The sequence below is a fragment of the Camellia sinensis genome, chromosome 9 (genome assembly GCF_055761805.1).
Source record: "Camellia sinensis isolate YWXY chromosome 9, ASM5576180v1, whole genome shotgun sequence".
NCBI lineage: Eukaryota > Viridiplantae > Streptophyta > Magnoliopsida > Ericales > Theaceae > Camellia > Camellia sinensis.
This window is the reverse complement of record NC_138969.1, coordinates 78,962,776-79,034,864: the sequence shown is the minus strand read 5'-3', so window position 1 is coordinate 79,034,864 and position 72,089 is coordinate 78,962,776. Positions and strand designations below refer to the sequence as shown.

At 39.6% G+C, this 72,089-nt stretch overlaps 1 protein-coding gene across 5 annotated transcripts; it reads left to right on the top strand.

Annotated features, from left to right (window-relative positions):
- Positions 1-19,579: 19,579 nt before the first annotated feature.
- On the top strand, positions 19,580-38,635 carry LOC114259308 (uncharacterized). Of its 5 annotated transcripts, none has more exons than XM_082887157.1 (10): positions 19,580-19,994; positions 20,820-21,300; positions 22,568-22,812; positions 23,080-23,164; positions 23,315-23,500; positions 23,578-23,745; positions 23,856-24,071; positions 37,180-37,351; positions 37,962-38,133; positions 38,220-38,635. In XM_082887157.1, the coding sequence occupies exons 2-10, from the start codon at positions 20,905-20,907 to the stop codon at positions 38,311-38,313; spliced, it is 1,734 nt and encodes a 577-aa protein (XP_082743283.1). In that variant the 5' UTR covers positions 19,580-19,994; positions 20,820-20,904; the 3' UTR covers positions 38,314-38,635. The 5 variants fall into 5 exon arrangements, with proteins under 5 accessions (XP_082743283.1, XP_082743281.1, XP_082743284.1 ...); XM_082887155.1 differs by having other exon boundaries at positions 19,649-19,994; positions 20,876-21,300; XM_082887158.1 differs by having other exon boundaries at positions 19,692-19,994; positions 20,879-21,300.
- The last annotated feature ends 33,454 nt before the right edge of the window (positions 38,636-72,089 follow it).

Here is a 72,089-nt window from a genome sequence, read left to right as displayed (position 1 = left end):
TGAGAATTACAAACCAAATCATATTTCATGCAGAAAGGATGTAAGAAAATTATGCAAACTTAACCACGCAACGCGTAGGAAAAGCAAAGAGCGACATAACCGTCGAGCGCACTCGAGGTCTCAACCGAGATCCTAATGCGTTACACGCGGAAGGAGAAAAAAGAAAAAGAAAAAAAAGGATGGTGTGAACACCGGGACGCACCCGAATGTGTTTAACCAAAACAAACAATCCTAATGTATCTCACGCGCGAGGAGAAAATGTGGTGTAAACAACGAGATGCACCCGAATGTGTTTAACCGAAGGGAGGTGTGAACACCAGGATGCACCCAAATGTTTTTAACCAAAACAAACAATCCCAACGCGTCTCACACGCAAGGAGAAAAGGTGGTGTAAACACCGGGACGTACCCGAATATGTTTTACCGAAGGGAGGTGTGAACACCGGGACACACCCAAATGTTTTTAACCAAAACAAACAATCCCAACTTGTCTCATGTGCGAGGAGAAAATGTGGTGTAAACACCAGGACGCACCCGAATGTGTTTAACCGAAGGGAGGTGTGAACACCGGGACGCACCCGAATGTTTTTAACCGAAGGAGTAGGTGTAAACACCGGGATGCACCCAAATGTTTTTAACCAAAGGAAGGTGTGAACACCGGGATGCACCCGAATGTTTTTAACCGAAGGGGTAGGTGTAAACACCGGGACACATCCAAATGTTTTTAACCAAAGGAAGGTGTGAACACTGGGACGCACCCGAATGTTTTTAACCGAAGGGGTAGGTGTAAACACTAGGACGCACCCAAATGTTTTTAACCGAAAGGAGTAGGTATGAACACCGGGATGCACCCGAATGTGTTTAACCAAAAGAAGTATTCCTAACGCGTCACACGCATAAGAAGAGGGCGTAAAAGGATGTGATTCGAAGGACACGAATGATTTTACCCAAAACTCTGCTGAATGAACCGTACATACAATATCATTTGATTGTGTTGGCTCCGCTGAATCAACCATACATACAATATCATACCTGTGTAAAGAAAACTCAACAAGTACAACATATTGAGGGTGCATGTTCTATGTATAATTGCAATAATGTTAAGGCATGTTCTATGCAAATGTCTTAATAGCATGTTCTATACAAGATAAATTGGAAGCATGTTCTATGCATGTAAGGAGAAGTGCATATTCTATGCAAGACCATATGTGTAAAATGTACGTTCTATGGATGCGCACAATGTATATTCTATGCAAGGATGAAAGCGCATTTTCAACACAACAATTTGAGTAGCAACTTCTGATTTACGCCTTGGAAGAGTTGCAACATGTTTTAAAAGGATACACCTCGTTCATGTTGACTAACAATGTACATCATGCACTGAAGACACAGTTTGGAGCTTCCGCAAAAGCAATCTGAACTTAAAGGTGAACTTTTCATGTATTTCTTGAGAAATAAGGATACAAAACAGCATCAAAACTCAATGGAGGAGCACTGGGCACTGGACACCCGCAAGAGGAGGGTGTCGGCCACCCTTGAGCATTGTCGGCCACCAATGGGGCCTGTCGGCCACCGATGGCAGATCGGGCTCAAAATGGTATTTTCACCACGGGTCTTTATACACACTCACCCACACTTCATTTCTTTACTCCTCCAAAGCCAAAAATCCTCCCTCTTTCTCTCTAGTCACTTTCTCTCTCTAGATCCAACCATTATGTGCGTTTTCCAACGCCCCACTCACATTTTCTTCGCTAAACCCTCTTAGTTTACTCCGTTTTGAACCGATTGAAATTTGATTTCGGTGCTTTTTCTTGGAGTTTCACCACTTGAGGCTTGTTTCCCTCGAGTTTTTCTTGGGTTTGGTGCCTTTTTCCAAGCTTTGACTTTTTCTTCCCTTTTCTCTCTCCTAGGGTTGACTTTTGGCATTTTCTACCTATTTTCTTCATTTTCCTTTACTTTTCACGGATTTTTCCGTCTTCTTTCCAAATGGTGGATGATATACCTCACAACAAAGCTTCCCTAGAGATCCCACCCCAGTTGTCCCCAGAGATGGAGGCGAAGCCTGAGCCAGTGCTACTACCACCCAGGATTCGACCTTTTGATCCGACGACATATCATCCTCGGACACATGTGCTACCACCCGAAAGCATTCGGGGTTTCAGAGGGTTCGCGCGAGGTGCACTAGAGGACCACTTGCTATGAGAGCTAGACTCCCACTTGTCATACGGCGCCACTGAGGTATGCACTGTATTCTCATGTTTTCTTTAATGTACATTGCATTTCTTGCTTTAACTGTGTTTCTTGCTTCAACTATACTATATTATTTACACTGCATTTCTTGCCCTAATCACACTCTTGCACTGTATTTCTTGCACTATCTTTTCATCTACTTGTTCTTATACCACTGTATATCACTATTCTGATCACATGAGGATTCTCGCTCTATTAGAGGCTATGGAGCCACGTCCGCGAGGGACTGGTACATGGAGCTTCCTGACGGTGTCCAACACATTATCGACGAGGCCGGCTTTGGTTCATTCTGCATGGGGTTATCACGCCTTATTGCGAGTCGACCCTTACTTAGAGCATTGGTAGAGAGGTGGTGGGATACCACTAACTCTTTACACTTCTCTATTGCTGGGGAGATGACGATGACTCCTTATGACTTCTCCATGCTCACCGGCATAGGAGTAGGGGGGTCACTCGATCCCTTATGATACAGACATGGGCGAGTGGGAGGCTACTTGGATATACCTGTTAGAGGCACGCTCGCCTCACTTCCAACCGGGGATGGTACGATATAGTTGGTTCGCGGAGCGGTTCCAGGAGACCGAGCCAGAGACAGTTGAGGAGACAGAGCATTACGCCCAAGGTTTTTTGATGTTCCTCTTCGGCACCACCTTGTTCGCGAACAGTGCGAACACTGTAGGATTGTACCTTTTGAGCGCCTTGGTAGATTTATCTCAGGTCAGACTCTACGATTGGGGCGGTGCTGGCCTAGCCACATTGTACGGCTATATGAGTTCGACATCCCGCAGGAGTGGAGATAGAGTCAGAGGCTACTGGCGAGCTTGGGAGGTACGCTTTACATTTCTGTTTTATACTTTCTGCCATCTGTTCCTATGCTTTCTCCTTTGCACTTTCTGTACACTGCATACTGCATTGTTTATACCCATATACTATGCTTTCTACACCGTACACTTTGTATCCTCCGTATCTGTATTCTCTGTACACTGTACACACCTTTTGCACACATTTTGCTTTCTGCATTTGCGTTTGTACTTTCCGTACACTATACATTGTATACTCATTATTGCCCTTTCTCTTACAGCTTTGGGTGTACGTATATTTCTCGACTCTCGCTTCGGAGCCGGAGGTGGAGATGCCCCCTGCTGTGCCGTACTCTCATCCGTATGACGGCAGATGCTTGCGGAGGACCAGAGAGACCTTTCCATTCCTCCATCGGTACTTCGACACCGTGACCGTGGCAGAGGTAACTCAAAATTCGCAGTTATTTTTATTCTACATGGGCTTTGATTCATACTTCGATATTTGATGGCCACTAACAATCTGTGCATTCTCTATTTACAAATCACTTGGCAGCCCTGGGCAACGATGCCAGCCGAATTCAGGGACCAGTTCGTAGGCTCTTGAAAAGCCTCCCATTTTTGGCTTTTGTTCGAGGGCCCAGTCTGTCGTGCTTGGTTTTTAGGCGAGCGGTTCTTGTGCCAGACCATGGGCTTGCCTGAGCCGATAGTTTCCATGGCGCCTCCGCCATCTATGAGAGCTATAGAGAAACTCACATTCCGGGAGATGATTCAATTCATAGTGGGCTTGGAGGCCGACTACTTTCGTGGAGAGGGGGACTATTCGATATTCATCCGGATACACCTCGTGCCTCATTTGACTGGTATTCATAGAGGTGAGGGGGCGGGGGCTCCAGCTACGAGAGAGAGAGCTAGAGTGCCCAGGGCGGCTAGGGCGACCAGGGCGTATAGTAGAGGAGCTATCCAGGCGAGGCGGAGGACTGGCTAGCCGGAGCTGCCTACTGCACTCACATGTTAGAGGTATACTAAGGAGGCATACCAGATTTCAATTGAGCCTGCTGCAGCGGGGCATAGATATGTCAGAGCTCATGATGCACTTCCGGTATGTACCACATTTTTTAGTTTTCCCATTTCTTTCTAATATTTGTTCCTTTTGAACACTGATCATTCCCAATGCATTTGTAGGCACCCCCAGGATACACCGAGGATCTGCTGGAGCTATTAGCCTCATTTGAGGGTATGATATTGATGAGAGAGGCACTGCTCGGGCTTCCATGACATTCAGGTCATGTCCTTAGTTTTCTTGCATTACAGTCATCAAATCTCCACTGACACACTGAAACTAACATTTCAATTGAAAACTTCTCCACACTGCACTGATACACTGCATCTGAAATACTGCACTTTCATAATGTATTCATACACTGTACCTGACTTTTGCATATACTCATTCTACACACTATACTTACATCTGATACTATACTATGGCTGACATATAACAACTATCTTTTCAGGTTCCACCCATACCGACAGCACTGGCGGCAGCTGCAGCACTAGCACCAATGGTGCCTCCTCCATCAACAGGGAGGAGAGAGAGACAGGCTCCAGCGCGCAGCCAAAGTAGAGTCAGGGGCACCTGAGATGAGAGTGGTCCTTCAGAGGCCATTCTGAGCAATGACGACACCGAGACCAGGGGCTCCAAGGAGGCAATGTGTCCACAGTCAGAGTCATCTAAGAGTGGAGGCGATAACATTGGCTCGGGTTTTGAGAGTGGGGAAGCTGATGCCGAGGCAGGTTTAGAGTTAGAAAGTGGAGATGGTGCCAACTCAGACTCTGGTTCAGACTCATATTGCAGCACCGACGGAGACAGTGCCCCAGAGTCCCTTCCTCCGAGGAAGAGAACGAAGAGGGCATCACGAGCCTGAGGCGACTGGCGCTGATTTTCTTGTAGTTTTTTGCTTAGCTTCTTTTGTCAGTAGTGTTAGCACATTGTACAGTTCAAACAGGTTTTATTTGCTTTCAAAACTTGTACTGCACTTTTGTAAAAGACAACCATGATCGGAATGAAACCAGTTTTCATTTGAAAAAGTGTTGTATTTTGCATCATGGGCATAGCATCGCATGAAAACGAGATTGAATTTGATAATGAAATTTGAACATGGTATTGGCATAACTCTCTTCATCGGGTAATGAACCAACCAACACTAACAAACAAAGTAATACAACTCGATAATCAAAATAACAACAATTTGATAAACAAAACAAAACAACTCGATAAACAACAAAACAACTTGATAAACAATCAAAACAACTCAAATACAACTCAACAAACTTGCTAGCACTAGAAAGACTAAAAACAAGACCTTAAAATGCATAAAGAACAGAACAAAACACATGCCTTCAGCATTCTCAGCACACAGGTGGACAATAGGACAGACAAGAAGGCTGTCGGCCATAAATAGGGGTTGTCTGCCATGAATAGGGGTGGTGGCCGATCGGCTACCAAGGTGGCCTGTCGGCCATCAATGTAATGAACCTCCAGATTGTTGCCACCTGGCTTCCACTCACTACCTTATCTTTAACAAAAGCTTCACCTTCGTCATTTTTTTTCCAGAACTCAGTTTGGCTGTTGTTTTTGCCGCCAATGGAGCCATTTCTTGCCCAAAACCTCTTAGATTGGATTGCAACTTTAAATGGCTCGAAAAAGGTGAATTTTTGGGGTTTCGGCATAAATGCACTGTTCATGCTGAGTCGTACTCCACTATGTTTTCCATTCCTACATGTCGTGGCTAGATGTTGGAACCTGATCACACACGTCTTTAGTTTCGGGGGACAAGAGCTATGCCTGACAATTGAAGAATTTCAAGTGCTAATGGAGTCTTAGTGCGATGAGAAAATCTTGCCTCAGCCCCGTTTTGGCCACATCCAAGCTTTGGGAAGGATGTGCATGCTCACTCTACACAAGGCCCGATCCTTGGTTCACAACGGAGAGCTGGGCATTTCCCGTTTGATCTATCGATTTTCTGATGTCGACGACCGCGACGACCTTCTTTGGCAAGGTTTTCGACAACACGCCCTTTGTTTGTACATGCTAGCACATTTCCTACTTGTCCCAAGTTTCGATGAGTCTAACATTCGACTAATTGAAGTGGCACAAGGCCTGAAAAAGGGCAACAGTTGCATTGGCTTGGCGTTGGCTGAGACTCTGATAGGCTTAGACGCCTTTCATCGGTAAGAGACAAGCAAATTCGCGAGAAGTCTACTACTTCTTCAGGTAATGTTCCTACCCTTTCTAATATGTATTTCTCATATCTCTCGGCACTCATGCTCTGTTTTTCTCTCAAAGCCCTTTTCTCATTTTTCTGTCAACATACATCTCTCTATTCTTTAATCTCTCTTTTCTTTCATCCCTCCCCAGATATGGCTTATAGACAAGCTGAAGGTAGTGGACTCTTGTCCCGCATACTCAGCCCGAGCATACCTTTTTCCACCAACAACTAATTAATTTTTCGAATGAAGGATGGTGGTGCCACTGGATGTGCAACAGGTCTGCTACTGACATTGCTTGGTGTTGCTCCTGGCTTAATCTGACTGAAATGAGCTACAGAATGGCTCGACAACTTGGAATAGAATCAATTGGCCTCACTCATTGCGTGTTCTATTTTCCGTTCCAGTTCAGGCGCCAATTTGTACATGATCAGACTTGCCTAGAGGAGGGGGTAGAATACGCGGTTTCATTCTCTATCCGAGGCTCACATTTGGCTAGGTACCTCACTGCTTGGAGGACGAGAGAGCTTCTTGCTCCTACCCCTAGTTTCAACTGCGCCCTTTCAGGCGAGTGCCTGACCTGGCTTGAAGATAAGGCGCAATCTGGGCCCACTTTAGCATCAGAAGCTTCCACAAGCATAAGCGGGGGGACGCAGGAGCACTTGACTCATCTATGCCCCTAGTTTATTTGCTTTGATCTTACTTTTCAAGTTTTATGAATGCAATAAAAACAATTTTGACTTGTATCGAGAGTTGGATAACTTTGTATTGAAATCAACAAAATTGAAGTTATGAGCACTGAAAATTTTCCTTGTGGTCCAAAAATGGTCTAAGTTGTAAAAGGTAAATTTTGAGCAAAAATCAACTTTTATTAAAAACTTTTCAAAACCATTTTCGATAAGGATCACAACTTGACACATACAGAGTCAATCCTTGAGATATGCAACCCCGAATCCGAAGATCACAAATCGTCCCTTGTCTGAATAACGCCGCCCAGCACTATAACCAATGAAGTTGCCTACGTATCCTGAAGATAGGAATCAGGCCTTACATAGTTCGGTTCGGGTTCACTCAAGTATTAACACTCTCCTTTTGCGCTCTAACTTTTGCCAAGGCCGCCCTTTAGGGTTTTCAACCTTGCGAGTTCAGTTTTTCTTTTTTCTAATTTTTTGTGCTCTAACTTTTGCCTAGGTCACCTTTCTGGGTTTTCGGCCTAGCGAGCCTCTCAGGGATAATATTTCTTCAACTTGTCCATGTTGATTGGTTGGGACAATTCTAGGCCATCTAAGTCTATAAGAATAACAGCTCCACTCAACCAAATAGTTTTGATAATGTAAAGACCAGTCCAATTGGGTCTGAACTTGCCCCTAGGGTCATGGATGGGAGCTCGGTTGTCTTTCAGCACCAAATCCCCTTCCTTGAGATTCCTGGACTTAACCTTCTTGTTAAAAGCCCTAACAATCCTACGTTGATAACCTTGAACATGGTACAATGCTTTCAGCCTTCTCTCATCAAACAGCATCAGTTCTTTGAACTTGCTCTACTGCCAGTTCACTTCTGCTATCTGACATTCAGCCATAACCCGTAGCGACGAAACTTCTATTTCGATTGGCAGAATAGCTTCCATCCCATAAACAAGAGAGTAAGGAGTTGCCCCAGTATACGTCCAAATTGAAGTCCTATAACCCTAAAGTGCAAATGGCAATTTGTCTAACCAGTCATTGTAAGTCTTAACCATCTTCTGCAGAATGTGCTTGATGTTCTTGTTGGTGGCCTCAATAGCTCCGTTGGTTTGTGGCCGGTATGTGGATGATTTATGGAAAGCCATGTTGTATTTTTCCAACAAGTCGATCACTTCTTTCTTGAAATGGGGACCATTATCTGAGATAATCTCGTTTGGGACTCTATAACGGCAAATGATGTTATTTCGAATGAACTTAGCCACATGCACTGCTTTCAACACTGTATAAGACTGAACTTCCATCCACTTCGTGAAGTAATCAATTGCCACCAGAATGTATTCATACCCATTTGACCCTTTTGGTGTGACTGCGTTGATGACGTCAATTCCCCAAACTGAGAAAAGCCATGGTGAAGTCATGTTGTTCAGCTTCGACGGCGGAATGTTCATGCGATTGGCATGAATCTAGCATTTGCGACATCGCCGAACAAAACCGATACAATCTTCCTCTATGGTAGACCAGTAGTAACCTTACTTGAGAATTTTTCGGGCTAACATTACTCCGTTCATGTGCGCTCCGCACTCTCCTCAATGGATGGCCTCCATTAGGCGCTTTGATGCCTCTGCGTTGACACATAACTTGTGCATTCCTAGATGACCTCTCTTGTACAGTTTACCTCCGCAGATGATAAATTGAATGGCCATTCGCCGTATTGCCCTTTTGTCTTTGGCATTTGCCCTTGGTAGATAAACCCCATTTTCCAAGAAGTTATAGATATCATAGAACCAAGGGTTTTGATCTTGCACTTCATCTATGGCGGCAATAGACTTGTAAGCCGGCGTATGTCTCTGCTCAATAATGATCGGATGCATCCAGACTCCAAAGGAGATGTCTATAATGGAAGATAGAGTTAATAAGGCGTCAACGAACCTGTTGTTCTCTTTTAGTAGATACGTGAAGGTCAGTTTCTCAAACCTAGGAATCAGAACATCTAGGATCTAGTGATAGATCTTCATCTTTTCTTCTTTGACCTTTCAGTATCCTTTCGCTTGAGACACAACAAGGTTCGAGTCCCCAATGACGTCCAACCTTTTTGCCCTTAGTTATAGAGCGGCTTCCAAACCAGCGATACACGCCTCGTATTCTGCTTCGTTATTAGATACCTTGAACTAAAGTTTGAAGGCTAAGGGTATATGAGAATTGTCAGGTGCTATCAACAACACCCCCATCCCATAAACATATTGATTAGACGCTCTGTCAAAGTACATTGTCCAAATCTCTTCCTCAACTTGGAAAATGGCTTTATCCGGGAATAGGTATTTTGCCGCTTCATCTCCTTCCATTGGGTGATCTGCCAGGAATTCTGCTACCGCTCTCCCCTTAACAGACTTGCAAGTAACATACTTTAGATCAAATTCGGAAAGGAGAAACAACCAACGGGCTAGCCTACCCGTAAGTGCTGGTTTCTCGAATAGATATTTGATGGGATCTAATCTTGAAACCAGAATTACGGAGTGAGCTAACAAGTAGTGCCTCAACTTCCTGGTAGCCCATACCAAGGCTAGGCAAGCTTTCTCTAGTGGGGTGTAACGGGTCTCATAATCTAGCATGTTCTTGCTCAAGTAATAGATGGCTTTCCCCACCCTATCCTCAGATTCCTAAGCAAGCAAGCATCCCATTGTTGTGTCCATTACTGACAGATACAAAATCAAGGGCTTCCCCCGCTCTGGCGGCGACAACACGGGTGGATTTTGAAGGTATTGCTTGATCTGCTCAAAAGCGAATTGACATCGGTCATCCCATCAGAATTTTTTTTCCTTTCTTCAAGAGACCAAATAGTGGTTCACAAGTCAAGGTTAATTTAGAAATAAACCCTCTTATGAATTGCACTTTACCCAGAAACTCTCGTACCTCCTTTTCAATCCTTGGTGGTGGCATTTCTAGAATGGCCTTGATTTTGAAAGGATCTACCTCGATGCCCCTCTATGTGATCGAGAAATCCAGCATTTTCCCTGTTGTTACACCGAAAGTGCACTTCTGTAGATTCAATCTCAGTCTGTATTCTCTGATCCATTGAAAGAATTTCTTCAAGGCGGTGTAGTGGCCCTCTCTTTCCTTGGACTTGACAATCATATCGTCCACATACACCTCGACCTCTTTATGGATCATATCATGCAGAATTGTGGTTGCAGCCCGTTGATAGGTAGCCCTAGCATTCTTCAACCCAAACAGCATCACTCAATAGTAGTAGGTTCCCCACGGCGTAGTGAAAGCAGTTTTCTCTCTGTCCTCGGGTGCCATCAGAATCTGGTTATACCCGAAAAATCCATCCATGAAGGAGAGCATGACATAGCCTGCGGTGAAGTCCACCAATTCATCAATATGCGGTAAGGGAAAGTCATCATTCGGACTGGCATTGTTCAGATCTCTGAAGTCCACACACACCCGAATTCTGCCGTCTTTCTTTGGCACTGGAACAATGTCAGCCAACTAAGTTGGATACTCAGATACTAGCAAAAATTATGCGTCTATCTGCTTGGTGACCTCTTTCTTAATCTTCAAAGCCCAATCCGGGCATATTCTTCGCAACTTCTACTTAATGGGTCGGGCCTCGGGGTCAAGAGGGATTCGATGCTGTACAATTTCAGGATCGATTCCAGGCATATCTTCGTAGGACCACGCAAAAATATCTTTGAAATATTTTAATAAAGCGACTAAGTGCTTACACTCCTCCAAAGACAACGTGGACCCGATCTAGACCAGACGCAGATTCTTTTCAGTACCCATATTAACAGCAATGATTTCATTAGTGAGGGGTTTTGCAAACCTCTCATCCTCTCGATTAATCAAACGTTTCAAAACCAAAGGAATTCCTTCCTCATTGTTTTCATCAAAAATTTGAAAATCATGATCAATGCAATAAACAAGAGGCACAGAAAAGTACTCAGAATCTGCAGTGACATTTCCATTCAAAAGGTCCAGCTTATCCAAATCCTTGGTTACAATCGACTCAAAAGAAAAAGAAAAAGACAACCTGGACAAAACCTCGGCATCCGGGTTATCAACCCCAGGAATACCGGACCCAAACTCAGAAGAACCGGAATCTGATTCCGACTCCACAGACTCTGTGGAATTAGATTCTAGTTCACTACCCGACTCAGAACTGCTAAACAGGTAGCCCTCCTCCAACTGCCAGATGAGGGATGGTGCGTCAAATGCATCCAAGATATCGCTAGAAGGGTTCGCATCCAGTTAGTCCCAGATCATGGAAACGGTCAGGTTATCCCCCAAGCTCTCTGAGTTGATCAGACGACCTGAAAGGAGACATGCCAGTGTTGCTCCTATTTCAAGTTCACTGTTGTTGGAATCACTTTCGGCGCCCTTTGCAGCTTCAATAGTTAGTTCAGTCTGTTCCTCTGTATCACACTTTTACAGCTACAAGTCAAAGAAAATCTCAAAGCCAGGAACCTGTTGCCTCTCAAAGTTGAACCAGGGTTCAGGGAAACCATAGAATGGGAAGTCTTCTCCCTCCCGAACAAAATAGCCCTTCAGGGTTCCCCGAATTGGTATATGCACAAGTTCGTAGTGCTTGCCGGTCTGGTTAGCTCTGGCTCTTCCTACCATTTCTTTCCCTTTCCTCACCCAATCCTCTTTGGTGGGCGTATAGCCCAGACCAAAGGCATGTGGGTTATGTGGCACATCGGTCAACGCAGTAACGCCCTTCCGGCCGCTTCTTCCTAATCCCATTCTGGGCATTTGCTGTAGCTTGTTCATGAGATATACAGATTGGGTGCTGACATACAAGCCCTCATCGATGGCCAAGATATTCTGCATTACCCGGGCCTCAGCCAAGGTAAACCCCGAAAGGAAGACATCCTCTTCGCCATGCACAATCTCCAGCACAGGTGTAGTGACCTCGGGCGGAGGATGTATAGATGAAAGCCTGAAGACTATGGTCACCCTTTTTCCATGGAGGTATTTCAACATTTGGTGGAGAGTGAAAGAGACAGCTTTCACTTGATGCAGCCAGGGTCGTCCAAGTAATAGGTTGAAAGTGGCCGAAACGTCCAGAATATGGAACTCGATGTTCTGTCGAGCCGGACCAACCTATACTCTAATATGCACTGTCCCCATCACCTCTCTACTTATATTGTCATACGCCCGGAACACCTGGGCTGTAGGTACAAAATCGGCTGGTTTCAGACCAATAGCATAAGCCGTACGACAAGGACAGACGTTGATTGTTGACCCGGTGTCGACCGATACCACTGGTATCCACTTTTCTTGGCACTCTACGAATATGTGCAGAGGTTTGTTGTGTGTAGAACCTTCTGGTGATAATTCCTTGTCTGAAAAGGTCAAAGTTGGCGTAGCGCCTCCTGGGAAAAATAATCCCACTAGTTGTTTCGGGGTGGTGTCGATGGACAACTTGACTTTATCCATCGTCGTCAGTACAACTTGTCTGTGCACTCGTGAAGCCATAAGTAGACCCTAGATAGATATGTCAGCTTGAATCTTTTTCAACTGTTTTAGCACATCCTCTTCCTCTAACTACTTTTCCTTCTGTTTCTCAACTTCTTTATCCTCCCCAGATGCCTCGGATTGGTCTAGATGCGGTGGTTTGAAATATCGGCCACTTATCGTCATGTGGTCGACTTCTTCCACATACTAAGTATTGTCGGGAACGTCTTCACCTCAATCCTCATCGGTATGAGCCAAGTGTAGGTCATCGTCGTCCCACCAGACCCCTTCGGCAGCAAACAAGCACTCATCCGGCTCCGTTCAGATCATTCCATTCTCACAAACATTCCCCTTAGGGTGTTGAGCTTTTCCAGCTTTCTGATCATTTTCACTCATTTCTTGCCCAAACCGTTCTAGCGCGGCTTCTTGTTCTGTATGTATAGTACTAATAATGCCCAGTTCCTGAGCCAATTGTTCTTCACTGGTGCTTTACGATCGTTTACCCTTTCTATTGGTCGTTCTGACCATTGCAGCGGTCCCACTTTCTGTTCTTCCAGCTTCGATCTAGTTCCCTTATCTATATCGGGCTCATTACTTAGCCACCTAGAATTGTATGTTGACCTATTCAGATCAAACCAATCAATATGCACGTCCCTTTGATCTTGCTCATCAAAGAACTGCAAATTGTCTATATCCTCCTCCAGGTCGGCCATATCATCTAATCCCTGACTTGGCCCATCTTCTCGAACTACACTGACCTCCATCCTAGTTGGCAACACCATCTCCGGCTTAGCTTGATCGATTGGTACAATATAACAGCTTGGGTTGTACATCTCCTCAGATAAATCCTCAGAATCCTCAAGCAACGGACTGGCATTCTCCACCAATGCTGACCTCCCTTCATCTTCCACTGTCACCACCACTGGTTCGGATTGGAGTGAAGATATGCTTATCAAACACAAGTCTGTGTTCTCAGGGATGAACAACGCCGGCTTAGGTAGGTGGGAAGGGGTGATGTATATACTGGGGTCATAAGGTAAGGCCAGCGTATGAATGAGGTTTATATGCCGGGGTGGAGGGGCTTGGTTATGTGGTGGGAGAGGATTTGTAGTGACGTTGGGTTTTTGAGGAGGTGTTATAACCTTATTGTCAATGAGATCTTGATTCTCATGACGCAGTCTGTAGCACTGATCAGTATCATGACCATACTGCTGATGAAAAGCATAGTATTTGGTTGGGTTGTGTTTCGGAGGGAGAGGATCGGGTAGTAAGCGTTGTTCTAACGGCTTAAGATGCCCCTTTTTGATTAGGACCCCTAAGGCTTTGGACAAAGTCATGTAGAGTGGGGTGAAGACCCTTTAGTTTCGACCTTGATGGCTCGAGATTTGTGAAGTTATATTGGATGTACCAGCAAAAGGGGTGGTAGTTTTGGGTGTGGTGGTGACCATGCTCACATCCGAAGGCCGTGCAGAGGTGCTACCGCTCATGGTTGCATTGGAGCTGCGTGTAAAGGGCCTCTTGGGCTGTTCCTTCTCATGGTCTATCAAACCTTACTTCATCGCATCTTCAATTTGCACCCCTATTTCATGGAGCTCAACAAATGTAAACAAAGGCAAGACTATCATCTTCTGTAACAGTCTCTCTTGCAAGTTACAGACTACCATTCTGATTTGGTCCTTTTTAGACGGCCGGATAGTCATCATAAGGGCCTTGGCCCTCCATCGAGTCATAAAGTTCGAGAAGCCCTCCTTCAACTCCTAACGGGTTGCTTCAAGATCACGAGTAATGACCTCGATCTGGGTATTGTAGGAGTACTGCGCGATGAAGGCCTTGACCATTTCCTCCCAGTTTCTCTTCACAGAGTCTTCAAGCTTGGCATACCAAATAGCCGCTATACCCGACAGTGTCTGGCCAAAGAACGACAACTTTTGTAATTTAGTGAGACCCATTGGTCATAGGATATCAGAGAATAAACGTAGATGGACCACAGGACCCCCGGAGCCGTCAAACCGATCTATGTGCAGCATCTTGAATCTGTCTGGCAGAGTCACTGCCGAGTCAGTGTATCCATCCTCAATATCAGGGATTGAATTCACGTCCTGCGCCCGCTTGAAAAGCTTTTCTAGCTTGTTGACCTTCAGTGCAGTGAGTTCAACCTCGAACTCAAATGGCGCCTCCATTTGGTAAACTGGTGCCTTGGAGCTCTGAGGTGGGATTGGATTTGCCGGGATGCCCATATTCTCTTCAACATTGATTGTGACCCTGGGTGCCGACATACCCGCATGGGGTGCATGGGATATAGAAGCTATTGTCGATTATGGTTGCTGTTGCTGAAGCCTATCTATCAATTTAGCTTGGTGGGCTGAGACCTCAGCTTGGTGGGCTGTGACCTTACCTTAACGGGCAGCATCTAGCTGCATAGTCTCAATGGTCTGCTGGAGCTGACGAAGCATATCTTCCATGTTGATTGAGGGATTTTGAGCTATCAGAACCGGCGAATATTCTCTTTCTGGGGTAGAAGTAGAAGATCGAGCCTGACTGAGCGCAGGTGAGGTAAAAGATGACTGTTGAATCGGTGAATTCTGCCTGATCCTTCTCCGTCTGGTAACCAATGGGAGTGAAACAAACACTGGCTGTCCCCTAACAAGATCCTCGGATCTGCAAATCCTTCTCACTCGGGTCTAGAGTGCTTAGGGGGTAACCGAATTGTCTGAAGCAATGGTGAAAAAAAAACTACCTTGAAAAAAAGAAATAAAGCAAAAGAAAACAAAAATCAGAAACCGCACAGCACCTCTGCTCAGATTCTAATCAGTACACTGATGTAATCAAAGCCATAGAACCATGCTCAATACTGAATTCTGTCTCCCAAAAACTAATATCCAGACTTGTGACTGATACATACATTCCTACAGAGTTTCACTCTAAAAGCACATATTAAGCAAGTGAGAGCCAAAACACCCTTATGATGAGGTAGGGTTACCCTGTCCTAGTTTCGTCGGGAGCTAGGGGTTTGCTATGCAAAACAAGCAGTTTCATACAATTCTTGTATTCGGGTAAGCAACCTGTCCTAGTTTGGAACAGTCTCTATGGTTTCTGATATGCAACTAGGTCGATTAGTCAAGAAAAGGGTATCTTAGCAAGACTACCTAATATACCTCTCATACCTAACACCGAGAAAGTGAAAGGAGAATCAAACGGTACAATGGTAGTCCAGATCCAAGGGTTGTGTTCCCATCATAGCAGAGCCGGCAACCGGTCAGCCTTTTGGCGAGCTTTTCCAAGTAAGCCTCCGGCAAACCGTTCAGGAATAGCAGATGGCAAAAACTGTGACTTAGGTGCACAAATGCAAAGAAACACATAAGTGTAGATAAAAAGTCATATCATGAGTTCGAGAAACTGTGGCTCGCCTTTTTCGCACCCCATTTCGGAAGGTTCGAAAGAAGGCCCTACAGTTTGGACTCCCGTAGTTCTGAATCTAATCTCACAAGTGCAATGTGAAACTGATAAACACCAAAGAGTCCAAAATCCGGCAAATCGTTTCGGAAAATTAATTTTAGGATAAAAAATGCCAAAAATTGACTGTTTTGCTAGATATAGAGTTGCCACCTAAATATTTTATTTTGGGAAAATTTAGGAAACCCATGACTCGTGCCAAAGGCCACATGTCTGTTATCACCAAAGTTGCCTCAGCTTAGGAACTTGGGTATGAGAGGGGAAGGCCATGGATTGAGCACCCCCGCTCGCCTGATCAAAGATTGGCCTTTACTAATCATGATATGATCTTTTATAAACATTACGTGTTCTTGTTCTGGTTATTAAGCTAGCTTTACTATGTGATACGCACAAGCAAGTATAGACTAGTTTGCTCAATTTGGAATAATTCAACTTATGTTCGTTTGCAAAAATGGTTTGAATTTGCCATCTCAAGTGGGCTTAAAGTTTGCGGTTTTGCCACCAAACATAGAGGGCTTAAAACATGATTTGCCACTCAACAAAGTGGGCTTAAAACGCACATTTGTTGAATTGTTCCAATTCAAACAACAAGCCTTCATCCACAGGCATTCAAGCAGTTTAGCAAGTAAGCATTTAGCCTTATGGTAAGCATGATAGATATGGTAACATTTACACTTATGCAAGTATGCTAAAGCATAAAAACTCACCAAGTATTCCAAGCGAAGAAAATATGAGTTAGAAAATAATGCATGATTCCTACCTATACAAGATGTCTAATGCAACACATGCAATTAATAGGCTCGGCTACTAATATGACATATGGATCGATTTGATAACATGCGGTTAAACACGTATTCAAAGAAGTATTGAAATGAAAATGTAGCTTGAATGATGCACGCGAGCCTCGGTGCATGCAATAGGAATGAATGGATGCAAGCATAAGATATGCTAATCGAAACATGTCCCTAATCTAACCATCAAAAACGATTAAATAAAAGGAAGAAAGACGTGGGGTTGAAAGACATACACACAAGCACACACACTTATTACAACATTACGCCCTCGCAAAGGAGACTCCGAATGAATAAAAGCTAACTAGTTAACTAGGCTACTTAAGCTAACTAATTATTACAAGACTCGAATTAATTAACTATTCTAAGCTAATTACAAAACGAAATCAAATAACTAGTTAAATTAACTAATTATTTACAACATTTAATTAGCTACAACTAATCAATTACAAACACGTATTTAAGCTATTGCTAATTAAACCAATTAGCTAATCCCGGGAGGCGAGGAAGGCCCATGCATGCTCGGTTTCCACCCGAAAAGCCACTGCCTTGCTGCTGAATGCCTCTGTTTGCGCATTGAACACCAACAACTCTGTCCACTTTCAAAACACCTTTGCTCCACCTTACAAACACACCGTGCAAATTTCACTGATGGCCGACAAGGGGCCAGTTGGCTATCAATGGTGGCTGGTCGGCTTCCATTGGTGGCTGGCCAGCTAGTGATGGTGGCTGTCGGCCATTGATAGTGGCTGTCGGCCACTGATAGCCTGGACTTCCTTACTTTGAAGCAAAACTCAAGTTTAGGCACCAAACCAAGCTAAAACCACTTGCTAGAGCTCAAAGAGGGTCTCAAATAACCTCAGCCCAAAGAGAAGCAACTTTGATTAAGGTAGTGTATGTATGTAAAAGTGTAAAGAAAACAAGTAACTAAGCACAAAATTGTAAGAGAGAGAGAGAAATTTAGAAGGAGAGATATTTTTTGTTCGAAAGTTTTTAACCCTCCAAAATGGGGGAAGAACCCCCATATATATAGAAAAACAAGCCTTGAGCTTAGAAACATCCTACTACACACATGTAGGGAGATGCAGCTCAGTGTGCTAATAGCTGTCATAGCTGTCAATAAATATCTGGAAAAAGACACGACGACCACCACTTGTAGCTGATCGGCCACCACTGGTGGCCGACAACCATGAGCCATGGCCGACAATCCATGGTGGTGGCTGACAGGTCACCAAGAGGTCCAGACACCAAGTTTTGGTCCAAAACAAGGCACAAAATGGACAAGCCTTAAAGGCTCAAAGGCAGGGCGTTCCGTCGAGGATTTCGAGCACTCAAAACGAACACATGCAATCACAATCATCATATGCACAAGTGATGACGTCCAAGTCTCGAGGATAGTCAAAAATTGGGTGTCTACAGTACATACTCAAAACAATTTTCAAACCAAACATGAAATCAAAAATGTTTCAACTTTTACAAATTAGTCTATACTTGTGTGCATCACATAGTAACGATAGCCTAATAATTGGAACAAGAGCATATAATGTAAATAAGAATTATATCATGATTAGTAGAGGCCGATCTTTGATCGAGCGAGAGGGGTGCTCAATTCATGACCTTTTCCTCTCGTACCTAAGTTTCCGAGTTGAGACAACTTTGGTGATGACGGACTAATGGGCTGTGGCACGAGTCTTGGGTTTCCTAGATTTTCCAAAAATATTTAGGCGGTGACTTTGAAATCTGACAAAGCAATCCATTTTTTGCATTTTATTCAAAACATTGATTTCCAAAAAGAATTGCCAGATTTGGACTTTTTTTGTGTTTTCATTGTTTCATATTGCACTTGTGAAATCAGATTCAGAACCACAAGCAGAGTTCAAACTGTAGGGCTGTTCGTCTTCTGAAAAGCGGCATGAAAAGTTGAGCTACAGTAGTCCTGAACTACAACGTTATTTGGAAAGCCCGTCAGTGGATGATTTTAATGATTTTGACAATTTGGAATGGTGGAAACATTATGAAACTATGTGGCATGTGGTTTCACAGATGACGTGGGATATACGAAATATTCCTATTTCTACAGTTGTTTCAAAAACAGCTTTTAGTGCAGGTGGACTGGTGTTGAGCTATTACTGCAGCAAGCTTTCACTCCAAATGGTTGAGGCACTGATGATATCCATAGATCATATATATACACTTACGAGAAGACAAAATTACAGTGAAAATGAATGAATTCAAAATAATTTGGATGACATATCCTCGGGCAACGTGACTGAAATGTTTGTCTCCTCCGATGATTGATCAACCATTTTTTTTTTATTGTTTCATTTCGTTTTTTTTTAATTAGATTATTGAGGTGGAGTATAATGCAAATGATTGGTAGGTTAGTAGGTAGCAATATAGTTGGAATGTATTTGACCTATAGTGATGCAATTGCTGTACCATCATCAATAATGTACACCTATTTTATTTAATCATATAAATTTTTGTAATATTTTATTTTATTTTGAAATAAAAACTATTCATTCAATAAATGTTATATAATTAATTTAATATTATAAAATTGAAAGTTTCATTTTCATATATAAAAAATTATTCATTTCAAAAGAAAAAAAATTACATAATTACATTTTTTTTAGCTATAACGTCATAATTAAATTTAAATACCACAATGAAACATAACCAAATAAAAATCTCATTAATCTTAACTAAAACACTTTTATATAATTTTTATTTTATTTTTTATTTCTAATAAATAATTTACATAAATAATGTACTTATCGTTCATTTGTTCGAAAAAAAAAGACTCGCCTAGGCATGGCCTTAGGCTCTATCCTGAGTGGACATGGAATTAAGCCTAAACCTTAATTTTCGGCCTATGTGTCGACCCGTTAAAAAACAGGAGCTCTCGAAATCCGCTTGGGTTGGCCCGAACCCGGATCGAATGGGTCGGACTGAACCATTATTACATCCTAATGGGAATTACACAGAGTCAGTGAAAATTATTTACTAAAAAATAACATAAGAATAATTATAATTATTAATATTTATAATTTCCCCAAACAAAATGCAAGTCCCAGAACTCTCCTGCTCTCTTCACATAAACCCTAGCCCTTGATTCGATTCAGAGAGTGATTTGGCTCGGCTGAACCGCCGGCGTGACTCCACCTAGCAGCGGCGCCGGAAGAACCTGCCAGTACTGTCCATTCGATTTCTCAAAGGGAAGAATCCTCCAGCACTGTCCATCAGATTCGATTCATCCCCAAATCTCCTTCAGATTGAATATCTCTCCAAAAGGTCAGAATTTTCTTTAAATTTATTAATTTCAGAAAATTTTCTTCTTTCAATCAAATCTCAAAAATTAATTAGAATGAAGTCTCGAACAAATTTATGAAAAGAAAGGGTAAAGATAATATGTTAATGTTATATATAATTTTTTTTTTATCAGCCTAATTTTTGAATATGCTTTTGTATGTTGGTACAATAAAAAATTTAGTTTGTTGGATTTATGGGTATACTTTGTTTTCCCAGAAATTCAGACTGAGTAGTGGGTATTGTCCACCATGTGTTTGATAAATGTTTTCTTGGGATTTGATATTGCTTATCTGGGTATTGTTCACCCTCTTTTTTCTTGAGTTTTAGAAACTTGGTTCTACATAGCTTAAGCACATCTCGACTAATCCTTGCCAGTTGATTTGGCTTGTCATATATGTAGGTAAACTTTGTGAGGATACTAATTTTATTTTTTTGGGTATTTACCATTTTACTCTCTTTTTTTTTTTTTTTTTTTTTTTCATTTTTGTTTGTTTTGTTTTGTTTTGTTTTTGTGGTAAATGGTGTAAGAGGGCCCCCTTTTAGAAGTGCACCTAGGGACCTATAAAATCAGGCCGACCTTGCACATGTATGTATGCCTATGTAATTCATCTATATTTTTGTTGAATTTTATTTGTTTTTTCCAAGTTAATACGAATCTCTTCTGTATACAGTAAGTTTAACCTGTTTCTACTGGTTGATATATATATACATGTATGTATGTATGTAATGGATTCCTAGGGGATGAGTTTTTGTGTACAATTGTTCCATTTTCTAGATTGTTTAGTTTTCGGTTTTCAAATCATGCAGTAGGATGCTGGAATTAGTGTGCTAGATACAGATGATGATGGAATTACATATTTCAGCAGTGAAATTGGAATAGCGTGTGGCGAGGATGAAGACAAAGAGAGAAGAAGAAGAAGAGAACATGGAGGGGGATAGGGTGCGGCAGGAATACTCGAAGAGGCAGAAGCTGCTTGAGCAGTCTTCTTCTCCCTCTCCCTCACCACCTCGGCTTGGATTTGATAATGCTCTTCTTCCGCTTGCTTCTTATGATGATGATGATGAGGACGAGGAGGAAGATGATGAGAGGAGAGGAGCAAGTGGGGGTAGAGTTGGAAATAATGATGGAAGGAAAGAGCGAAATGGTCATAATGATGACAATGAATATGATGATGAAGACGAGGATGATGATGATGATCGCGGTGAGAAGGAACTGAGTCAAGGGAAGCACAAGCGAGTAGTTGAACTTCGGAGGGACTGTCCTTATCTTGATACTGTGAATCGCCAGGTATTCCATTGATATGTTTCTCAGTTTTGATCCTTTTTTCATTATTCTAGTTGCTTTTCACATTGTTTTATGTTTTGTAGGCAGATCATAGTTAATTAATCATTACATGTTTAGTTTTAGATGGCTTTTATTTATCTAGCCTTATTATGGAAACTAATTATTTTCCAATTATTTTATATAAAATAGGAAAAATTACGAAAATAATTTTAGGTTTTGACCCTTGTAAAAAGCAAACTTTAAATATTTTCAATATTGCTGCTAAAATTTTAAATTGAGCACAATCCAAACCATATTTGTCTATCTCTATTAAACTACTAAAATTATATGGTACACGTGGCACTTTTTTATTGGTTCCAGTCTTCACCAACCTTTCATTATTCATTTGGTATCAAATTGCCCTTCTTTCCAGACCACTCTCTCATCCTGCACCTTCTTTTTTTTTTTTTTTTTTCTTTGGACTACTAGTTCCCTTCTACCACCACCTCGCCAACCCCTTCCTCCTTCCCCTGTTGACTCCTAGCCCCCAAAGCCGCCACTGATAGCCCTCGCATCCCACCACGCTAGTCCCCTTCCACGACCACTTCTCCAACCCCAGTCCCCCCCTCTTCCTGCCACCCCACCCCCTCCCTCCTCTTCCCTTGCCAACACTGACCCTTTCTCTCTTTTCTCCGCAAGAAGCTTCCCCTTTCTAGTGTTCTTCAGTCAACGCCACCCCCTTCCTTTCTTTGACCATCGCCACCACCTCGACAATTCAAACTAGATTCATGATTTGGGTGTTTTGTAACTTCTGAAAATTTTTGGAGGCTGTGTTGTTTTTGGTTTGATAAACTAGATTTTGTGAGATGGGGAGAGAGGACGAAGAGAGAGAAGTGGGTAAATAGACTAAAATATTCTTTCCTTGTTAGTTTAGTAAATGGAACTGGACATACAATTTGGATTGTGCCCAACAAAAAAAATTCAAGGTTTAAATTTAGAAAATTAAAAACCTAGGGTTTAATTTGTTACAAGAGTCAAACATTTTCTTTTATTCTTTTTTTTTTTTTGCTTGTAATTTTCCAAAAAAATTGTTTGCCCATTGCCACTTGGTTGAGAGAAAGTGTTGTTTGAGTACATAAGATGCTATGTGGGTGTTCATTGACTTGGTGAATATCTGGGCATGAATCTATTTTCAAATAAATATACAATTGTGGATGATTAATTATGTTGATACTATGGTTGTAAGGTCATAAATTTGCACACAAGTTAATTGATTGCCTATTTTTTGCAGGTTTTAGATTTTGATTTCGAGAAATTTTGCTCTGTCTCTCTTTCGAACTTGAATGTTTATGCATGTTTGGTCTGTGGGAAGTATTATCAAGGAAGAGGGCAGAAATCTCATGCATATACTCATAGCCTTGAAGCAGGGCACCATGTTTACATCAATCTGCGAACAGAGAAAGTTTATTGCCTTCCTGATGGATATGAAATTAATGACCCATCTTTAGATGGCATTCGACATGTTTTGAACCCAAGGTTTGGCAACACTTTGTTCGAACTGGCATGCTTTCTTCTTCTTCCTTATTTTTTGGCAGCAGTTGATTGTAGTCACAGCGTGTGTATGGGCATTCATGTTGGTACATGCTTATGCATGATATGATTGTTGAGTCTTTCCTTCAACATATGTGGGTGCATGCATATGTTTTGACAAGTTATTTGATGCTGCCAATGCTAAATTAAGTAGCTACTCTTAGCAGCGTCGTTATATTGACTATTCTCATAATTCTGCAATTATTTTAACAGGTTTAATAGGGAACAGGTTGAAGAGCTTGATAGAAACAAGCAATGGTCTAGGGCACTTGATGGTTCTGACTATCTTCCTGGAATGGTATCTAGCTCATTTCTCCTTAATAGCACATTTCATATTTTTGTCTTCTTGTCATTTGTTATCCTTCTGATAAATAATTTAACATCAAATTGTGCGCCTTGTCGCCCTTCTGCTTGTAACTATGTTTCCTTGGTCTTGGCTATTTTTTAGGTGGGTTTGAATAACATTAAGGAGACTGATTTTGTGAACGTCACAATTCAATCTTTAATGCGAGTTACTCCCTTGAGGAACTTCTTCCTTATCCCTGAAAACTATCGACACAGCAAATCTCCACTTGTTCATCGATTTGGAGAACTCACAAGAAAGATTTGGCATGCACGGAACTTCAAGGGACAGGTTTGATCTTGGTGACAATCACCTTTTTCTTATGGCCTTTGAACATGAAATTGTATTTTTAAATTCTATCTCTGCAGGTGAGCCCACATGAGTTTCTTCAGGCAGTTATGAAAGCCAGTAAAAAGCGTTTTCGAATAGGTGTGCAGTCTGACCCAGTTGAATTTATGTCGTGGCTTCTTAATACACTTCATGCAGATCTACGAAGTTCAAAGCGAAGTAGCAGCATCATTCACCAGTGCTTTCAGGTTATTGATCCATCTTATCATTTCATTTTATTTTATTTTTTCATACAATAGTTTGTATTGCGAATTGTTTCAAGTTAAGATGTGCTTGAGAGATGCATTGTGCTCAATAGGGCGAATTGGAGGTTGTAAAAGAGATTCATAGCAGATCTTTCGCTGAGAAGAGAGAAAATGGCGATGAACAGAATAATAGCAGTGCTGCAGATGGTGGAACTGAGCAGAATAATGTTGTTGCAGAAACTAGCAGAATGCCATTCTTAATGCTTGGACTAGATTTGCCGCCACCGCCTCTTTTCAAAGATGTGATGGAGAAAAATATAATTCCACAGGTCTGTGTTTTAATTTTGATCTTGGTTTTGCTTGTATCACTTGCAAATTTTAATATCTACTTGTTTGCCGTCAGCAGTTTCTGCCCTATAATGATATTACGAGTTCGCCTGGTTCAGTGTCACCAGAAAACACAAAAACCCTAACGATTTACATTTTGGAACGCACGTTCCAAAACATGTTAACTTTTGTTCCAAACTGGTGAATTTGATAATGCAAAACAATCCCATAATTTTTTTCTCTATTTTTCGTTTAAGGTTTTCCTTAGTAAGGAAAAAGTCAAATATAATAAGCTTAAATCTAGATGAAGTGGAGTTTCGGATTGATAAAATGTAAAAACAAATTTTCATAATACTTAGAATTGTGTTGTCGAACAAATAATTTAAAGAAAAATACATTATAATATATTAGATGTCAAATTAAGATGTCTATCCCTATCGTATTACATTTTAGAGCATGTGGCGTACCATGTTCCCGTTCCCAGTCCTAGTACTAGAATGATCCACATTCTATGTAACATAGGCCTGTTTGTTGAATTGAACAGTTAAGTGCTGATTTTGGGAAAAAAGAATTGTTTTGTTTGGGAAAAAGGAAAAAAGTTGTGTATGTTGGAAATGGGTATTATCATGAAAGTTATGCAGAATACAACCTTTTGGGAAATTGTTTGGTTGGATGAAAGTTATATATAATGGCGTTATGTGTTGACACCAAGGAAAGAGCCATTACTTGCTTTTAGACACCAAAGATTGTTACAATGGCCTTTCCTGTACAGCAGTTTTAGTCAACTCTGTAGCTTGCTTTCCCGTGAGTGTTGCTACTGGCATTTGCAAAATTCTGCTTTCTGACTGTTTCTTCAGCTTCTGCCTACGTCCAGTTTCATGGACTTTGCAGAATTTGGGAAGTTATGTATATATAGATATATACATACTAGTCAATGGCCCATGCCATGTGCAGGATTTGTGAATAAATATGAATTTGGTAAAGAATAATTTGTAAAATAAGATGAAAGTTTTCTTTCAAAAATATTGTATAGAATCGTCAAAGCCAAAGGTTTATTACTATTCAATGCTATAGCCTACAGAATAATTCTTTACCTTATCCTTTGTTTTCACAATTGGAATCCTTAATCTATCAGCTAACTCTCAAGGCTTGTATCACTCAACTAACAATCTATTTTACTCTATTAAGGTGAGGTGTGGTTCCTATATAGGATGTTTGAAGGATACAAATTGGATAGGTATTGAAACGTGTATGTTTAAAGTAAATGTTATTCTCATTAGTTCTGTTAAGAGAAAAAAATTTAACAGTATTATTATTGTTGTAATTATACACAAATATATGCGTGTACAAGTAGCTAGTTGCAAAAGTAGGTTGTTTTTTGGTTGATAGTGACTTAAACATTTTTGTTATATTGTTTGGGCAAAAGTATTCCCATACTTTTTACACAATGACCTTCTCTTAGTAGTAGGAAACTCCTATTGGGGTTTGTACCTCGCTCTAGAATCTCGCTCTGGCCCTGCTCCTCCTGCCTCCGCCCCTGTCGCTACTCTCGCCCTTGCTCTCAACCTTTAACTTTTTTGTAGGCACTCGCTCCCCTATCCTTGCACTCGCTTCGTGCAATTTTTTCGATTCCTAAGAAATTAAAGACAAGAGTTCAAAAGTCAAACTACAAAAGAGGGTTAGTACCTCTCAAATCAAACACGAGTTATATCATCTATAAGTGAAGCTCTAACTTCATCTGGAGGATCTTCAAGAAACACATGTTCTGTTTGAGCCACTCCCATGTTAGCCAGTTGATCAGCAACTCTGTTTACCTCTCTCAAAGTGTGTACCGGAGAACAACTACACCTTCTGAGTAAAAACTTGGCATCTTCAATGAGGGCCTTGTATGGTGAATTTTGGTTTGGTCCATGAAGAAGCTGATTGATGGCCTCCTCAGAGTCTGATTCAATGACTACATCTTTAGTGCCTTTTTGGAAGAGGATGGTGAGTCCTGTGTAAATGCCCCATATCTCAGCCTCCAAGCTGGCGCAATGGCCTAGCTTTCCAAAGTAACCCCATAACCAGGTTCCTGTCTCATCTCTTAGCAAACCCCTGTAGCCTGCTTGTCCTGGGTCTCCCTTTGAACAGCCATCGGTGTTCATTTTTAGTTTACCTACAGATGGACAATGCCAAGGAATTAATCTCAGTAGTGCAGGTTAGGGATAGAGAGGGGAATGAAAAGCTTCATCAATCTCTTGAACATAATGGAAGATGTTCTGGAGACTGATGTGAGTTGGGTTTAAAAAATTATCAAAAACCAAATTGTTACGGTCTTTCTAGATTTGCCAAAGAGTGACAATGAAAATAAGGGACCAATTTTTACCATAACGAAGAGATTTATTTTTCATATTAAGAGTAACCCAATCTTTAAAAGGCTGTTCATTCCCTTCTTCCTACCAAGACTGGCTTTGGATGGTAAACCAGATCACTCTGGAAGTAGTACGGTCTCTAAGTAAATGTGCCATATCTTCACTGTATTGGCCACATCTAGGGCATGTATTAGTATCAGCTAAGTGTCTAACAACCCGCAATTGATTGGTCAGCAAACGACCCTTTAACACCAACCAAAGAAAGTATTTCAGCTTTTGAGGGATCTTGAGTTTCCAGGTCCACTTCCAGTCCCTGTCACTCAGCTCAGAGTTAGTAATGAAAGTAAAAGCAGAAGCCGTAGTGAAGTTACCAGAAGAAGAGGGAACCCAGGTAGGAGTATCAATGAATGTAACATATCTGGGCCTATTAACTTTTAGAATCTCATTGAGATCTTGCTGGTTATCAATATTGGAAAGCAAATCAATGTCCCACTTGCCCTCATCATCAAGAATGGAGTTGACCTTGTCAAGAGCATTGGATTGGTAGCAGTTGTTTTGTTGGGCTAGTGGTTGTGTGCCACACCACCAGTCATGCCAAAGAGAGATGTCATTCCCATTTCCAACAGTCCATTTAATACCCTTCCTAAGGATGTCCCTGTTTTTACAAATACTTATCCAGCAGTGAGAAGATTTTTTCTTCACGGGCCAAGTGTACAAAGTATGATCATTCAGATATTTAGAGTGCAACACTCTATACCAAAGTTTGTCCTTATCACTGATTATTTTCCAGCCTAGTTTGGTGAGGACGACAGTGTTTTGATCCCTAGCCTTCCTAATTCCAAGGCCTCCCTCAATTTTGCTTTTGCAGCCATTGTCCCAGTTAACCAAATGCACATTTTTTTGAGTATCAGTGTCACTCCACAAAAAGTTTCTATTGATTTTATCAATTTCATCACAAAGTTATCTAGGAAGTTCCATGGTTTGCATATTATAGGAGGCAATGGCAGAAGTGACAGATTGGATGAGAGTGGCTCTTCCAGCCAAACTGAGAGTGTTTTAGCTTTCCAACCTGAGAGTTTAGATTTCAGTTTCTCAAGAATATCAGTGAATAGGTTCTTAGTAACTCTATGATGGAGTAAGGGTGAGCCTAGGTATTTCCCAAGATTATGGGTAAGGGGAATGCCACTTTGGAAGCTAAGAGATTTGGCAAATCTAATGGAGAGATAGGGTGAAACAAAGAGTTTTGATTTCAGGAGATTGACTTTTTGGCTAGACACTTCACAAAACTCAGAAAGGACTGCCATAACTGTTGCACAATTGGTATGATTGGCTTGAGCAAAAAGGATCAAGTCATCTGCAAAGAACAAATGAGATAATGATGGGCTATTTCTAGATACTTTAATACCTTTCCAACAACCCTCCAGAACTTTCCTATTGATCATGTTGGATAATCTTTCCATACAAAGCACAAAAAGATAAGGAGAGAGAGGGTTCCCTTGTCTAAGGCCTCTCTTGTTATGAATACCATTAATTACTTCACCATTCCACAGGATAGAAGAAAGTTTATTAGTGACACAACTCATAATCAAATCAATCCAATCATCATTCAATTTGAATTCCATAAGTGTTTCTTTAATGAAGTCCCAGGAAAGTCTGTCATAGGCTTTTTCTAAGTCAATCTTAAATATCATTCCACCCCATCTACCTTTTTTATATCTTAAGGTATGCAGAATTTCTTGGGTAATGATAATGTTATCAGTAGTGGTTCGCCCAGGGATAAAACTACTCTGGTTTGGGGAAATAACGCTATATAACAGAGGTCTAAGTCTTTCCACAATGATTTTAGTGCTAATCTTATAAGTGACATTACACAAACTTATGGGACGAAACTGTTTAATGGTTTTGGGGTGTTCCACTTTAGAGATCAAGACAATAAGAGTTTCATTAATCTCAGGAGGCACATATTTGTTTTGAAAACAGTTTTTGACAAAATCACCCACGGAGTGACCTATAGAATGCCAATAGTTCTGATAGAAAATGGCCTGAATACCATCCTTACCAGGAGCTTTAAAAGCCCCAATGTCTTTGATAGCTCTAAGCATTTCAGCATTGGAGATGGGTTTGAGGAACTCATGGTTATCTTCCTAAGTAAAATGGGTTGGCTTCAGATGAGTCCAATGGTCAAGGTGAATGGTATCTTCACTATTGAAGAGATTTTGAAAGTAATCAAGGATAGCAGCCTTAATATTGCCAGTGTCAATGATCCAAGAACTAGCATTATCTTTGAGGGCATTAATTTTGATTTTCCTTCTCTTAGTAATAGTGGAAACATGGAAGTATTTAGTGTTTCCATCACCAAGAGTAATCTGATTAGCCCTAGATTTTTGGAACCATAAAATCTCCTCCTGAGGCAAAACAACATTATATTGTTTGATAAGGTCCTTTTCAAGGATGTGGAGATTACGGGTAAAGTTAGCGGCTAAAGCCCTTTGGGTTCCCTCTATCCTAGCAAGGAGATGTCTCTTCCTCTTAAAAATATTACCAAAGACCTCTTTATTCCATTCTTTAACTCTAAGAGTGAATTCAGCAGTAGACTCAAGAAGGTTGTTATTCATGTCAGCCCAGGTGGGTTTAATAATATCAATGAGACTAGGATGGGTCATCCAGGCTGCTTCAAATCTGAAGGGCCTATTAGAGGGATTAAGTGTGTGCATACCTTGAGTGTAAACTACAAGAGGTGAGTGATCTGAGTAGGTACTGGGCAGAGTTCTTACAGTAGCTTCATGAAACCTGGTTCTCCATTCTGCATTGCTCAAAGCTCTGTCTAATCTCTCTATTGTATTCGCCAAGCCTTGTCTATTGTTGGTTCAGGTCATCTTAGGTCCAGATCTCCCTAAGTCAATCAGATTACAGTTGTTGATTCTGTCCAAAAATTTCTGAGTTCGGGTGGATTGCTGACTTGGGGTGAAGCTTCTTCTTTCTCCCTGATTTGCATAGTTGTTGAAATCACCAACTACTAGCCAAGGTTTATCCATGTTCTCTGCCACTCTCTCCAGATCATTCCACAGAGATTCCCTCAAAGCTAGGTTAGGGCTTGCATACACAGCGGCAAGGACCCACTCTTCATCTACGTTACACGGACTCGTCAGTTTTGGCGAAGTACCCGTGTCGATACGACACGACACGGGTACGGGTACGGGATACGGCATGGAAGAAGTGGATACGGCATGGAAGAGAAGACGAAGAGTAAAGGAGAAGAGAGAAACCTGGTCGGCGAGAGGATCCTGATCGGCGACTTCGAACCAGTCGACTTCAATGACTTAGAAACAAAATCGACTTCGATGACCTTTGAATCAGTCGCACCAGTCGACTTCGATGACCTTCGAACTAGTCGATGACCTCCATCCAGCGCGTCTCTCACTCGATCGCCTCTTCGACCAGATCGCGTCTCTCGCCTTGTCGCCTTCACTCTCTCTCTCTCTCTCGCCTTTTCGCCTCTTCGCCTCTGTCTTTGAACATGTAAGATATAATACTTATAATATATATAATATATAATACTTATAATATATATAATATATAATATATAACATATAATACTTATATTATAACACATATTTTGTATTTTATATATTTATAAATATTAATAAAAAAAATACATATATAATATAAAATAAAATAAAATAAATTAATAAAAACACATTATTTAAAAAAATAAATTAAATAATTAATATGTATTAAAATAAAAATATTTATAAAAAAAATATTTATTCTTTATTTATTATATTTTTGTTATTTATAATATATATGTCAATTAAAAGTAAAAAAAAATTATATAGATAAATCAAAAAAATTATCAATAAAAGTAATACATAAGATAAAAATAATAAATATATTTAAAAAATAACTATTTAACTTATCTTTATATAATAAATATATTTTAAAAATTAAATATTTAATGTATCCCCGTACCCGTATCCTCGTTTGGATCCATATCCACGTATCCTCAATTTTTAATTTTGAAGTGCCCGACCCCTAGATACGTACCCACACCCGATACCCACACCCGAGTCCGTGTAACATAGCTCTTCATAGTCTTCTTTATGGATAGTAGCATAGATAGCCTGAGAACTGACAGAGGAGGCCCTGACATTAACCTGACTTGTGTCCCAAATGATCCATATCCCACCTACTCTACCAATGGGGTCGACAATGGATGAAGCCGTGAAGCCCAATCTATTGAAGAAATTGCTCATTTTGCTAAATGGAACTTTCGTCTCCATGAGAATTAGTATTTCAGGTTTATGGGTCCTGATGATTTCTACGAGGTTCCTTTTAAAAATGTTGTTATTGGCACCGCGGCAATTCCAGAATAGTAGTCGTAGCAAATCCATAGAGGGGTAATGAAGGGGAGAATCAGTTACCAAACCCTTAACAATGCTTCGTATCCTTCGATGGTCGTCCTCCTCTGATCTCATGGAGGCGAGTTGGAACGAGTGGAGGGGTGTTTCAGATGAGGCTCCCCTTAGTTGGCACGATCGTCATTCGAAGCTGCTCTATCCACCAGGCGAAAGCGACTAGGTGAGTTGCTTCTCTCCCTGGTTCTAACAATAGGCTCACAGTGCTGGTCTGGTTGTGATGTTCTATCACTTCGTCTATCAGTTCATCTGAGCTCTGGTTGCCTTCCTCCGCCATTACTACCTTCGCCAGGGTCTAGTGGTTCTTTATCTGAGAAGTGTTGTGATAGGGTTTTAGGGATGGGGGTGGTTTCTGATATACTGCCAAAGGTGGGAGGTGGGTTAACCTCAACCATGGTTGAGTCTTCTTGGCTTGGGTTATTTTCCATTGAAAGGATCATGTCAGATGAGTTTTGGTGCACTTGAATGCCATTGAAGAGAGTTCCCTCTGTTGCTTGCTCGCAGACCAAATTCTCTGAGTGAGAATCCTTGGCGTGTACAGTTGAACTTTCCCCTACTTTCTTCCAACTTGATTGAATTTGCACATGGGTAGCTTTATCCTTAGCTTTGGATTTTTGTGAACATAGTTTGGATTTTCCTTTGGTGTTTGGAACTTGATTTGGGCCTGCTTGTAGACTGGGCTCACTTTGGGCCTTATCCTCTCCCATACTTATATTTCCTTACCCTGATGAATATAATCTTGGGTGTCTGGACCCTCTTCCAAATATTTAAAGGAGTTCGTTTTGTGGTTTGGGCCAGTTGGATCTCGTGCCCTTTTATGTTGGGTTGTTCGTTTGAATCGCTTGATCACATGCATCCATGGGCCAAATGCTTCTTCCTCTCTGTTCTCTGATTGCAAGTTACCGTTATTCTCAACTGTGTAGTTGTCAGTGCTTCCGTTATCAGAAACGGCTAGTGTGTTCGTTGCCGGTGGAGCTCTTGAGGTCTGGAATCTGTAAGCCTCCTTTCGATGATCAATGCGTCCACAAAGGAAACAACACGAATGGAGAGACTCATATTTTATATTGTATGCCTTATCCTCCAAAATGAACTTTGGTGTAAGGGGTTTGCTGAGATCCATTTCTATACAGACACTTGCAAATTTTCCCCGCATCGCCATAGCCATGGTCTAATCGATTTTGAGAGGCTGACCAATGGATTTAGCAATCACAAAGAGGACTTTTTCTTGATAGTATTCAATCGGAAGCTCGGGAAACCGAACCCAGACAGCGGTTGTGGTTTCAAAAGCTTTCGATGGTTTAAAGTTTGGTTCCCATCGTCACACAGTGAGGTAATGGTCCATGATGACCCATGGGCAATGAAGCACGGATACTCCGAAATGGTCCCCGTACGCATATCGGATACGTATCGGATACGGATACGCATTCGATACGGCGAGATACGTATCAGATACAACAAAAGAAGCATCTTATTTTTTTTTAATTTTTTAAATTTCGGATACGTTTGGGATATGTGAGGATACTTCATGGTTACGGTCGGGATACTTTCGAGATACGGCGGGGCAAAAAAGTAATTTTAAAAACTTAAAAATGGGGGTCAAACTATAAAATAACAAAAGTAAGGTAAAATAAAACAAAAAAATAAATCAACCAAACCCTACCTAGGTTGCGACAGCAGTAGTAGAGGAGAGGAGTCGTCGTCGTCTCTACCAACTAACCAGCAACTCATCGAACAACAGCTCATCGATCGATCAGGTTTGTCCCTCTTTCTCTTCCTTTTGCCCCCTCTCTCTTTCTCTCTCGCTCGATCTCACTCTCTCCTTCTCCCTCTCCCTCTCCCTCTCCCTCTCCCTCGATCTCTCTAGTCTGGATGGACAGATCTCAGTCGATCTGACTCTCTTTCTCTCTCTCTCCGTCTCGGTTGATCTCTCCCTCTCCCTCTATCGCCTCTCGCTCTCCCTTTCGATCTCTATAGACTGTAGACTGTAATGCCCTATTTTGGCCCCATTTGATATACATTTTTTTAATTTTTTTTATTAGTATATCTATAACCTGTTTTGGCCTATTTGGTATCATATATATATTAGCTTTTATATTTATAAAATTTTTGATTATTAGTTTAAAAGAATTAAAATAAGTTGTAAATGCGTTTGGTTATGAAAAAAGTTGAATCTATTTGGCTAAATAAATTGTCACATTTTTTTTTTGTGCAAAAAATATAAAAAATGTCCTAAAAAGTTATAATTAAAATAAATGTATGTCACTTTATTTGTTCATACATATTTAAAATAAATTTATGTCACTTATTTGTTCATACATATTTAAAATGTCCTAAAAATTGTTGAAGTTTTATTTTTATGTATGCTACATTACTAAAAGTTGTAAAAATAATATTTTTTATAAACGTATCCCTGCCGTACTGTTATCCTAGTTTTTCAAATTTTGTCGTATCACCGTATCTGTATCGTATCGTACCCGTATCTCGTATTCGTATCCATGCTTCCTAGCCCATGGGCCTCCTGTGAAGACTCGAGCACAATCTTCCTGCTCAGAGAATTTAAAGATAAAGTAATTACAGCCGATATCAATAGCATTAAATTCACCCTGGAGGCCCCAAATATTCTTAACCCTAGAGCAGAGCATTCTGTACCCGATATTCTTGCCCAGCAGTCTGATAATTAGGGCATTTTCCCAGGGTTTTCTGATCTTCTCTAGTAGCTTCTTAGGTAGAGGTATGGTGGGGAGGCCCCGGTGCTGTGGATAAGTGTTCTGGATCCTAGAGTGACCCGCTTGATCAACATCATCTTCTTCGTCAGACGAGAGGAGTTCCACTCGGCTATCAATTGTATAGTCACTATTTTTGCTAGTGGCCAGAGCCTCTTTGAAGGATTTGGGGGGAGAGGACCCAAGGCTGCAGCTTCTTGGTCTCCATGAACTTCATGGAGTACTTCCGTATCCATCAGAGACATTTGTCATGCTGTCTTTCTTGTCTACATCGGAACTTTTGATTTTCATTGTACTTCTGATGAGATGATCCTCTTCCTTAGCAGATTTTCGTTGATTAGAAGGTTCGCGAAGGTCACCTGGGGTGTGAGAGTTGTTCGTGATGGTGTTGTCTGAGGGATGGGCCACCATTACTTTCTCTCTCCAAGTCTATTCCACTAAGTCGCTTCGTGCAATTATGGAACATCTTGCCTTACATTTACACGATTTTATTGCCTAGATTGGTTGGTGGTAATTTTTATTGAGCCAAGGCGAGCCCACTTTGAACTTATTGTGTGAGGTATGGAACTGAGCTCAAGCAATAATAACTAGCTATAATAACTAAATGTGGATCAAGCTCAAGTGTAGTTCAAATATGAACCAGCCAGCCAAATTTGAACAATCAATTGGTTTGGCTTGGCTCGGCTCGGCTCGGCTCATTTTCACTCCTAATCATTGTGTGGCCAAATAAAATAATTAAAAAAAAAATATTTATTAATTATAATGCATCCTTATAGGAAAATTCGTTAGAAAACTGGTTTGCATATCAAGCTATGTTAATCATCATGCATAATTCATTTAATTAAACATTTTGTCCAATTAAGATAATCAATGCATCAATTAGTTATAATTTAGGCTGAGAAGCATGGACACTTTAGAGAAGGTGGCGTTTTGTGTCGTGTTGAACACCAACATGATAGAAATCAATCATGTCAAACACTAAACAATTTTGAGGATTCATTCCTCAAATTATAGAAATCAATCCAAATTAAATTGTATGAAATCAATCCAAATCAAGCTTTCAATGAATAAACTCAGCCTTGTTTAAACCTGCCGTAATCTGAAAACCCATTTGGCTGGTCATGACATCGGGCTGAAATGATTTTTTCCATCTCCAGTAGTGTCATTTACTGATGATTTTGTTTTCCACTCATTTTTACTCTATCAACTACGGTAGACATGAGCAAAAAACCCAGTTCACTGAAAGAACCTGAGAACTGTGTTCTTGTTGCTGTGACATTTTTGCTTCCAATGAGTCTGGAATACGAGCAGCATTGGCGTGGAACAGGCATTTTGGAGAGTGTTATGGCTGGAGGTTTTTTTATGTAGATAGATTATTATTGGGGAATTCATTAGAAGTGAAAGCTTCAGAGAAGCCATTGATGAGGTGTTGTCCTTGCATTTTGCTTCTAGCTTACGAGGGTAGATATGTACTTCCACATTATAAATAACTAATGAGCCATGGTGCAGTCTTTCTGTCTCTGGCAATAACACATTTATATATTTGCCTATAAATCTGTTGCATGACCACAGAGATGACATTTTCATCTTCCTAGTGTTTTTCAATTTGGTGTGTGCACATGTGCGCAAGGAACAGAGAAAGAATTGATCTACTCCAGATGGGGTTTTGGTGCTAACCATTGCAGGTTTAAAGATGGGGGCAATAAGTAAACAGAAAGGAATGTTTGTTAAAGGATATGCCTTAAGCTCTTCAATGATGTTTAGCTATTTAAAATATACATGGGCAAATTGGATAGCGTGTTCTTTTGAGTGAGATGGTGGGGTGTAATTGTGTAGTTGTGATTGATGTCAATACTTGCTTGACTCAGACATCACATTCATGCATGCAGGCACAAAACCCCCTCCTTTGCTGATAGTTACCCCCTCCTTTGCTGATAGTTGTGATACTTGGGTTTCGCTCATTGTTTTTGATGGGGATGCCAAATTTGAAGGTTACATATGGCTATGAATGGGCATAGATGTGCTGATCATTTGCAAATGCTTCACAGCTTGCTATTGTCTAGGACAACACTTGTGATGGCCCGGTGTGTTATCCGTCTTGTTCCTCTTGTTTAACTTCGATTTTGCCTTGCTAGTGTGTCAAGTTTTGATTAGAGCCTTGTTAATCCTTATGGATTTGAGATGTTCGGAAGTTTTCTCTCAAAATTTATTCAGGTGTTGATTTTCACTTGTTTCGGAGAGCGGGAGGTTAGGTCCGGAGCGCCCGGGGGTTGAACCAAATTTTTTTTTCTGGACTGTTTGGCTAGCCGCATGTGCAGAGGCCTAGGGCCGCACGTGCGGGAGAGGGCCGCTTGTGCAGGGAGTGAGGCCGCACATGCGGATTTCAGGGGAAAGCTGGGGCAGCACACTGCAATATATGCAGGTGCAGGGAGGGCTGCACGTGCGGGGTTGGGGGCCGCACGTGCGGGGCACGTGCCGCACATGCGGGACGACTGGCAGTCCGAAATCCCTGTTTTTATTTCTCTATTTTGGCTGAATGTATCACTTTAGCTACACCCCTCTCTCTCTCTAAAAATACATCTCTCTCCCTTCTTTCTACATTTCTACCTCAAAAACAAGATCAAACCACTTGATCCTCTTCCATTCACTTGGAATCTAACCATAGTTTCTACATCAAAGATATAGAACTCCTCAAGAGCTCTCTTGTGTGAGGTGGAGGTTTGGTTCTTGGCACCATCATTCCTAGGGTTTCAACTCTTCTTGCTCATCAAAAACTTTGAGGTAGGGACTTCTTGAGTCATATATACATGTTTTGCTATATATATGTTGATTTTAAAAGTTTTCTTGAAGATCTCATGTTCATCTTTATTTTGAGATTTAAAAACCTGGAGGGTATTGAGAGTGGGTTTAAATCTCAACTCTTTTGTTCCTCCTAGAGGGCTTTCCTATCATTTGACTCAAGAAATGTGATTTTGGGTTGGGTTTCACTATGAAGTGGGCAAATGTTGGGTTTTTGATGAAAACCCTAGAAATTGAGGATTGATGTGGTCAATTCATGTTGGTTTACTTTCGGGGCATTACAACACTCCCATCCCCAACCAATAAAGACAGACACTCCACCTAAATAACATATAAACAATTGGTATTATGTTTTCTTTATTTGTTTCTGCGAGCTTTACCATAAAAAAGAAAAAAAAAAATCCATGTCCTAAAGTTCAGCCAATTCAACTAGCCTTTATATTTAATTGTTTCAAGATTAGTGCTTCTTCCATCTATATTGGCTTCTGGTAAATACCTCATCCAGTTCATGCTTTGCATCACTATATTGATGGTTGGTATCGTCAATTTTTTCGTAAGATAGATATGTCTTATCTTGGTACTGGGTTGTTACTGAAATAAAATGAGCCTCATAGTGTTATATTATTTGAGAAAATGTCTTGTCTGTTAGTATGATCTTGGCCTTAAAGAGTATAGTGTAGCATTAATTCCTAGGGTGTAGAATGTTGGTAGGCCTAAAGGAAGCTAATAAAAGATGACTCGAGGTGTAATAAATGTTCTAGTGTGTTTGTTGTTAGCTTAATTTTCTATATGAACTCATTATTTCTTGTTGTATGCTCATAGGTTCCACTTTTCAACATACTGAAGAAGTTTGATGGTGAGTCTGTCACAGAAGTTGTGCGTCCTCGTATTGCAAGGATGAGATATCGTGTTACCAGACTGCCACAGTATCTAATTCTCCACATGCGGCGGTTTACAAAGAACAATTTCTTTGTGGAAAAAAATCCTACTCTTGGTGAGTACCATATTGTTGAAATATGAACTTGAAATTTGTAACGGAACTGGGTGGTAAATTGTCACTTGCCCTTATTTATCACAGCATTTGGAAAAAAAAAAAAAAAAACTGATTTGGAAAATGGATCTATGGGTCACTCAAGATTGTCATTTTCTGGCTGAAATTTGTGTTACTTCTTTTGTGACTTATTGCTTAATACCCGCGAAATAGCGTATTGAATTCTACTTTTGACTTGAAATTACTTCTTGGGTCATAAGCTGAATGTGTAGCGTGTTGGCCAAATATTATAATGTATCATGCTAGTGAGTGAGGTTTGGGAAAGGTTGGGACCTTTGACCTCACATTTGGCGACCTTTAACCCTTTCTTTGCTACCTTTTTGACTCTGAAAGGCGACAAAGAGCTCAGTATGGGTATAGAAATTCAAAACTGGCCTGCAGTTTTATGTGCCATTTCTCTTTTCTACTTGTCCATCATGGCAAATGAGGTTCATAATTTTGGAAAATTTCTGTAACAGATTCTAATTTTATTAAAATGTCAATTCCAGCTATATTAATAAGGTTAATTGGCTGCTTGTGTTTCTTACTGGAGTGTTTTTTTTTGGTCTCACAGTTAATTTCCCTGTGAAGAATTTGGAGCTGAAAGATTACATTCCTTTGCCAACACCCAAAGAGAATGAGAAATTGCGTTCAAAATATGATTTGATTGCAAATATTGTTCATGATGGCAAGCCAGGTGAAGGATCCTACAGGGTATTTGTACAGCGGAAATCAGAAGAGCTATGGTAGGATTTCCCTTTATAAAACTTGATTGAAAATTCCGAATTTCTTTGAACTGACCAGTTTGGCATATTCATTATGTATTATATAGGTATGAGATGCAGGACCTGCACGTGTCAGAAACTCTTCCTCAGATGGTTGCCCTCTCCGAAGCTTACATGCAGATATATGAGCAGCACAAATGAGAAAAAAAGAAATTGAGTACCTTACGGAATGGCAGATTTGGAAAGCTTGGAAGGCCATGGCGGAAATCTATGAGTAAGCTCAGAACTATAAATTTTGAAAAGTGCAGTTTATTAGTCCTCATCCTTGTATAACGTGAAACTGCCTTTTTTTTTTTTATGGAAATATATATTTGTACTTGTATTGTCTTTGGGGATTAAACCATCAGCTGCTATGGGAATAACATTGCCTTGTGAACTCAATTTCAATTTTGTACTTGATAGTGTATGTACCAAATTGTTAAAATGATTAATTGCATGAGTTCCTCTTGAATTGCAATTCAAAGGTTTGATTTGATTTTCATCTCTCTCTTGGGGTGCACTAGGGAAATTATGCCACGTTTCGTTTGGGGATAAGAGATGGGGTAATGATTATTTTATTAGAATAAAATTATCCTGTGTTTAGTTTAGGTTTTATGAGAATGACTTCCCTCTATATTCTTATCCTCTATATTTTTTTCATAATTTTTTTTAAGGTCTATTCTAGACCCACAATGATAATCTAAATTGCTCATTTTGTAAATCTCACAATAAAAATCGTTTCAGTAAAAAATCAATTTCATTGGATATTGATGAATGCATAAACAAATCATTTTTTATTTTATAAAATGTAAGGTTTAAATTTAGATTCATAATTACTGTTCATTTTAAAAAATAAGATGTAATTTATTCATATATTTAGTAATATTCGATGAAATTAATGTTTTGCGTAATTTATATAAATTATTAAAATTATGAGATGAACGATTTAAATTATTAATGTGATTTTAAAATGGAGTTTAAAAAATAAAATATAAAATATGGAGGATAAGAGTTTAAGGAGCTATTCTCAGGTTTTATGACTCGGAATAATTTATTTTGGGATTCATTTTGTCCTGTATAGACAAGATTATTTTGTCCTAGGATAAAGATGGACAACTTATGTGGAGACAAGATTGTCGTCTCAAAATGTCTAAATTACTCTGTTCACAAAAACTTAAAATGTGGTTGGTGATGGCCTTGGGATTTGTGTAATCATTGTCTGATTGTCGATCCAATAGTATTTGATTTAAAACCGAAGGAATTTTGTTTTGTTTTTTCTTTCTAAATTTGCACTTTGTCTGTGATCAAGCTTTGATCAAGTGTGATCAAGCTATGATATTGAAATTCATAGGGGTATCTTAGATGGTATATCAATTTTTTTTATTAAATTTAAGTAAAAATTTGAATAAAATCTCCTTTTGATATCAAGTATTTTGATGGAGAGTTTTATAATTTCATCAAATCAGTGGTCGATTGGGAGGATAATCAGACGGATGACCGGCTAGTGTAATTTTTTGATGAATTTTTGCCTTGAGGTGGTCATTCGAGGGATGTTCGGTGGTGAAAATCCAACGGCAATGTATAGTGATTTAATGAAAGATATATTTGTTTTTCAGTTTGATGAAAGAAAAGTGAAATTCTAGATTTGATGATGGGTTTAATGAAACCGTTAGGCCGTTTCCAACACTTCACCAAATCCAGCATTAAATTCAAATTTGGTGAAAAAGTATCTTTTTTGTGCTCCAATGATTTCACCAAATCAATATCAAATTAAAAAAATAGTAAATATTTCACCAAACTAAGGATCTGGGCATCTTTCACCAGTTTACTGTGCAAGACCGTTGGTGATTTGACACACCGGACTACCGGCCGGATGTTCGGCCGATTTTCCCCCCGGTCATCTGGTCACTTCAACAATTCCCACAAAAATAAGTAACTCAGATTTACACCTTGTAAGTATCAGAGGCCGAGCATTGTCTCCTTTTCCTATTTCTGGTTCTTGATCACTAATTTCTCTGGTTTTTCCAGAAATTGAACCTTCAATTTCTCCGGAATCTTCCAAATTTGTTTCGTTTTCTTGATCCATTTTCGATTCTAAAGTTGAATCTTTGCAATTGAGTTCGTCCTCCGATGCGGGTTTCTCTAGTTTTCTGTTTTCTCCATTATCGTCCTCTGTTTCTAAGGTCCCCAATGGCGGACCTAGAAATCTGCTGGCCAATGATGAAGATCTGTTTGGAGCAGATCTATATCTAGTTAAAAGCAAAGCATTCTTGGGTGGTAAAGAAGAATTCAAAGCCTTTCTTGGTAGTTCTTCTTCTTGAGCTTCATCTTCTGCATCTTCTGTCTCCTTTTCTTTGTACTTTTCTTTCCCATTCGTTTCCATTTTCGACGAAACTTCTCTAATTTCAACTTTCCTACGAAACCCAAATTGAAAAAACCACAAACACTTGCTCAAACTTGGCTGATGCAAGTGACTTTTGGGGAAGATGGTTCTTGGGTCGTTTCGATCATTGGTGTGGTGGTGTTGTTCTTCTTGCGCATGAACATTGCGCTCGAGCGAGACTTGCCTCTGCTTTTGCTTCCAACATTGCTTCTCAGAAATCTCATCAATTGCGGTGGAAACTTGTCTATCCTGCTCGGACTACTCAACATGGGTTTTGCTAAAATCTTCATCTCTCTCTCTCTCTCTCTCTCTCTTGGGTATCAAAGCCAAACACCATCCATCCTCTGTTGAAAAAGAGAAGTCCGATGAAGTCTCCAAGGATGCTGCAAAAACAAATTCAAACTTTACCTCTTTTCGGTCGACCGCCGGTTGTCCTTCCGGATGTCTAGTGCCTTCATGAAAGTTATAGTATTCACTGTTGGAGTGACTAATATCAAATTGAGAAATTTGTCTTTTTTTTACTCAAATTTGATAAAATTTCTGGTGAACCGTTAAAGATGCCCTTAGAGGAGCAAAAAGTAAGTTTTTTCATTAAATTTAAATTTGATGAACTATTGGAGATGGTCAAATGCAAGACCAATCAAGACCTCATGTTGCTCCAGAGATTTGGACATTTTAGCAAAACATTTGTCGCACTAATTAGTATATTAACCTTCATTTGGGATGTGAGTTAACTTTTTGGTTTTTTGGTTATTTTAGCCTAAGGCTAAAAAGTCTTGTTTGGTATAGGTTTTTTGACTTTTTTGACTTTTATAAGAGAAAAAAATGAAGTGATTGTGATTTGAATGTGACATTTTATTTTATTAATTTTTTAGCTTGTTTTGTCTTTTTGTGACTATTTTAACCCAAAACTAACCTGCCAAACATAGCGTAATTAAGACCTAAAGACTTGTATGTAAATTATACCACCTAATAATAATAATGTATGTTGGTGCATTTTTTTTTAGGTAGTGTTATGGTGGTACATTTGTTAATGTCTTATACTGTTCTACATTTCAAATGTTGGATTACGATAATTTTCATTGCACATTTGTAATGGGAAATTTCATTACATCATTCAACAGTAAATATAATAATTTTTTTGTTAATTTAAAATAATTATAAATTTGTATTTATACTTTATAGCCATTAAATATATAATAATTTTTTTATTACAAATATATAATTGTAATAGAGAGGATCAAAGTCTCCAAATATTTCAGCAATACATGTATTGCTTCTTGCTGGCATGCATTTGAGAGAGTATATGGAGAATACTAATCACCGTCCTTAGAGCATCCACAATGGATGTGCTAGTAGCTGTGATAGTGTCAGTGACCAAATTTTGGGAGAGGTATAGTAACTTTTGTCTTCACAATGAAAGTGTTAAGGAGTGTGTTAGTGGGTTATGTTAGTGTCAGCTGTTAACTTCTTTGTTAACTGTAGCTAGCATTTTAGCCAGTGAGAAAGAGAGAGAGGAGGACGTGGGAGGTGCTGCGGGTCGTTTGGTCGGATGTCCGGTTGGTCGGCTCCCCTGACATCTGGACCTTCAAGTAAAAAAACAAAATTTTTGGAGATTTTTTTGCCAACCAACTTTGAACAAGCATAGGAAGGAGACAGTGAGAGAAAAAAAAAAAAAAGAAAAAGACAGAAAGGGACACTGACAGTTCAGTGGGGTGGAGGCCTACTGTACTTTTCAATTATTATTTATTTTATTTATTGTTTATATATATATATATATATATATTCTTAATACACATCTTAACACATCCATTGTACCACCACTTACTTTATAAAATTAACAAACTCTTAACACACCTCAACACATATTTTTGGATCCCACTTTTATCACTTTTTGTCATATAATATACACTTTAACACATTTTTTTAGCCATCCCATCCGAGCAAGGATCCTCTAAAGTAATTTTTTCCTAAAGTTTCCTAGAGTGCTACATTGTGTGGTTGAGATTTACTGACAAGTCACTCTAGAGTGCTACATTGTGTGGTTGAGATTTACTGACAAGTCACATCAGTAAAATATATTTTACTAGTAAGATTTAATAAATATATGAAAAAAAATAACTGTCACATTAAGTTATAGATCTGCCGTAGATTCAAATTATATTCTTAGCGGTAAGATTATATTCTTAATCAATGCCTTTATGGTGGTAGTAAGCAGGATCCATACCCACATCTAGAAAGCATATTTGTGGAATGAGTTTTGACAATTCAATGCCCGTTTGACAACTTGAATTTTTTTTTTTTTTTTTTTGAGCTAAAAAAAAAAATTAGTGTGTTCAAAATGATTTTTTTAGTTAAATAGATAATTGTGAGAAAAAAATAATTGATTAATGTGTATATGTGACACCGGCCCCAGTTTCTTTTTGGGAAGAACTAAAAGTGCTACACAAGAGCATCCTCACTAGATTCTTTTTCCAAAAAAAAAAAAAAAAAAAAAAAAAAACACTTATTAGGTGTTATAAGTAATCTCATCATTTTTTGTTCTCTCTAACGGATTAATTAATGCAGTAGTCATTTTAACAAAATTCTTCCAAGCTAGCTATATTAGGAGAGCCTTAAAAGGCTCTTTAAACTAGTTTGTGTGAATAAATATGTAAAATAAAGAGTGATGTTGGAACCCCGATAGGTTGTTTCTCTCATCAAACTGCATCAAATTGCACCAATTGAAACGATTCCGTTCAACGAAGTTTAATTGATTTAGAATTTTTCAAATTTGAGCCAATTTTTAAAATTATATTACAATCCCTAATCTATGTAAAATCATTGAATTAGTTATTGGTCCTTCAAACATATCCACTCCATCTATTTAGTAAATATTTTCCAATTCATAGATTAAAAAAATACAAAAAATAAAGTCACTATTCTATGTAAAAATATTGAATTAGTTATTTGTTTTTCAAATATATCAAATCTATCCATTTAATGAATACTTTCCAATTCCTAAATTAACAATAATAATAATAATAATAATAATAATAATAATAATAATAATAATAATAATAATAATGCTTTGGGAATAGTGAATTAGAGTTAGAGTTAAGATTATATGCAATAAATGTTTACTAACTTAGGTTATAAGGAAGATTAATTAATTGAGGTTTATAATTTATTACACTTGGGGTAAATTACATTTAACCTCCCTTTAGGTTTATGACAATTACAGGGACATTTCCTGAAGTTTTAAAAATTATTAGCTGACAATATACAAATACTTCCCTTCTGTTAATTTTTCCCTACACACCAAATGCCAAAAATACCTTCTATTTGCCCTTCCCCCCTCCCCAAACCAACGGTTGCCTATTTTCCCTCCTACTTTGTAACTATCCTAGCTACTGCTCTTTGCTTGTAAATCAATTTCTAAATGCCAAAAATACCTTCTATTTGCTCTTCCCCCCTCCCCAAACCAACGGTTGCCTATTTTCCCTCCTACTTTGTAACTATCCTAGCTACTGCTCTTTGCTTGTAAATCAATTTCTAAAGTGCAATTATTGTGTTTTAAAAAAAAATTAATGATACAATTATGTATTTTTATGATAATGTTATGCCTTTTTTATCTAAATATTACTCAATAATTTGGAATATGATTTAATCTAGAGTAAATTGGTGATAAATCCAATCTAACAAGGTTGTAAGGCATTAGATCCAGTGGATTTTTTTTATTGGTGAGAAGTTCACCATTTGTGAAATAATTTGGTGAGAAATCTTTTTATTTATTTTGAAGGACATTTTATTTCCAATTTTACCCCTTATTTTATTTGTTGACTTTTTTTTTATCTGTTGACTTTCGTTGATTATCTGTTCAAAATTTGTCACGTACCAACTTTTATTAACCGAATCCATGTTAATAATTCCATTTATTTGAGAACATAAATAAGAATAAATAACAACATTCTCTCACGACAACAATGAATATATAAATAAGACATGGTACAATGCCCTCAGGCTTACATTGAAAGATAATAAATAAAACAGAAGGGATTTACCCTTATACAATACATGGCACACAGCCAACAAGTAAAGAGCCTTGTGGCCAACAATTAAAAGACTTTAAGTCATACACGATTCCTCCAGCCTTGTACCTGAAAAAGTTTATCAACACGTGAGATGAGCACTAAGCCCAATAGAGATCCCAAAGATCTCAACCAATGACAACATATAGATAAAAATGATCATGAATGCATCAAGATATACCATATAAGTAGTGTGACATTTAATATCCAAAATAAACTCATATAACTGTGTTTTTTTTTTTTTTTTTTAAAAACGTTCCTCTTGACATATTTCAATATGAAATCAATTCTTCTCTTTCACATTCCCATCATTACTTCCAAAAGAAAATATTTTAAAGCCTCATTCTTTCTTTAATAAAACTTCTCACGTTAACATAAAAGAATCTCACTTGAACCACCGTTATGAAAATATAACCCCACATGCAAATCATAATCCCCATCCTACCTTTCGATACACCATAAGCATTTACGTCCCAACATATATATCTACAACCTTCCCTGACCATAGGCCTAAGGATTTAAAAAGGTGACCGGTATGAAACCGTTAACACATATATACATTCAAACAAGTTAACTGAAGTAATACATACTACCAATCTCATCTCCACAATATGAAAACCGACAACATGTATGAATATCCAAACGAGATAACTGAAGTAATATGTACTACCAATCTCTTCTTCACCGGCCTACAGCACGGATGACAGATCCAACAATACCGATAACACACAACACTTTACCTGCCTCACTTGGACGGAGGTGCTTCTCAGGTTATCCTTTATCGGGCGCAAACCGGATGGGAACGAAGAACCTATCACAAGGCGTTACGCTTTGCCAGCTAAGATATGGCGGGAATCGGACCCTATTTTAACACTTTAACGGGCGCAAACCGAAAGGGACGAGGAAATCTCAGTCAAGGCACCACGCTTTGCCGGTTGCAATACGGCGCGAAACGGACCCCCAAACAATATCACATTAAAAGCATAATGAGCTAATCAACAGAATATTACACGGGTGTAATACATACACCTAGTTCAATTATCATCATAATAGCCACAATCCGCTAATTACACTAACTCATTTCTTTTAAAATATACTCCGTGAACCACTGTTCTACATGGGTTTTTCTTTATTTCAAACATTCCCAAAACACATCATGGAGTACCACACCTCAAAAGCCACAACTATTCAACAATAGTCTTATAATAAAAACAACATTTATAAACATTCCAATTACTTCTTTAACAACAAAGTCCATAACTTAACAATGGAATTGTCTATTCATAATGTTCATTTATCATCAATAACATACTATCCAACATCATATTAACATCTGGTCATAGTACTCATAGTCTATATCTAGTAACAAGCAATACCATCCTTCACTGATGGCCAATGACAAAACTCTAGACACCAATCACATAATCCGAAATAATAAATACATCTTTAGGTGATTCCAAATTCCCGTTCATTGTAAACTCTCAAGTTTTGTAAAATATGTTTTATAAAGATAAAACTCCCCTACTCCAATTTACAACACATGCAACAATAACCAAAATCCACTATCATTGACCCAAAAATCCCAATTTCCAATTAACATCAAGCTTTCCACCAACGTTCTAAACTTTACGAATAGAACACCAAACCCTTCTGATTCCATATCCCAACAGGCCTTTACAATGCACAATGAATTATAAACATAACCCATAAATCCACCAATTAAACCCAAATCAAACCATATGTTTTTTTAACGAAATCTTTTTTGGGTAAGTAAGAAATCAACCATAAATTATGCCTTTAAATGTAGTAAAAATACCACAAGTCTATCTATAACGAGGTATTGAAAAGAAGCTCAAGAATCTCTATCTCTTGAAGTGAAGAGGAGACAAGCCGAAAGTCCACCGGCAATGAAAACATAATCCACTCAGATTAAATCGAAGCCCTCGCAATCCTCTACGTTTTGACCTATAGGACTAGGGGTAGAAAATGGGCGTAACTAGATGAAACCCCAGCTTTAGGTCCAAGAAACCCTAACAATGGAAAAAAGGAAGAGAGAGAAGAGAGAGAAAAGCAAAAGTGACTTTTTCAGGGCATTACGACCTTATATAGACGAGCAGTCTGCTCAAGCGCAAGAAGTGACGCTCGAGCATCCAGACACAAAAAGTGTGACCGCTCAAGCGCAAGAAGTGCCGCTCGAGTGTAGAATACAAACTCTTAGACGTTTTACAAAAAAGTGCCCACTGCTCGAGCACATGAAGTACTATTCGAGCGAACACTGCTCAAGCGTAGAATGAAAACTCTCAGTATTTCTGCAGACCTGCAAAAGTGCTGGAAGTTCAAAATGACTGCTTGAGCGCAGAAAAAAAATTTTGGGCAACAACAGCTTGGGAAACAAGTCACCAACTTGTTCCCAACACAACTAAGACACTTCGATAACTAAACCCAATAACCAATGAGTAGAAGCAAGACATGAACAACCAAAAAAAAAAAAAAAAAAAAAAAACAATGAAACTCAGATCCAAAACATCAATGGGTCGGATTCAAAACAAGGTCGTTATAAAATTTTTCCTATCTGTTCAATTTTTTTTTCCTATTTGTTCAATTTTTTTTCCTATTTGTTCAAAATTTTCACTATTTGTTCAATTTTTTTCCCTATTTGTTTAAAATGTTTACTATTTTTTTCAGATTTTTTTCATACTTGCTCAGTTTTTTACCTTATCTTTTTAATTTTTTTAATCTTTTCAATTCAAATTTTCTTTATTTGTTTAAATATTTTGTTCAAATAAAATTCTTTTCGTTCCAGTGCTTTGAAGATTTCACCCTATCTGTTCTCAATTCTTTGTAGATTTCACTAATTTTTTTATCTGTTTGAATTATCCACTGAAATTTCACAAACTTGTTTTCTATCTGTTGGAATTATCTATTCAAAAAATTTATCTATTCAATTTTTTTTTTTATCTTTATCTGTTCAAATTTTTATACATAGACAAAGAGATATAGAGAGAAAGGTCCTATAATTTTATCTGTTCAAAATACTGCCTATCTGTACGAAGATCTCATATACACACTCACATATATATATATAAAGATGTCATTCAACAAAAAAAAAAAAAAAATTATCTATTAACAACAACAAAGAATATGCTTGGTTGCTAAGAAAACATCTGTTCAATTTCTCCATAAATCGATCTGCTTGGTTGTTGAGAAAATCTACAAAAAGGAATATATATTATAGTCATGAAAAAGGAAAAAAATAAATGATAACTATTCACTCAAAAATTGAATACAAACTACTGTATTTATCACCTTAAAATCCACAAAAATGGTAAAACAAACTTCTGTATCCCTTCCACATAGATACAATCATTCATTCAATACATTCCCTATCTCTGCATAGATCGATCTAACATCACAATCATTCATTGAAAACCCAAAATTGGTAAAATAATAACCTCCAAATCAATTATTGCTTACAATTTAACAAGTAAATATTGACAATTTACTTATTCCAATTTATCTGTTCAAATTCTCTCTTTCTCTTCCTACTATTTGTACAAATAAAATTCAAATTCAACAACAATAAATCTATTTGTTAAAAATCATTCTTTATTGTTAAAAATCTATTTGTTCAAATTCAAAAAAAAAAAAAAAAATTATATGTACAAAATTTTTTATCTATTGCAATCAACAACAACAAGAAGCAAATTGAATCTGTCCAAACTAAACTAACAAATTGAGAGATCTGTTGAAAACAAAATTAAACAAACTAAATCTGTACACATTGAATAATAGCATCTTCATCTTGATTTCTCAGATCTGAGAAGTAGATTGATTTTTCATATCTTAATTTCTCAAATCTGCACTCATAAACTACATAAATTGTGGTAATTCCTTGCATTCAATTTTCACTTCATTTAAGTTTTTTTTCTAGTTGAATATAAACATCTGATATTCATGTAAGGAATATAATGAGGTAAAATAATTTGAGAACTATATAAATAATATGTCAATCAGCATAAGTGTTCTTAGAAAGTGCATAAACATTTCTTATCGAGTCCCAAAAGAAAATAAAAAGCACAGTAAAATTCTTGCTAGTTACCATTTTCACATATATATATAAACATATTCATATATAAATAAACATATGTATATATATTTCTCAAATACGATTTCGCAATATATATATATATATATATATAAAGACAGATCTCAAGTAGATGATGAAACATATCTGAGGATCGCCGAGATGAGAGTATCACTGAGATGAAATAGATATATTTTTGAGCTTTGATGATTGGAGAGATGAGGATTAGTGCTGCTTCGATTGAGACAAAGGACGGTGGCGAGGGAGGCGACAATGATACTGGAGGGATGAGCCGTGAAAAAGATCTAGAAGCTGTGGTCTAAGAGGAAGCCATTGACAAAGTTGGTTAGAACTCAACTGCTGGCGGCGTCGGAGGCTTCGAGGAGGAGGCTTGGTTACGATGGTGAGTGGAGGTGGATGGCGGTGATCAGAGTTGACGAAGAATGGAAAGTAGAAAGAGAGAATAGTGGTGAGGAGGTTTGGGTTTGGTTAGGGGTAGGGCTGTGCAAAATACTGCCTAATTCGCTAAAATCACACTGATTTGCATCAATCCGCACCGCTCTATTTGTCGACCGTGGATAAAATTTACAATCCACCTTTCAAACCATTCTGCCCTACTATAGTTAATACATATATATTTTTTAACCTCCAATGAAATATCAAAGTAAAAATGAGTGTGAGAGAAATTTAAATTGCGAAATTTGTTACAAATTAGTAGTTATATATATGAAACATATTATGTAAAATTAATTTGTATTATATATATAGAAATATTATGCAAATTAGTGTTATATATTATGCAAATGTTTGATAATTGGTTAGAATATTCTTCAATCTGCCAAAAATCACCCAAATTGCGATTTCCCAATCTGCTAATTTTCCATTCAATTTGTAATTTTATTCTCAAACCGCCCGAACCGCATCGTGCACACCTCTAGTTAGGGGTATATAGCATATATATACCTAGGGTATTTTGGTCATTTTATCTAATCTTATCCTTTTGGACAGTATTTAGGCAACTCGACTTGTGACCAAGCAAAATCCAAAATTAGATTTATGGACTGAGTAACCTACAATCTATTATGATTTAGTAACATTTTGATAAAAAAATAATATTACCATAAAAATACATAACTGTATCACAATTGTTATAAAAAAAATATTTAATAACAAATTATCATTATACTATCAAAAAATTAGATAACATTTGCTACTAAAATTTGTAATGTTTATCAAAACAAATATATAATAAAATGGTGTGGTGGTGGTGGTGGTGGTAATTGTATCAATCAATTTATGTCTCCAAACTAACAGATACCAAAAATGACGAATTAACATGATTTAATTTTATGGTAGGTTGAATGGTGATTTTGAAATTAAACCCATTTGGGTTTAGTGTTCTTGATAGAGCATGAATGTATGATTGAATAAAGAAATAAAAATTTTAGAATGATGAATCTCAATTAAATGAATGAGAAATCGAAAAATAGGAACTGAATTGATCAAATTTTATGGTGGGCCTGGTGATTTTGGGCGAAGAAATTATATGCTGATATTTTGTAAACTGTTAGAATTTTGCCATATATATATATATATATATGAAAATTGTAAAAAAATTATGAAAAATGGGTATATTGTATGTATTTTATTAGGAAAAACTTGTAATACACACTAATTTTGGGGTGTGTAACGTTTGTAATTTTTGGTTGACTTATTTTGGAGTTACTGATGATTATAACTCATTGTGATGTTGATTACATATTGTGATTATTATTTTGTTTTTGATCGAAAATGTCTTTGCTTATACCTTATGTTGTGCTTGATTATGAATAATTATTATTTTTTTTAGTTATGACATTTGTGATAATTAGCACCATAAGTGTCATAATTTCCATAAGCATCACCCATTTTATTATGTATTTATTTTGGATAAATATTACAAAAATTTGTAGCAAATATTAACTAATTTTCTGATAGTGTGATGATAATTTATTATTAGATATTATTTTAATAAGCATCACCCATTTCATTTATTAATTTTTTAGGAAAATGTTATTCAATCATAATAGATTATATCATATTCTAAATTATTAAGTAACATTTCCATAAAAAGGTATAACATTATCATAAAAATACATTAAAAAAATTAACACGTTAATTTCACTTTACAAATTGAATTGCAAGTAGGAAGCTGTGGCTAGGATAGTTGCAAATTGGAAGGGGGAATAATTAATGGTTGGTGGAGGAAAAGATATAAGAAAAAGAGCAAATAGAGGGTATTTTGGGCATTTCATTGTAAAATTAACGGTGTCTAAGGAAAAATTAATAGAAAGGGGGTATTTGTATATTGTCAGCTAAAGTAAGTGAGGTTAGTGTAATTTTCAAAACCTCAAGGGGGTTCCTGTAATTGTCAGAAATCTTAAGGGAGGTAAGTGTAATTTACCCTTATACTTGTTAATATCATTATATTATTAGATTATATATATATATATATATATTAAATACAATAAATGTTGAAGTAGTTAGTTTTAGTTTAGTTCGATACACAAGGTGCTTTAATAGATATCAAATCAAAAATCGAAAAAAGGTCAAACTACAAAATCGTATAGACCAATTCTTGTTAAAAAATAGACCAAATATAGGTGGTTCGGTCTGGGTCAATTGGTTTGGTTGATTTTTCTTACATCTTTACTTTAACTAGTGAAAAATGAAGAGTTACATTGAATTTTCTCTAATACATATATATAGTTTGATTTTTTTTTTTTTTTAGCAAAAGTTTTTGAAACTTGTGTTAGTTTTTTTTTGGGATTTTTATTGATAAATCCATTTTAGAATTGTTGTTACCCATTAGGTCCACAAAGGATTAATATAGCTTGATTAGTCCTATGTATTTATCTTTTTTTCTTCCATGAGATCCTTTTTCCTAATTATATATTTTTTAATGGACTATTATGCCCTTATCTATAGTGTTGATACACATAACAGATATAGATGTTTCCTTTTTTTTTTTTGTTCATTCTGTTTTGGTAGTTTGCTGTATTCACGCTTTTGATTATGATTATGATTCAGTTGGATACATTTCAATTTGGTGGCTCATTTGAAGGTTTTGGTATGCTAGGGTTTCATTGTTGCTGTTGTGGTAGGGTTCAGTGATTTGGGAGTGAAGACGATGGCTCAAACGGTGTTCGATTGTGACATTGTTTGGAGTATAACTGGGTGAAATTAGTTGTTTTAGAGGTAGAGGTAGAGGACGAGTGCAGAATTGCATGATTAAGGTTAGTATCATTTTGGTTATGAATGCATGTTCAGTTTATGTTTCAATTTATGTGATGGATTGGATACTCTGTTTTTGAATTATATGGATAAGATGCTCTGTTTTTTGAATTATATGCATTTTACGTGGCTTTGTGGTGGAGAGGTAATTCAGATTATGTAAACAATGTAGATGTTCACATCTTATTGGTAATGATGGTGGTGATATTTTGAGTTTGGTTTTAGAAGTGTAAAATGTACATATAGGCATCTTATTGGTAATGCATGTTTGTTTTATGTTATGTTTTGATTTATGTGGTAATGCAAGTGTTTGTTTGATGAGTTTTTGATATTTGCTTAATGAGGCTTTGCTGGGCGAGGAAATTCAAAGTATGTGAAAAATGTGGATGTTCACATCTTATTAATATGAAGTTATGGAGGGTTGTTTGCATGTTGTTACTGTCACCTCATTTCTGGTGGTGTGATTTTGATCCTGTCAAATGTTTTATATTGTGTAAGGATGGTGGTGATAGTTTTTATTATGGATTTAGCAGTGGAACTGTACATATATGCATTTACTTTGCATAACGTGAATGTTCATCTAGTATGGATTATTGTATGCATTGTTGTTCGTATGGTTGTAGTGTGGTTGTTGACTTTTGCATTGTTGTGTTTTTACAGGAGATGGATACCTTTATGATATTGGTGTGCACATATGGTTTCAGTACAACTGTAATAAGTATGATTCGTGCATTGTGTTATTCGCGTTTGGTGGAGTGTTTGTATGAAAAATGGGGTGAGTTATCTGCCCGTTCTGTTTCATTGTTTTGTCACCTGCCTGGGATTAATAGGTGTGATTTGAAAAATGACGAAGAATTTTAGAACATGTTATTGCTTACCAAATCAATGGGGGTACAATATGTAGAGGTTGTCATTGATTTGAAAAGTGATATTGGTCAGTCGAGTAGCTCTGGGTCACTGTATATGGGGGGTGGGGAAGAAATTGATGCACTCTGGAGATTTTGCCACCATAAGGAGAAGGTGTTGTTGTTAATCCCTTAGACAAATGTTATTACGTATGTGGGACAACGGTTTGTAGGAGGTGCACAAGAATTTCATGATGTTTTATGCAAGTATGCAATCCATGCAGGTTCTAGTTTAAGTATGTCAAGAACGAGACAACGGGGGTTACTGCAGTGTGTGTGATGCGCGAGGATAGAGGTTACTTGTGGGCTATGCATTGTAGAGCACAACGAGCAAATGGATTTTTCTACATCAAGAGGTTCAGTGATGTGCATAGTTGTGGTACGGATGTTCGAATGTTGAAGAATCCGAGAGTTAGTTCTGATTTGGTGTCGAGTACTATATTTGAAATTGTGAGGGACAAGCTTTGACTCGCCCGTGTGAGGTGGTGACTATTTTGAACCGGGATTATGGATTGGATGTCAGTTACCACGTGGTGTGGTTGGGCATGGAGAAAGCAAAGGCTGTCATTTATGGAGATCACTCATTGTCGTTTGACCAACTGTGGTGGTATTCAAATGCTGTAATGCATTACAATCTGGGGAGTTATGTCAATATTGACTACGATGTCAGTAGTCAACAGTTTCGTCGTTTTTTTGTATCATTTGATGTATGTATTTCTAGATACAATTTTTGTCAGCTTTTGTTGTTCCTTAACGGAATGTTCCTCAAAGGAAGATACAAAGGGCAGCTACTTGCGGCAACGATGAAAGATGGGAGCAATGGTTGGTTTTTTTTGTTATTGTGTGTGTGCCCATGTAACTATTCATATTGAGCGATATATGCCTTACAATTACACAATGTGAATGTTCATAACCCTTGTTGGCTTTTTATTGTTTTTGTAAACTACTGGTGTTAATATTCACATTGGAATATTGTGATCAGTTGTTTAATGTTGTTGTGTTGTAGGTCTATTCCCTGTTGCATTTGCGATTGTTGATTCATAGACCACGACCAATTGGTCATGGTTCTTGCATAAACTTAGGAAGGTTGTTGATGGTAAGCGACATATTACTTTTATTTTTGACCGTAATCTTGGTCTGTTAGAAATGATGCCGAAGGTGTTTCTATCAGCTCACCACAGTTATTGCTTACAACACTTGAAGAACAATTTAAGAGACTAGATGAAGGGGATTGATAATGGATTTAGGGACCCCTTGGTTAGTAGTTTGGGTGATTGTGCTTACAAGCTAACTATGGTGGGGTTCCATGAAAAGCTAACTATGGTAAGCAACGAGCACATAGTTTTGTCAAGGAGTTAGTACCTGAGCACTGGGCGAATTCATATTTTAGGTAATAGTAGTCACCTGATGTATTCCATTTGTCAAGTTTAGAATGGTAGCTTGTACAAAATTCAGTCATGTCTTCTAGCGATGTGAAATTTCATAATTAGTTTTGAAGAAGTTAATTTTAGTGTTGTACAATGTTGTGATATTATGCAAGGGCATGCGTTATGAGGAGATGACATCCAAGGAGGCGGAGTCATTTAATAATTGGATTTAAGAAGTACGTACTCTTCTTATCACTTGGATGGTGGACACAATTCATACTCAGTTGATGCAACAAATGTCGGCGCGGCATGACCAAGCAAACAGGTGGAATGTCATTATTTGTTCTACATTCGAAACCTTGCTTCTTGATTCATTCAATGACAGCAGGTCTTGGCAGGTTAGCAAAGACAATGATGATGTATTCGAAGTTCATTCAATACCATCTGTCACAGTTGATATTGCAAGGCGTACGTGTTCTTGCTTCTAATGGAAAATCAACAGATTCCCATGTGACCATGCTGTTATTGCTATCAGTACAATCTCAATGATTGTGTTGAATATTACTTTCATGTAGAGATGTATTGTGCAGCCTATTCGGGTACTATATTTTCCATACCGTCGGTGGAAAAGCCGCCTTTTGATCTCATGAACTTCACCATATACCCACAGACTGTGAAAAGACCACCCAGTAGGCCAAAGAAGAATAGAATTCCATCAAGGGGTGAGAAACTGAAGCAAATAAGGTGCAAAAGGTGTGATAAGTTGGGAAGCCACAATTAGAGATCATGCAAGGAGCTGATATAGGGTATACGACATTGTGTTTTACGTGGGATTCTTTTATTGATGTTTGGAATAAGATTACGTTGTGTTGACAAACATAATAATGCGTTTTATTCAATTTTCATAGTATTTCATTTGTGTTGTAATATTTTGGAATGAGGGTGCAAAAAGAGAGGACATTGTTTGTTGTTTTTTGGGTGGCCAACTGATATTCATTGGTATTTTGATGATGAATGCATGTACTGATGTAAATATTCACATCATACTGTACAAGTACACAAGAGTTCTAATGAAAAATGTGAATTTTCACATATATATACAGTGTGATGATGTGAACATTCACACTTATGTTGAATATTCACACTATGAAAATATTCGCACTTGGGTTGAACTTTTCACATTATTGTTGTGAATGTTGACATGAATATAATCTAGGATGTAAACTTTCACATGCATTCAGTGTAACATGGTGTGAATATTCGTGACTGATGTGAATCACAACAGATGTGAATATTCATATCTGTCAATGACTTTCGTAATGTTGTCTTGAAGACAATGTGAATATTCTTGCACACAATATGTGTATTATAGAACAATGTGGTTCAAACAAAAACATAAACTAATAGATCAACACCAAATGTAGATCAAAATGCACAAGTGGCATATTGGAACATTAATAAATGTCAAATCGTTGATTTGCAATTTATTTATTTATTTTTTTTGTCAAAATGTTAAAGGAATTGATATTAACATTCACATCGAGTGTAGGTTAGTGTGTAGGTAGACACCCCTCACCTATAGGTTTTCATGGTGCACTCATTTTTTGTCATTCAAAAAACAGTGTACTAATAAGTCTTGTAATCCACACCATTCAGAATGAGTGAGGCTGTCAACAATGTCTTCATGGTATATGTGTGCCCGTATGATATAACATACTGCGAGCCCGCAGTCCACCCTGTAAATGCAAAATGGTTATGGTTAGCACTTGACATTTATGTTTTGTATAATGGTTGTGGATGATTTGTACAAAATGTTGTGAGGTTTACGAGGTGTCAGCTTGTTGAGGACATGCATCAACTGATATGATTAGTTGTGATGGATCTTGGCTTGTGAACTTAGTCCATAATGGTGATGACTGGCCAATAACACGCACAACATTCTCAATATAGTCCCTCAGTGTAAGGAATTTCACTTTAGGCACCAATGAACATATATGTGCGTACATGTATTTTGGAATTTAACACATTACAACAATTCATGTGTTAAACAAGAGCCAGTTACAACTTGCTGTGCTTGGTCGACATGTGGGTCATGTATGCCGGGCCTTGGTCGCAACGAGTTATAATGCCTCCACAATTTGTCTTTAATGTCGTACACAACAATCATCTAGTGGAAGTTGTGGTGCAATGGGAATAGTAGATATCTCTCTCCTTGGTAGTGTTTCATATGTACATCAATATGTTTACTTCTTTTGCAAGAAGGGTACTATTGTATCACTTTCTGCATACATTGGACATTTAATTATATGATCATATTTAAATATGGTAATCATGTAATGGTCACATTAATGGAATGTGAAGATTCACATTTACATCAAGAAAAACGAACAGTGTTAGAGTTGTTACCAAACACATGCTGGTAAAGATGAATGAGGCTTCCACTAAAGTTGGGTTGACCACCTCTTGTTGTTCAAGTAGTAGTTCGGCATATGTATCTATCACCTGCACAAACATAAGGCTGTATTACATTATTTGTGGGGGGTGAACAGTGTGTGTGTGTGTGTGTATGTGTGTGTGTGTGAACAGTGAATAATTTTTGGTAATGGCGTACGTTGCTGTGTATTGATTCCTCCTTGATAAGGTACACAATGTTATCAAAATACATGTATGTAGACTTCGAATCCCCTTTCCACACAAGCAACCTGTGTATTTGTAGTATACCAATGTGAATGTTAACATTGTACATAAGTAAACTAAACCAAATCATCAAGTATAACTATGAATATTCACATTTATGAAATGGGAATGTTCACATTAGGTGTTTGTATAGTCACTTACTCATTGCCTCCACTCTTTTGCAAATTCTGGACCTTTTGCTTGTCTTATTTGGACATCATGCTCCAGACCTTGAACTTGTTGGTCAATGCCAATAATTTTTTTGGGTGCTTCGCCGGTGGATGCTTGTCCACATCTTGTACTATGTGGACTATATGGGACTGGTTTGGACCTCACTCTTGCTCTTTCTTTTGGCCAAGTAGGTTTGGGTACTAGAAGTCAGGCAAATGGTGCTCTTTTCGTTCTTTCTCCTCGATACGCTTCACCCTAGAAGCTGGTCTGAGATTGTGTTCCATTGGGGGGGTTGCTTGTTAAGGATGTCATGATGCTTCTGCGCTTCGACCTGTGTGACAATATGGATGGACTGATCATTGAATAGGTCCTAAAGAACTATTTTCTCGCATTCTACGTCGATGACTAGCTGCGTTAGGCGTCGAATTTCAGCATCCTTTCATTTCATGCAATTCTTGATTTCAGTGTTCATGTTGGGTGGGGTTGATTGATTGAACAGTTTATCTTCAAGATCAACTATCACTCTTGCCCTTAACTCCCATGAGGATTCAAGGTTTTGGTATTTTGCTTCCCATTGCCTTATGATGCCCCAAGCCTTCCGATTTTCTTCGACAAGCATATCGATGATATCGGGTTGGGTTGTATTTGCTATGACAATAGGTCTCTCACTACGTGGGCTGCTAAAGGAAATGTTGATGTCATCGTCACTATCATTTAGGTCAACATCCTCCCTAGAAAATTCAGAATTGCTATCACAATGTTGTTTATCCTTGATGTTATCGCGTTGGGGTGATGTGGTGGTTGGTTCATCACATTCGGGCTCCACCTTCAATGTTGTACGATTGAACTTTTGCAATTCCATTTGGGTTACGTACATCTCGCCGGCATTAACTTGAACTGAAAAATTCATTTTAGTAAACCGACATGTTCGGTTGGTGTCATGTTATGAATGTTTGCAAAAACATTTGAAGGTCGTACCTCATTAAAACCAAGCTCAATCCAAGACGTGGATTTCATCTTCTTGTGTAAAGCAATCAGGTCCCACTTCACACAACGAGGAATGGCATTGGGCTTGTGGGGTTGTAGGATGGTTGTGTGTTCACATAACCAGTACTGCATCAAACAACAAAGACCTATGTTATTCAACAATTTAAGGGCAATATCTACAGATGTGAATATTCATAATAGTGGCATAGATGTGGATGTTCACAGTTGTGTGCATGGATGTGGATGTCCATTGTTTCAGACAGAAATCAGTGTGCATAGTGTGTATGTAAAGGGCAGTTGTAGACACCCCATTTTTGACCGTCCTCAAGACTTGGACGTCACCGTTTGAACACTCGGTGATCATCCATGTTTGTGTTCGTCTTGAGTTCCCGGAGGTCTCGGCCACGCGCTTTGCCTCAGGATCTCTCGACTCGATTGTTTTGTGTTTGGTTTTGCAACAAACACTTGTGTTTTTGCTTTGGAGGGCAGGGAATGGCTTGTTGGCCATCCCTACACCTCACCGGCCATGGCTTGAGGCCACCGGCCACTGTTTTGTTGCCATCGGCCAAATGTTTGGTCGGTCGGCACTATTGATGGTCGGCCGACCATTGTTTTGGCCAATTTGGCATCTTTGGCTGGCCGACCACTGTGCATCTGCTTTTGGCAGATATTTTGTGCCAGCTGTGATAGCTGGCACCCACTTTGCCCCCCCTCCATACATGTGTATGGAGGGATTTCACTCTTGCTTAGCTTGTTTTGTAAGCTTTGCAAGAGTGATCCTCTATAAAGGGAGGCCTTCTCCTCCTTTCTCAAGGGTTAGAAGGTTGAGTTCCAGAGGTCTAGATTGGGGTTAGGGTTTGTGTATCACCTATCTCTATATCTCTCTCTTTTTTTACCTTTGTGTGTGTATAAGTGTGTTTGTGTCTTACTTTTGTGCATAAACACCTAGTGCTACACCTTACCTTGGTTTTTGAGGTGCCAAAGGTTTATTTTCAAAGTTTTGAGCTGGTTTGGAGCTAAGGAAGGATGCTGGAGCTCTATCCTTGAAGGGGTCCACAAGGGTAAGATTCTTGCTCTTTATTCCCCATTTTTGCATAGTCTTTTAACCTACCATGCATCTATTTTTAGACTTTGTGTATAACTAATAAAAGTCTTTTTTTTGAGTGCTCTAAATAGTTGTTTAAGGTCACTTTGTTGTTTAGGGTTGTTTGACCCTTCTTAGGCCTTGTTTGGTCCCCATTTTGTGCATTTTTGGTGAGCTCCGGGACCACCTTGTTTGGGCCTCCTCACCACTGAAATCCCTCTGGATTTCAGTGGTAGGGATGGGGTTTTAAGGTCCTAAGAAGGAGAGGGCCATCCCCTCTCCTTGTTGCCTTCAATATTGGCCATTTTAGCCTCATGTGTGAGCATCTTGTTTAAGTGCATGTTGGCCATGTCTTAAGTGTTATTTGTGCTTATTTTGCCATGATATAGTGCTGTTTTTAATTGGTTTAGACACACCATGCATGCTTAGCATACTTGTCTTGTAATGCCATGAATTGCCTTAACATGTGCCTAGCATTTAGACCACTATGCTTACTTGTTTTGGCCTAGCTTTGTGAAGCTTTTATGCATGTTTTAGTGTGCCCAAGGTCTGTTTTTGGTTGCTCGGGTCATCTATGCTTTGCTTTGTATAGCTACCATGTAATCCCCCTTGTGAGCCTTGAGTGTTGACCCTTCTAGCATGCTTTACTTGCTTGTTTCAGTGGTTTGGCACCACTTATAGCATCATTTTAGTTCTTGTCGTATGCTTGTATGCTTGCATTTGATGCCCCTTTAATGGTTTAAAAGGCTTGTGTCTTATGCTCCATATTTGGACCTTTATATATGCTTCCACGTTTAGACCATTTAGATGCCATCTAGGAGCGTCTTTGGTCTAGTTTGGACTTGCATTAGACCTGTTTTAGGTCCTCCTGGCCCTTTGGGGCTTGCTTCATATAGCTTTGGTTTAAGCCCCCTTGAGGCTTGGACATTGTTGCATGCTTGGCTTGTCTTGTTTACTTGGTTTGGCACCTTTATAACATGATTTTCAGAGCTTAGTATGCATGCCATATGTCCATGTTTGTCCCTTTTAAGTGTGCTTAAAAGTTGCTCTTTGATGCTGAAGTTTTGAATCGTGTGTGCATGCATGTTTGTGTGTATTTTGGCCTTCATTTCCTTAGCATTCGGCCATTGTTTTGGGCTTATTTGAGAGCTGCCCAAACTAGTCTAAGACCCTCATTTGCATGTTGTTGCATGCTAGCCTTGCATGTTGTTACACACTTGGCCTATCGCATGTGTTGCATGTTTGAATCACACTGCATTTGGCATGCATTTTCTCTTGTTTTGATTGCTTAACATGTTATATGTCTTGCATGTTTGCATGTTCACATTGCATCTTTGCATGCTTGTTAACTTGCATACTTGTTACATATTTGCATCTTAGCATGCTTGTTTGCATCCTCATGTTGCATGTTTAGCTTGCATGCCTAGGTTGCATTTCACTAAGCACGCATGCTTTCCTCTTGAATTGATTATGATAGAGGTTGGGCCTCCATTGTTTGTTTATGTGCATTTCATTCCACACCAAAATGCACAACTTGGTTTCTTGGGCCATCACGCATTGAAATGCGCGATTGGTGGTCCGAGAATCGAGTACCATACCCTTTTGAGTCATAAACATGATAAGGGGTGTGGTGGTACAAACATTGATTTGAAATGCATTGCCATGCCTTGTTTTGCCCTCTGCTGTTGTCAAAACAGGTTCCTGCAGGAAGATATGGTCTGTCGGCCATCTCCAGTGCCGGCCGGCTATCCATTTTTGGCCGATGGCTTCATAGATGGTCGATGACCACTTACCTTTGGCCGGTGACCAGTCCTCATGGTCGGTGGCATTTCCCAGTGTTCAGAGGGTGTCCCTTGGGACTTATGCAGTCTTCAAAGGAGGAAAACAATGAAAATAGAGGCAACTTGTGCATGGCGGTGGGTTTCCGAGCGGAGCCGAGCATACGTGCATTGTCTTCCCGAAGCGGTTTTATCGCTTTATTAGCTTAGTTAATTTGCTTAACTAGTTAATTGGTCTGTAATTAATTAATTAGCTTGTAGGTTAATTAATTTGTATTGTTTTTTTGGACCCTCCGAGCGAGGGCAATTGTGTAATAAGCATGCGTGAGTGTGTATATCTTCCAACCCCGCGTCTTTCCCCCTTTTATTTACTAGCTTTTGATGGTTAGTATTAGGGCATATTCAATTTAGCATACCTTATGCTATGCATGCGTGCATCATTCATCAGTATTGCATGCACCGGGCTCGGCGCATCTTGCTAACTGCATAGTATTTCAAATCTAACTTGAATATATGCTATCTGTCGCATTTCACATGCCATCCATAGATTAGCCGAGCCTATTCTAGTGACATTTTGTATGCGATGCATTAGCCACTTTAACATGAACTAGGATCATGCATGATTACTAACTAGTTTCTTGTTTTGGCTTGGAGTACACTGTGAGTGTTTTTATGCTTCAGCATCTCGCATGAGTGTGAATGTTAAACATGACAGCATGCTTACCATGTGGCTATATGCTTATGTTATATAAACTGCCTGAATGCCTGTGGGTGAAGGTTGGATTGTTTGAGTTGGAATAACTCATTGAAATCCGTGTTTTAGCCTACTTGCGAGTAGCAAATTTCAAATTGTTTTTCAACCAAACGGATATGCGATGCTTTGTTCCAAATTAGGTGATCTAGTCTATACTTTTGTGTTGTGCGCATCTCATAGCTGACATTTCCCAATTGTACCCAAGTTCCCGAGCCAAGGCAACTTTGGCGATGACGGACACGTGGCCTTAAGCAACGAGTCAGGGTTTCCTAAATTTTTCCAAAATAAAATATTTAGGTGGCAACTCTGTATCTGGCAAAGCAGTCCATGTTTGGCATTTCTTTCTAAAAAATCTGTTTTCCAAAACGATTTACCGGATTTGGACTCTTTGGTGATTTATCAATCTCACATTGCACATTGGCCCTGTTTGGTAGGACTTATTTTCAGCTTATTTCATCTTTTAGCTTAATTTAAGCTATTTTGATGTGTTTGGTTCTGCTTAACAATACAGCTTATAGATTTTTGTAAGTAAAAAATCAACTTATTCTTTAAGTGGGGGAGGAGAAGCTTAATTTATAAGTAAAAAATCAGCTTATGTTCACAGCTATAAGCTATAAGTTGTTAGATTATAAGTTATAATCACTTTCCCAGAGCTCTACCAAATGGGGCCATTGTGAGATCAGATTAAGAACTGACACACAAATCGAGTCTGAACTGTAGCAAGGGGCCCAAGGGCGTGTCTACAGTTTCTGGCGACTCTGCTGGGGAGTTAGAGAGTTTGACTCAAACTCATGATATCCTGTTTTGATTATACTTATGTGTTTCTTTGCATTGCATGTGCATTGGTGCGCCTAAGTCACAGTGTTTGCCGTCTGCTATTCCTGAACGGTTTGTCGGAGGCTCGCTTCAAGAAGCGTGCCATAAGGCTGACCGGTTACGGGCTCTGCCACGATGGGAACACAAACCCTGGTTGACACCGGGGCACCCTTCTTGACCATTTGACCTAGTGCATATTCGGAATCCATAGTGACCATTCCAAGCTAGGACAGGTTGCTTACCCGATTATAGGTTGTTTGAAACCGCTGCGTGCGTAGTGAAACCCTAGCTCCTGACAAAATAGGACAGGGAAACCCTATCCCAACATAGGGGTGTTTTGACTCTCATTTACTTGCTATGTGCTTTTAGAGTGTATCTCTACAGGGAATGCATATACCAGTTTGCAAGTCTGAATATCAGACCTGAGGGCATCAGTATCGGAATCTGAGAATCAGTTATATCTGCGTGCATCAGATTCAGTTTTTGGGGCAGTGATTTTTGGGGAACAATGATCAGTAATAGAGTACAGTTATTCAGCTACGCTTGTGTCTATTCTGATTGGGTCGAAATGCTGCGTGTTTTCTCTTTCAATTCAGAGATTCAGTACAGAATAGCCAATATTCTCCTTCGCTGAGGCAAGGTAGATATCTCATCCGTCAGTCACCGTTCAGCTCAGCGGACTTATGATGACCCAAAGTTCAGAAGAAATTGTGGTTATGGCAGCCGCATTAGACCAAGGAATCATCTTACAGGATGAGACCAATGTCGATGTACCGCATAGCAATGACGTGACAACAACAATCGGGTTTCGCTCTGATATAGCAACTCAAACCCTCGATCAAGCTGAGGCTAGAGGTAAGAACAAAGTGGGAACAAATGCCAATCCCGTTGAACAACTGTTGTGGGCAGTCAAGGCTTTGAAAGCCGGGGGGATGAATAAGCAGCAGGTATTTACAGTTGTGGCCAAGACTGTGGATGATGCTTTCCCCACTCCAACCGAGGAGAGTTCCTGCCAGGTAGAAAATCGGGATAGGCCCCGTCATGCCAGAACAGTTCCTTCCACTCATAACGCTGCACCTGGAAGAGATCAGAAAGCCAAGGCAGTGCCTGTCGACCCTTTCGCTAGTGCGTCTAGCAAGAATCCACAGATTTCGAAGTATCTGCCCCGAGGGCACAGACTCTTTTACGCTCTCTACATGCCTCTGTCTAAGGCACTTCAAATCCTAGCTGAAAAGGGGTATCTTAAATCCCTTGAGCCTAGGCCTCTCTCTAGTTATCTTCCAGCAGGCCATGACGCTACTCAGTACTGCGCGTACCATCAGCAAACCGGTCACCCCACCGACAATTGCTTCCGCCTTCGCCATGAAGTACAAGACTTGATTAACAATAAGGTCATCCTCCCACCTACCCCAGCAAAGTCTGTTACCACTGAGCTGTTGGACTTCGAGGATACTACAAGTATGTAATCAGGGGTTGGACCACCTGCGGGCGACGCTCGGTGTATTTCAAATGTGGCATTTGGCACGCACTGTTTTGAGCATTTGTGAATGCAGTTTTGTAATATTTGGCTTGGGTTTTGAGTCAATTCTTTGTTTTTGTTTTGAATCTGTCTCATTGTCTTGAGTCAGTCTTTTTGCTCAAGGGTGTGTCTTGTTGTATCGAGTTAGTCCCATTGTATAGAATGTCAGGTGATTCCGGGGTTGTTTCCTCGAACACCATTTTGTCTTGTAATTATCTTTTTGCTTTCTTTTTGAGTCTGTCTCTGCTGTGGAGCCAGTTGCAACCAGGGAAATCTGAATGAAACGACTGCGGCTATCATGTTTTTCGTGTTTATTACTACCTTGAACTAGTTGTGCCAGAGGATTTGAATGAAACGGCGGAGCATCTCACTTACTCTTCTGCACCCCAAACTCATTGCATTGACCTAAGTTTTTCAAAACTTTTTGAACACTGCGGTGATGAAAACGAAGAGGAAGGAATTCCTCGGGTTTTGCAAAAATTTGATCTATTGAGAGAAAGAGAAGCTTGCTAAGCCCTTAATGAATGAAATCATGTTTGTTAACATGAGTACTGAGAAGGACCCTGGCTTGATCCAGATTGGTTCCACACTATCTTCAGCACGAGCAATTTGTCGCTTTCTTAAAAACTTTCAAAAACAAAATGTTTTGCGCAGTCCTGCGAAGACTTGTGTGGAATCGCTCTTGAGATTGTGCAGCTTAGGATAGCTCTCAGCCTCGAGACTTGAGCCCTTACTTTGAAACCTTGGACCTTGGGTTCAGACTGTTCAACGATCAACCGCAATGCAAGGCTTGTCTAGCCGGATTTGAAGCAGCCCTCGAACAAGAGGCACCAAAGTCAGATCAAGAAGATCAAACCTCATCAGAAGAAGCTTGCAAAGCTAAATCAGAAGCGCCCCTTGAACTAGGGGAAAAAATGTCCGATGTGCTCGAAGAGTCGAAGATGGATCTTTCTATAAATCAATACAACATCCACTCTCCTGAATACGGATGGCTTCAAAACCCTAAAACCATTCGGCATGGACTTGTTACACTTTTATCCTTTGAGAGGCTCACTGGGCTGAAAATCCGGAAGGGCGACCCAGGCAAAAGTTAGAGCAAGATAAAAATACAAAAAAAAAGAGAAAAAAATGCAAAAGAAAAGAGAAGAGAAAAGGTGAAAAAAAAAGGAATGAAAAGATACAAAAAAAAGAGAAGAGTTGAAAATAAAAGAAAAACAAAGCTCGCAAGGTTGAAAACCCAGAAGGGCGGCCTTGGCAAAAGTTAGCGCATAAAAAAGTGAGGGTTAATACACGAGTGTACCTTAACCTGAACTACGTAAGGCTTGATTCCCATATTTGGGATATGTAGGCAACTTCATCCTGAAGTCCAGCCACACGCACTTTCAAAGCGACTGTGTTCATATATTGGTTTTGACCATCTTCGTCTTCTTTGTATCCGAGAGTTTGGTTGCGATCATCACTAATGAGGACTGTTTATAATATGCTGCAGCGTTATCCAGACGAGGGGAAACTTTCCGTTGCCATGAGTCGCCATTTAAACCAGGGGCAACTTCCCGTTGCCGTGCAGTGCCATCCAGACAAGGGGCAATTTTCCATTGCCTCCGATTCGAGGTTGTGCATCTCGAGAGTCGGTTCCGTGCTCGTTGAGCAGTGGCCCTTTGCCAAAATGGTTTTTGAGAATTTTTACTGAGGTTGACTAATTTTCGCGAAAATTATTCTATCTTTTCCAAAACAGGACCATTTCTTGGACCCAAAAAAGGAAAATTTTCAGTGCTCATAGCCTAACTTGCATGATTTTAAATCAAAAATCGAACAAGTATGTTAATCTAACTCTCATATTGGTCAAAATTGTCTTAGTGGAAAACCAAAACAAAAAATGCTCAAAATGATGAAATAGGGGCACAGTTGAGTCAAGCGTCCTGTCTTTCCCCCATCGCCAGCATACTTGCCAGAAGGGCACAACTGGAACTGTCTGTAAAGGGCTACAAGCTCTCTCACCCACTGAGCAATGAGGTATCAAACCAAGTGCGAAGCACGAATTGGAATGGATCAAGACACTCCACTCCCTCGTCCAGGGCATCGACTAAATGTCACCAGAAGAAATAACTGTGAGCTAACAGTGTTGAGCACGAACCCACTACCTTTTGTTTATCCACCGACCATATCTAGGGAGGGATGAAAAATGAGAGATTGAAGAACAGAGAGATGTGCGATGAAACAAAAGTGAGCAGAAGGGTTTTGAGAGAAAAATCGAGCCTGAGGGCCGAGTGATGTGAGAATCACAAATAAGAAGGGTGGGAAACAATACTTGAAGAAATTGGCTCCTTGTGATCTGAGGTCTCTCGTCTTTGTAACACGTTTGTGTGCCATGTCTTTTGTTTTGTTTTGTTTACCTCAACTCTTGTTTTGAGTCGGTTCCGAGCGTGTCTCGTTGTGTTTAGGTTGTTTACATTTTGTTTTTCGTTATTGAGTTTTTTTCACTGTGTTCAGTCGTAGGCTCAATACCCGGTTGAAAACCATTTTCTCAAATCATTTGTGCTCAGAGTGCTGTGCTATTCTCCACATTTCTGCAAAACAGGTTTGGTTCTTTTGTAAAACCGCAGGGGTTCAACCCGGGTCACTTGGAAACAGTGAACAAATGGGTTCCGGATTGCATTTGAATGTGTTTCAGCTTCTGCCGATTATACCTTTGTATTCCGTCTTTTCAGATTTGGACTGTTTTCGCCGTGTGCAGAATGAACTAAGAATACTGTGTTATGGGCTATGAGTTTAGAATGAACGGTTTTCAGAATAAGCAGCGTGTTGTATGAGCTGCGTGTGTGGGCTGCGTGTATGGGCTGTATGTAGATTAAACCAAGCACTATGTTACGAGCCGAGTGTTCAGAATGAGCAGTGGGTTGTTTGAGTTGTTTTGCTGTTGGTCGGTTCATTATCTGGTTATTATAATACAAGTTTTTGATTTTCAGACAGGAGATCAATCTCATTTACATTGAGGTGTAATATGATGCAATGCGATGTAATGTACGAAATGTACCAATGTAACACTTTTTTAGACAAAAATTTTGTTTCATTTCACCATTTTTCAAGTGCATAGCTTTGGAGAAAACAAAACCTGCCCGCGACAGTACAAGGTACTCAAGCTTCCAGCAAAAAAAGAAAAGTACAAACAAAAGAAGAAAAGCAACAAAAGTCCGGATCAACATCGATCAACTCAGGCCTACGGGTTTGTCCTCGTCCTCTTCTTGGATGAAGGTCCAGGAGCATTGTCATCAGCACTGTCATCTGAGCCCGAGCCATCTCCGATCTCCTCCTCGGACGACTCTGCCTCCGTCTCTGCCTCGGCCTCCGACTTATCATCATCGGGAACTGGTGCTCGTGAGCTACTCCCAACATGAGTGCGCCCCGCTTTGGTGCGGGGATATACTCTGCCATCTCGGACAGGAACAGAAGGCCCAGCTGGAGCACCTCCTGCAATAGGAATCTGGAATGGAGGTTGAAAAGCACAAATGGTAAACGCATCAGTATGCTACGCAAAGCAGGGTATGAATGTCGAATATAGTGTGTGAGTACAGTGTGTGACTGTCGTGAGCAATGTATCAGTACAGAATGTAGTGTATGAATACAGTGTATGAATGCTGTGAACAGTGTGTCGGTACAAAATGCAGTGACTGAGTGCAGTGTATGAATGCCGTGAGTAATGCTGTGAACAGTTTGTGGGCTACAGTGTATCAGATGCCATGAGGGCGAGTGTTGTGTTGACAGTGCGATGCATCAGATTATGTGAAACAGTTTATGTATGGTTTGAGATTGTGGTCAGAAGAACATACCAGAATACTGTAAATGGCCAGCAGGTCGAGGCTCCGCTGGAGCATCCCCATCACATAGGCGGTCAGCTCCAGAGACTGATGAGTGTACTCGGAGGAAGCCTGCAAAAGTGTTAGAAACATCAGTATTCTGTGAAATATCAAATGAAATGGAATGACAATGCAAGATGCAAAATGCAAAAGTACATACCGGGGGCAAGTCGTAGAACCCGACTAACTTGTGATCAGCCGGAGGGGGAGCGAAGGGGTTCTAATAGGTCTTCCCACCCTGTCCTCGGCATGTCATCATCGTGGGTAGTGCTGGCCAACTAGCCCCCCGTCCTCTCCGGGCCCCACTCCTGCCACGGACCCGAGCCACCCTTGGCGCTCTTGCTCCCGCTCCTACCCTAGCCGCCGGCGCCGTTGGCCTCTCTCTCTCAGCTCGACGGCCACTGCTCAAAGGCCGCATGATGTAGGTCTGGACGTACTCTGTGTAGTCGCCCTCGCCCCTGAAGCCCTCAGCATCCTAGCCGATCGTGTAATCGGCCATCTGTTCAAGGGTGAACCTCTTGGTGTCCCTCATATGGACAGGGGGCGGACCTGAAACTATCTGCTCTAGTAAACCCAGGGTCTGGCACAGGAAGCGCTCACCCAGGTACCAAGCCCGACAGACCGGGCCCTCCAGCAAGATCCTGAATCGGGGCGATCTCCTCAGCACCGGCAAACCGCTCCCGAACCGCAGCTGGCAATGGAGCCCAGGGCCGCCAGGTGATCTGAAAATGATATGCAGTCAGTTATCTACTGTTATTGAAAATACAGTGCAAAGCAAAGCTTGAAATAAACTCTAAAGTTGAAAATACCTCTACGGCGGTAATGGTATCGAAGTAGCGGTGGAAGAATATGAACGCCTCCCGGGGTCTCTGCACGCATCTCACATCGAAGTGTCAAGAGAATGAAACGTTGAGGGAGTCTCCTCGTCAGGCACTGGCACAAGCCTCGAGAAGTAGGCGTAGACCCATAACTGCAGAGCAAATATCAGTATGCTTATCAGATAAAGTAGAATGCAGAATGAAGCAGAAATCACAAAACCGTGTATCGTGCAGTGTATTGTGCAGAATGTACAGTGTGTGCAGTGTACAGTCAATGTAAAACAGATTATATATGTACCGTGGGTGTAGTATACAGTCAACGTGAAGCAGACCGCAGTGTGTGCAGTGTACAGAGTACAAGAAATGTAAAGCAGAAATGTAAAAGAGGAAGAAAATGTACCTCCCAAGCCCGCCAGTAGCCTCCGAGCAACTGCTCACTGCACCGGGAGGATGAGCTCATGTATCCATAGAGTGTGGCCAAGGCTGCCCACCCCAGTTGTAGCGCAGGATCCGTGTGACGTCTACTAAAGCGCTCAGCAGATAGAGAGGCACGGTATTCGCCCGGTCGGCAAAGATGGTCGTCCCCAATAAGAACATGAGGAAGCCGCGTGCATACCGCTCCGCCTCCTCCTGGGCCATCGGTGCTTCCTCAGCTAAAGCTGGCTGAATCCGGAAGTGGTCCTCGAACCACGAGTATCTGACGAAGCCTGGATGAGCAAGAGGCGGCAGCTCACTGAGCAAATATATCTGAGCGGCCTCCCACTCATCCATGTCTGTGTCAAAGGGGATCGGATCACCCCTTACCCCAATGCCGGTGAGCATCGAGAAGTCATAGGGAGTCATCGTCATGTCTCCCGTGGCAGAGAAGTGGAAGGAGTCGGTGGTGTCCCACCACCTCTCCACCAGAGCGGCAAGAAGAGGCCTGCTTGCGGTAAGGTGTGAGAGTCCCCTGCAGAAGGCACCGAAGCCGGCCTGGTCGACAATGTGACGGATGCGTCCGGTAGCTCCATGTACCATCCATGGGCAGCAACATTCCTATACCCCCGGAAGGCATAAGAATCCCTCTGTATTCAAAAGCAAATAGTTGCGAAGCAATATTCAATGTATAGTTTTGAAGAGCATTCAGAATTGGTAACAATATAGCGTGTGTGCACGTGTTCAAATTCAAACAGACATCGGGTGCCAGTATGCTCGTAGTGAACTACAGCATATGATGTGTCAGTGTGTTTGAGTGGTTCAGTACAGATGTAGCGTGTGTGCACATGTTCAGATTCAAACAGACATTGGGTGCCGGTGTGCTCGCAGTGAACTACAGTATATGATGTGTCAGGGTGTTTGAGTGGTTCAGGGCAAATACAGTGTCTATGCGCGTGTTCCAATTCAAACAGATATCGAATGCAGGTGTGTTCACAGTCAACTACAGCATATAGTATATCGGTGTATCCGGATCAAACAGTTAAAGGCAGAATCGACTATGGCAGTTAGGTATTCTACTTTGCAGAAAATGAAATGGGGAAGAATATAACTCAGAAGTGCCGTATGAAAGGTGCGTCTCTAGCTCGCGCAGAAGTAGCTCTGGTGGCACCTTCCTGTCAAAACTCCTGAATTGGCGAAGTTCGTCAGGAGGCAGCACATGAATCACCGGTCTGTAGGCCGCCGGATCGAACGACCGGATGTGAAGTGGCAAGAGCTCAACCTCTGGGTCCATATCTACCTCTGGGGGAGCCCCACTGCCTGGAATGTCGTCTGCCATCTCGAGAATGGTGCGAAAATGGCCGGAAGAGTGAAAACCGAGCAAGAATATGAAAAGTCAACCCCGGGAGGGTAAAAAATGGCCAAAAAGGTCGGGGTGTAGAAAAGGCACAGAAATCGAGGTAAACTCGAGGGAAACAAACCCCGAGTGGTGAGAATCAAGAAAAAGACGCCGAAACAAAGATTTCTTCGGTTCAAAATATTCGAAACGCGAAGGTATTCGCGAATCGAATGTTGAAACGGGCCCTAAAACCTAGAAAAATGGCGGATCGAAGGAAGAAAAATAGCCTAGAGAGAAGGAGGAGGAAATTTCGAGCAAGAGGGAAGTGAAAATATAGGGCTAGAAGCCCTATATTTAAAGACCCATGCCGGTTTGACCAAACTGCCCCGATTCAGGCATATTTGGCCGGTCGGCCACATTGTTGGCCGGTTGGCCAAATAGATGGATGGTGGAATTTTTTGATGGCCGGTGACCTCCCCCTATGGCCGGTGAACCTCCTACACCTTTGTTTGGGTCTTTGATGTGGTTTGGGGCCTCTATTGCTCAACAGAGTGCAAGAGAGTGCATTTTTGAAGCTCAACCGGACTCCGTTTTGACCTCGGACCATGTTTTCTATGCGTAGCACTCGAATGCGTGCAAGGGTGTATCCTTTTCGTATCCTTTTTGTATCTTGCAAACATTCGGAAACTACTTCAAATGCATTGCATCATTATGCATGCATAGATGCATTATCATGCAAACGCTGACTTGCATTGTTATGCACCTCCACGCGGTCTGGCGAGACCTTAAATACGTTCGGTCTAGGAGACCTTAAATCCTCTGAAGGTGCAAGTCCTTTGGTATTTGTCGTGCCCGAATGACTCTTGGCGAATTTTATCTTAGGTTGCATTGTCATGCATCCCTCACTCGCATTGTTATGCACACACCTTGTGCATTGTAGCGCATATCATGCTCGCATTATTATGTATATTCTTTTGGCCACATCGTCATGCGCACCTTACATACATCATCATGCATCTTCCTTACCATGCGTTGTCGCACATTCAAATTCATTGTGCATTGTTATGCATTTCAAAAGACGCGCGTTGTCGCGTATTCAAAATCATGCGCATTGTCATGCGTCTCAAAAATGTGCGTCGTCACGCACTCGTTTCATTTGCATTATCATGCACGTTTCATGCATTACAAAAAAAAAAAAAAAACAAAAACAAAAAAAACAAACATGCATTATCACGCATTCTTCGTTTCATTTGCATTATCATGCATTTAAAAAAAAATGAAAACAAAAAAAAAAAAACAAAAACATGCATTATCATGCATTTTTCCTCCATTTGCATTTTCATGCATTTTTCAAAAAAACAAAACAAAAAAACCAACATGCATATGTCATGCATTCCATTATAAATAGTGCATATGTCATGCATCACGGTAAATATTACATTTACATCCATTGTATATTGTATACATTGCATTGTAGCTTGCATGCATTCACTGCATCACCCCCGCCTACGGCTTGCGCCTTTCCATGTAGAGCTTGGTTTGGTATGTGCCCATATTTTTCACGTCGAAGCACAGTTATGATATTATGTGTACGCACTTATTCTACTGCTGGTATTGTGGTTTGAGGGTGACGGCATCGTTTCTGT

Coding starts and splice junctions, on each gene's coding strand:
- LOC114259308 (XM_082887157.1), top strand. CDS start 20,905: ATGAAGACAAAGAGAGAAGAAGAAGAAGAGAACATGGAGGGGGATAGG. Junction 23,501..23,577: donor CACGGAACTTCAAGGGACAG/GTTTGATCTTGG, acceptor CTATCTCTGCAG/GTGAGCCCACATGAGTTTCT. Junction 24,072..37,179: donor AGAAAAATATAATTCCACAG/GTCTGTGTTTTA, acceptor GTATGCTCATAG/GTTCCACTTTTCAACATACT.